The sequence below is a fragment of the Sturnira hondurensis genome, unplaced genomic scaffold, assembly GCF_014824575.4.
Source record: "Sturnira hondurensis isolate 20B ecotype Veracruz unplaced genomic scaffold, ASM1482457v3 Scaffold0016273, whole genome shotgun sequence".
Lineage (NCBI taxonomy): Eukaryota > Metazoa > Chordata > Mammalia > Chiroptera > Phyllostomidae > Sturnira > Sturnira hondurensis.
The window spans coordinates 1,063,762-1,135,850 of record NW_028088904.1 but is presented as its reverse complement, the minus strand read 5'-3'; the positions used below and the strand labels follow the sequence as shown (position 1 = coordinate 1,135,850).

The 72,089-nt window shown below is 37.8% G+C and overlaps 1 protein-coding gene across 1 annotated transcript; it reads right to left on the bottom strand.

Moving 5' to 3' along the window:
- Positions 1–23,178: 23,178 nt before the first annotated feature.
- CCDC71L (coiled-coil domain containing 71 like) lies at positions 23,179–27,256 on the bottom strand. Its single transcript, XM_037065876.1, has one exon. It carries the CDS (start codon positions 27,237–27,239, stop codon positions 26,544–26,546), a length of 696 nt encoding a protein of 231 aa, XP_036921771.1. The 5' UTR covers positions 27,240–27,256; the 3' UTR covers positions 23,179–26,543.
- Positions 27,257–72,089: the final 44,833 nt, after the last annotated feature.

The following is a 72,089-nucleotide window of genomic DNA, read 5'->3' as shown; positions in this document are numbered from 1 at the left end:
GGTTCTGGATATTTATTGCCAACTGCTTCTCCAAAAAGGTGGAAACAACTTACACTCCTATCATTGTGAGAGTGGGTCTATAATAGAAATCTTAAATCTATCTCTTTTTTAACATGAAGCAATCACACAAGAAAAGGCTTATTCAAAGTGTTACAAAGGCAGCACCTGAACTCTCAGATTCAGAACAACAAACCAAACATTGGAAAAAGGTCTGCACAGTAGTGAGAAAATAAAAAGGACAGATAAAATGAAAAAAAAAAAAGCCAATATACAGGAAGCTGGCTTTTCTTGCCTTTATAATCAAAGTTCTCTTGAATAATATTTTTATCAAGAAGAAAGAGTAGTTTCATAATATATTATTTTGAATAATGAAGAAAAATTAGGAAAATAATTTGTCAGAATCCTACTACACTTCTATTTTCAAGAGCAATCACTTCAACTAAGATATCCTTCTCTGCTTAAGCCTCAGTGCCAATGACTAAGCATGTTGGAATTCTCATAATAGTCTTGCAACAACAAACCTTGTATTGCACGACAGAATCCTAGGCTCACTATATTCTTTCCTGTGCTGCTCACTATATTTAAGACATAGTTTATGATTCCTTTACAATAGATACAGAAATTTCTTATTAACTTTCTAATGATATCCTTATTCAGACATTAGTTATTTTATAACTAAGATGAACACGTTGCTGCTCTAACCTTTTAACTAAAAGGAGATCCAAAATAGAGGAACTAAACCTGAACAATGTTAAATTTAGTTTGGGTTTTTTTTAAAGATTTTATTTACCCATTTCTAGACAGAGGGGGTGTGAGGGAGAAAGAAAGGGAGAGAAACATCAATGTGCAGTTGCTTCTTGCTCATCCCCTACTGGGAACCTGGCCCACAAGCCAGGCATGTACCCTGACTGAGAATCAAACCAGTAACCCCTTGGTTCACAGGCCCTTGATCAATCCACTGAAACACACCAGCCAGGGCTCTAAATTTAGTTTCAAAATGTCTTTACTGGTGATTGAATAAAATTTCTGAACCTCAGCCATATGATCCTGGAGTTCCGATCATCATTTTCCATCACAAACTTGAAAGATGAACAATGTCTATCAGAATAGCTCTAACTGAAGCCCTCTTTTCTGAATTATTAAAACAGGTACAAATTCTGATTGTATGGAGTTCATGTAGAACTTTAACCTGCATCATGAAACTTTGGGATAGAAAGATCCCTGATTTGCCCAAATTGTCACAGCAGGCTTGCAGTTGTGCTGGCTGTGAACCCATCTTCCAAACTTCACGCTCCCCATGCCCTCCCCATTTCACATTGCCCTCTGGTCTACATTGGCTGAGATCATTCATTTCTATGTACATTTCAGGATGTTCCTGCCAGAATGTTCAATCTGTGATACGAATTAAAAATCTCAACAATGAAGATTCTATTCCAAACCATTTTTAATATTCCATTATATCTTCTGGGATTTAGAGGAAACCAAAGCCAACTTCTAAAATCAAAGGAAAAAATGTTTAACAATGCAAGTCAACCTCTAGATCTAATTTTTATTTATTATTATTGCTATTATTCTTTAGAGTTTACTTTTTAAGGGAAATGTCCTGTGATTTGAGTCATCTGCACATAATGCGAATAAGCAATTAAAATAAATATCGCATTCCTCCACTGTCACTCTCTCTCTCTCTCTTTCTCTCTCTCTTTCTTTCTCTTTCTCTCTGTCTCTGTTTCTCTCTCTCTCACACACACACACACACACACATGCACACACATACACCTGTCTCCCAGACTGCCTGGAACTTACTGAGGCCTTCACATGAAGCCCAACCAACACTCAGAACCAGACTACCCAGACCTCCTCACAAATGCCAGAGCTGAGCAAAATGGAAGGAGGCAGAACACCCCTCAGGCCTCCTCTCCTGGCATTTCAGCGTCTTCTTTCCTTCTAGATCTCCCTGCTTCTCGACCATCCTACTGTCACAGCCTCTTTCTCCAGCTCAACTACCTGAGAAACCTCCCTTTGTTTGATTTCTACTGTAAAACACAATGAAAGTCCAAGAAGGGCTAAGCCATCCTAAAGAAATGAATGGGCAGAAAAAACGCTGGACAGAATCAGATGGTAAAGATTCTCGTACCACCTGGGTTGAAACAGTAAATTGAGGGAGCTGGGCTGGGTTGTTTCCAGAAGTGCCTCTAAGCCACCCCTTCAAGGTCCAGGAAGGTTGCACTTTAATCAAAAGAAAGAGCCCTCAAGCATCAAAGACTCCATGAGTGATGAAGTCACTTCAGGTGTGGTGGTTGCTGCATTGCAGCAGGTACACCCGGTGGCAACTCCTCCTTCCATTGCTCCTGAGGCATAGAGGAAGGACATGCAATGGGGACTCACAAGGGTCCAGCTCCATACTCAGTCATCCTACTGAGTCTGCAGTCTGCATCTGCCCCAGGTTTGGGGAGTTAACCAACAATTTTGTCCTTTGACCAAATGCTTCTCTGGAAAAAAGACACTGATTGTTGGTCAAACCCTTAAGACACAGGTGGCAAACACAAGGCCCATGGGCTGAGTTCAGCCCTGCACCTTGTTTTATCCAGTCTGGCACCTTGCTTCTACCTAGTGGCAGGGCTGACTTCCTTGCCTCTAGTTAAGGAGTAGTTACATTTATACAGTCCTAAGGCAACATTCGGCCCTTTGAAGGCAACCTCAAGGACGATGTGGCCCCTAGTGAAAATGAATTTGACACCCCTCCCTTAGGACATAAAATTTTGGTGAGCCCCTTCTGGTTTGCTTTGCTTTGTTTAAAATATGTGGCTCAAATGCCACATGATTTCACTCACATGTGGAATCTAACAAACAAACTGAACTAAAAACCAAACTAGAGACAGACCCACAGATGGAAAGCAGGATGACAACTAAGGGAGGGGAGGTTAGGCAGCGTGGGGGTTGAGCAAAAAGGAACAAGGACTCAGGACATGGACAACAGTGTGGTGATTGTGGAGAGAAGGGAGTATAAGGAGACTAAACAGTAACAGAAAAAATACAGTAAAAATGTTTTAAAGTTGCTTTGGAGCAAAAAGTGTAGATAATTCCCATTATTAGCATTTTTGTAAATCACTAAAAATGATACCTATTTTTTGTTAGAAAAAATAGATGTTTTTTCAAAAAAGTAAATACATAAAATATATGGCTCAAGAGTAGTTTTTGAAAAAGATATGTAGAATTCACCAAGATATTAGACACATTCAAGAATTCCTTCACTAGAATCATCCAATATTCCCAAAACATTGGATTTCACTCTGTGCATTAGAGAAAAGAAGCAAGCAACCACCAGCCAAATGGCAATAGAAGAACAACAGAAGGTTGTGGAGTGACCACCTGGTGTAGTAGCCGCAAGCAAAGAATCCCACACCAGCCTGTAAGCACCAGTATGCAGGGATTTACATCTAGAGCAGACCCTGACATACAGAGGCCCTCAACAAACTTTGGTTAAATGATTGAATAATGTCATGGGTGGGTTAAAGAGCTGAAAAGAAAGCAAGTCTGAGACAAGTAAATCTAGTCATTCTATGGTGTTATGAGAAAAATAGGTGTTTTAAGCAATACCAGCTGGGGCTAATCACTATAGGGCAAACTATAGGGCAAGAGAATGACCAAATTGTATTGGTGGTGTTTCCTCCCATGGTGCCAGGACAGCTGACCCCCACCACAGCTGTAAAGGGCAGAGCAAGTGGACACCATGAGCTGAGGACAAGCAGTTCTAGCAAAGGAATGCAAGGGACAACTCTCCACTTCTGCTAGAATGTGAACTTCCATTTAAAGACTCCCCAAGTGCCCCTTTTCCTTTTTCACATCCCCATTTACCATCATGTGCCCTGTCCTTGTATCAGTCTATCTCTGGTTCTGCATCTCCTATTCCATTTTGTGTTTTCAGCTGTGTAGTAAAAGCCCTGACCTAAAACTTTATGAAGGTGTTTAGAAAGTAAAAGAGAACTATAATACACCCAGAACTTCATCCACATTGCTACCTTGTAGGACTCTAATACAGAGGGTCTGGCAATTGCAGGTAAAGGAGGAAGGGTTGAAAACGGCATATGGCTCTCCACGGTGAGATTTGTAAAATCTGCATTTTTATTGGCGTACAAGTAATTTGAGACAAATGTTGCATTAAACAAACTTCTCTTGCACCTGCTTGTGGCATTTGGAAGAGAAGACACATTTGATGGCTTATGATGGCTATAAACGTAAGCCAGATCACCCTGAGGTCCTCAGCCAAACTGCGGAATCCAATCAGAGCAGCAAAGGAATTCATGCTTATATTCATTTATTCATAAACATATTCTCTTATAAGGTTATTCACCCACAAACATTAAACACTGATGCTGTACACCAGGAGGAGCATACAAGTGAATAATACAGGGTTCTTAAATTGGTTTATTTTTTCACTTGGAGACTTCAATTCCTATAAAGTGTTCTTCCAGGGATAAGGGATTTATTTCACTTCCTCCAAAATATTTACAAAGATTAGTGGAGGAAGGGGCTTACAACAGATGTGAATTCAAATTCTAGTTCTACTGCATAGATGTATGGTATTTGGCAATTTATTAAATTCTCTAAGCTTCAGTTTATTCCTCTATTAATTGGGAATGATAATACCTACCTCATAGAATTGCTACTTTCGCTTGAAGGAAAAACAAGCAATAAGTGTACAGAATAGTACCTGATAGGAATTACATCAAAGTTAGTTTTGCAACAACATGGCTGAAATTAGAGGGTATTATGCTAAGTGAAATAAGTCAGACAGAAAAAGACAAATACTGTATCCTTTCACTTATATAGGGAATCTAGAAAAAAATAAAAACAGACTCACAGAGAACAAACTGAGTGAGGTGGGAGGTGGGTTTGGAGACTAGGTGGAAAGATAAAGGAATTAAGAAGTACAAGTTGGTAGTTACAATGTAATCATGGAGATGTAAAGTACAGCACAGGAAATACAGTCAATAATATTGTAATAATTATGTATGACCTCAGAGAGGTATCGTACTTACAGGGGAGGGACCACTTCATAAGTTCTACAAATGTCTAGCCACTATGTTGTACACCTGAACAGCAATAATATTGAACAGCAACTGTAATCGAAAATTTTTAATTTTAAAAAACAAAACCAAGAAATAATAATTAAATCAAAGTTACTTTGTCCATTCTATTATACAATGCATTTTTGACCAGAGTATATTGACCTGTAGTACCAGTGTGTATTTTGACCAGTTTGTACTGAGGCTGAATTTCATGCACCTCTGAGCTCCTCCCAATACTTGGGCACCCTTTTGCATGCACGACTTTTAGTGAATTTGACCTCAATCTCCCAAATAAGTTGGACTCTCGTAAGTTGGACTTTGTGTACTACAGCTGTTCTTTGCTTTCAACACATGCCAGTATGAAAATTATAAGCAAACTGAGACTCTATAAAGTTTTTTACATTATTACTAATAAAAGCTAACATTTATTGAATTGAAGCTAACCAAGTTGCAAGCACTACTCTTAAATGTTTTGCCTGTGTTTACCTCACTTAATTCTTATAAGAGTTCTGTGAGGTAGATGCTGTATTGCACCAATTTTTTAAATAAAATGTTTTATTTATTTTTAGAGAGGCGGGGAGGAGAAAGAGAGGGAGAGAAACATCAATGTGTGGTTGTTTCTCACATGACACCCAATGGGGACCTGGCCCGCAACCCAGGCAAATGCCCTGACTGGGAATCGAACCACAACCCTTTGGTTCACAGCCTGAGCTCAATCCACTGAGATACACCAACCAGGACTTGTATTGCACCTGAGGAAACTGAGGCACAGAGAAATTAAGTAGCTTGTGCCAAGGTTCATTACCAGTAAGAGATGGAGGCAGCCTGGGTCCAGGGTCCAACATCCTAACCCATGCTTTATGCTGCCTCTTGCTAAGTCTCTCTAAGGTAGTGATTATTAGGTGGGATTGGGTTGCAAGTAAAATCATAAGAGATATCAAAGTTTTCAGCCAGTTCACTTAATCACAAAGTACTAGAAGTTCATCAAAATTTTATTATGTAATTTTCTGTAATATATATACATATATATTTTCTCCATTACAGATTGCTTCTATTACACATAATACTGAAATGAAAGAGCTAGTTCTTCTGTTAAATTTGTGAGTCTATGTTCTGAGTTTGCCTGAACTCCATAAACACACTGCATTTATTCAATACCTACTGAGCACTTTGCACACAGCCAGCACTGTTGGAATGAAACAAAGATGAGAGAGATGAGCCCTGCCAATGAGGAATTCATGGTCTAAAAGAAGGAAAAGAGTGCTACATAAGGTGTTAATTATAATAATTTTGTGAAGAAGCACTGTGGACACACAAGACTGAAGCAGATATGACCCAATACACTTTGTGTAAAAAAAAAGTCCCTTTTGAAGTTCTAGAAGCATCTTTCCCTAATGTTCTCCTAAGTGTACTTCTCACTAGTTCCATAACAATTGAGCGGAGCCCTGCTGAGCCCAGCCCTTTTCACCTCTCCTCTGCTCACCTGGCTTCAAGTAAACCTGGGTATTCTGCACTTCTACCTGGTCTCCCTCTCCCACTACCCAACCTCCAACCCCTTCAAAGCCTAGGTAAAATCAAACTTTTTCTTCCAGAAACAGGGTTTCCACTATATTATTGATTAATTCAATAAAATCCTGCTGATGGCTGAAAAAAGAACTCCAAAAGATGAACTCAAAGTCTCCTCAAATGCTTGGTTTTATGACAATTTAAGCTCACTGAGGTTAGGTTAACAATAGGCAACATTATTCCCAATCTCAGAGGTAGTTTTCTACAAAAGATAAAAAGAAAAAGAATACATAAAAGACTTTTTTAGAAGCTGAGCTTTATGATGGCAAGAAGAAAATGTGGAGGAAAAAGTTTTTATTTCATGTTAAAAGCAGAAAGAAAAATCTTCAACTTTAAAAAACAAAGAAATAATAGCACCACATACAGTGAACTATTAAAAGATATGTTTTATAATCATTAACAAAAAGGTTTTAGTAAAATTTATAGATTATGGTATTTCTCATAACTCCTAGGGAAAAAATTTCATTGCTTAACTTTTATTTGATTGAATGACTTTTCTTTTTTTTTCTTTTTAAAATATATTTTATTGATTATACCATTACAGTTATTGTTCTATTTCTCCCCTTCATTCTCCTCTACCCTGCACACCCCCCCACCATTCACCCCCTTTAGTTTATGACCACGTGTCTTGAGTTCTTTAGATTCTATATTTCCCCTACTATTTTTGCCCTCCCCCTATCTATTTTTACCTACTGTCTATGCTACTTATTTTCTGTACCTTCTTCCCCCTTCTCCTCCTCCCACTCCCCTGTTGCTAACCCTCCATGTGTTCTTCATTTCTATGGTTCCACTCCTGATCTAGCTGTCCCCTTGGTTTGCTTTTGTTTTAGGTGTGGTTGTTGATAACTGTGAGTTTGCTGTCCTTTCACTGTTCATATTTTTCATCTTCTTTTTCTTATATAAGTCCCTTTAACATTTCATATAATAAGGGCTTGGTGATGATGAACTCCTTGAACTTGACCTTATCTGAGAAGCACTTTATCTGTCCTTCCATTCTAAATGAAAACTTTGCTGGATAAAGCAATCTTGGATGTTAAGTCTTTGGATTTCATGACTTTTTTTAAAGCAAAGCTTAGCCCTGGCCTGTCTAACTTGGTTGTCTGGAGTGTTGACTGTAAACCAAAAGATGAGAGGTCCGATTCCCAGTCAGGGCATGTACCTAGGTTGCAGGTTCCATCCTGGTCAGGGCACATACACAAATCAATGTTTCTCTTTCACATCAATGCTTCTCTTCCTCTCTTCTCTCCCACCGTTCCCCCCTCTCTAGAACATTAAAATAAAATAGCATACAGCTATCCTAATAAATAAAATAAAAATAATTCATCTATTTTTTGATGACAGAAAGGAAATCTAATTTATACTTCTAATCTTCTTGTGCTGCCTTGTAACACCTAGCATATTTTCTTGCACACACATATTTGCTGATCAACAGCAAAGACATTTTTATTTGAGATGAAAAATAAAAGACATTGGTTTATTTATCTTCCACGGAGAGAATCAACTCCTACCAGAATAAATAAAACATTTGAGTATTGAACATGTCAATGCTCTTCCAAATGCTCATATTCAATTTGAGGAAAAGTTTGATGAGTATGGTCAAAGTGCTTAAATTGTGTCCTGCCCATTTCTGAGGAGGAACACAGACTCTGCACTACAGTCCCCCACACCAAGTCCTTCTATCAGAACTAGTTGGCTCTCCTGGCCACAGCTAAGTTATCCAGGGGGATGGTCTATATCTCTATCTACTAGAGACTCACTGACTAAATCAGACTTTCACTCCTCGTGTGGCTGGGAAGTAAAATATTTGGAGAGAAACAGACAAACCCAAATGGCCAAGAACAAGATGGAGTTCACTCGAGCTCCTACCACTGCCACATCTGAAGTTTCCAGAGTTGATACTACACCTGGGGACACCACTACTCTGTGATGATATCAGCATAGTTATATGATGACAAGAATTCAATAAAATGAAACTTGTTAACTTAGCATATGTTAGAAAATGTCAACAAGAGTACATAGTAAAATTCTTTGTTTTCATTTTAATTGACAATTATAATGGATATAAAAGTTGCAGTGCCTTATGTGAGGTAAGGTTTTTGTCAACAGAAGCACAAATCCAATACACTCACAGGAGCACCTTCTGAGGGTTAATCCTGAAAGAATATTAAATATCACAGATATTTAACATGATTTGAAAAGGTTGGACTGGTTTCTCCATAACACAAAAGCATTATAGTTAAAGTTCTTATGCTTGCTTGGTGCATTTATTACCAAAAGAAACCTTGGAGGAAGCCCTAGCTGGATTGCTCAGTTAGTTAGAGCATCATCCCAATACAGCAAAATTCCAGGTTCACATACAAGAAACAACCAATGAATGCATAAGTAAGTGGAACAACAAATTGATGCTTATCTCTTTCTCTTATCTTCTCTCTCTTTCTGTCAAATCAATTAAAAAGAGAGAAAAAGAGACACCTTGGAGGGATTTAGGTGAAGCCATGTGCCCTGGAAATATTACAGCTAGGTTGTGACTTGGAGAAGATGAAGAGGAATAACTTTCAAAAGGCATCACCATTCCACTTCACAAGTTTGTCGTGAGCCTGAAATGCTGATACATGTAATGTACTTTGAAGAGGGAAAGTGGCATATAATGAGTAAATATTGGTAGTATTAGCACTAATTATTGCAAACATTTCTTCCAATATTTTGAAGTAGGATATAAAAGAACTGGCAGTTCTTCTCTTCCATGCAACTTCTTTCAGGAGACACTACTGCCTTATAGTAGTACAGCCTGCATCCTGTTTTGTGAGCAAATCTCTCTGTTTAAACCACTAGTGGCAAGTTTTCTGTTACTTGCAGCTGAATGCATTCCTAACTGATACTACTTGCATTTAGTCATACCACTGAAATATAGTTTTACATTTTATTGACCCAGATGACATTAATGATGCAGCCTTTATCAAAGGTGAAATTACTAATTTAAAAACAAAGATGAACATACGACATTTAAGAAACAACATCAGAAAAGTTTTTTAAATGAAGTAGAGTATTGGGAATCCCAGTATTCTCTGATACAAGCATACCTTCAGAAAATAAAGTAAATTGTAGGACCTATAGTTACTACAGTTTAGTCTCTGTGTTACTACATAACTGGAAGTTTGAGAATGTTGTTCTTCATCAGTATCAGCACAAGTCCAAGCTAGAGAAGGGTTTAATTAAAAGAACAGAAATAGTGCAGTGAAAGATTTCTTGGAAACCATAAACTTCTAGAATGAGTAAGTAGACTAAGACAAATATGCAGCTGCAAACACAGGCTACTTTTTATGAAAAAGGAAAATTATTCATAGGATGAAATAAAAAACCCAGAGCGTAGGATTTCAAGATGACTGCAAAGTGGGTGGAAGCTACACTCACCTGCTCCCAGTCCCAAATTGGATTTACAGCTGAATTATATAACAATCAACCTGAATAACAGCTAAAGGCCAGCTGAACTGGAACATTATAACCAAAGATTTACAGAAGAAGCTGCATAGAAAGTGGTAAGAAGGGCAGAGATACAGAAAGGACTCTCCCCTGCACACAGGTGCAGCAGTGGCTGGAGGGTTATCATGGATACAAAACTCCCTCCCCACAAGAGCATAAGGGCTCAATCCCATGCAGGGAGCCCAAACTCAGAGCAGCAGAAATTGGGAGAGGAGCCCACATGGCAACTGGTGGTGAAAATCAGTGGAGATTCGTCTACCTGGGAAACCCAGGCCCCACCTTTCAGGCACTGGCACTCTTATTGTTAAGCGCCAGCCTAGGGGGTGCACCTCCTGGTCTCTGAGTGCTGGTGAGCCCACTCTGCCATATTCGGGTAATGCAGAGGGGTCTACTGGCTGCAGTCAACAGTGACTGGGGGAGGCCTTCTTTTTCTGAGGAGGCTCTTGGTGAAGACCCAGATATTAACAAAACTGTGACTTTGGAAAGAGGGCCAGTATCCTCCACCTCTGGAAAGAGGGCCATTTTCCCCAACCTCAAGCACATAGCCAGCATACCTCCTGCCACCTATTGAATTACTTGGACAGGGCCCATCCTGCTGAGTTCAACTGAGCAGAAAACAGAGTGCCACACAGAACAGGAACATTTGAACCATGTCTCTTAGGGGCTTTTCTCTGGGAACCAGATGAGTCTAGGCTGGGGTGTAAGGCTACATCACAGAGGAAAGGGACACTCCTATCTCCCTGGTGAGATCAGCTTGAGCTACCCTGAAAATGGGAAGAAGTGCTTGCCCTCACCCTAAGGATTGCAGGCACTACCCCCAAGAGGAGACTGTCTGGATCTACCCTTCCAAGTTCTGGATATCCCACCCCTCTGGGCTTAGTTCTACAGGGATAAGGGAGAATGGCCCAGAGCTGAAATGTTCAAAGGGTGAGTCTCCCAGATGCTATTGTCTGGGACAAAGACAAAGTGCTTATCCCCCTTCTGTGGGCTAAGCCAGCATCACCCCAATGGAAGACTTTTGATCTATCCTTCTGAATCTGGGGCCCCTGAGCTTCCTCCTACAGAGGGGATAGCTGGCTGCACCCAACCTGAACCTGCAGTGGGCCTCCTCCAAGGAGAAATAGAGTTGGAGACTCTGGCAAAGACCGAGTGCTTTGGTTCTAGAGTAGGGGCAACTTTCCCCTCATTGACTGCCTTACTACATGATGCCCAAGTAGGGGACCCACCAGCCCTATCCTCCCAACCCTGGCTGCTATGCCCTACTGAGCTTGCAACCTCTGGAAGGGGCTGTGGTTTGCCCCTTCCCACTCTAAAGCCTTTTTTCGGAGGACTCTGGAAAAAGACTNCAAGGAGAAATAGAGTTGGAGACTCTGGCAAAGACCGAGTGCTTTGGTTCTAGAGTAGGGGCAACTTTCCCCTCATTGACTGCCTTACTACATGATGCCCAAGTAGGGGACCCACCAGCCCTATCCTCCCAACCCTGGCTGCTATGCCCTACTGAGCTTGCAACCTCTGGAAGGGGCTGTGGTTTGCCCCTTCCCACTCTAAAGTCTTTTTTCAGAGGACTCTGGAAAAAGACTGGGCAACAACAGGAGCAAGCAGAGTAGCTGACAGGTGGAAGTGGAACTCAGGGAGTCTTGGTCCTTTTACAGAACTTCCCTAAGCTGTAAGCTGGGAGAAGCAGACCCTTAAACACAGATTGACCTCTACCATGCAGGGCAGGTCCTAAAAACACAGCCACAAAGAATAAACAGCATAGTATCTTCAGGCAGTTAGCCCAAGGCCAGTTACACACAAGGTCTGTTAGTGACTTGTACTTGAACCCCACCCAGGTGGACCCAGAACCCAACAATTAATGGTGGGCTTCAGACATTAGAGCTTAACCCAACCAGCCACACAAGTGGCACACCCAAAGGAGAATTCTGGCAGGCATCAGACCTGACTGGGAACAACTCCACCTTGGGGGACAGCCTCTGCACTCTGCACAGTATCTCACACACACTGATCAATGTTTGCCCTTATTGTCAATGGTTAACTCCACTCCTGAAAGGGCAAACAGCATTCAAGACTGAACTATAACAGAAGAGTACACATAAACCACGAGAAACATTCCTGGAGTGCAGAACCCGGGGGTTCTGGAAGATGGTGCCACAATGCCCAACAAGACACCTTCATCATAAAGCCATCATAATGTAACCAAATGCAGATCCACTGCCTGCCACTATGAAACCCAATACTCGAGAGGCAGGTGCTGATTTAAAGGCAAGTGGTTTATTTGCAGATGCTGTCCATCTGGAAGACAGGGGACTCACACCTCAAAGCCCATCTCCTGGAAGATGGGGAGTAGCTAATGTCACAAATCCCATTTCCTAAAAGATGGGGGACTCATGTCACAAAGCCCATCTCCACCTCTCAGTCAGAGATTTTTTCATAAGAAGGGAGTGGGGAACGGAACAAAGAGATCAAAGGAGGGGGTTGAAAAGTTCTATGTGTGCAGATGAGCACAGTCCATTCTGATAATGAAAGTGATGATCCTGTGTGCGTCATCCTGGTTTAGTCATACTGGCTCCATGTCGCCTCAGTTTCAGTCTATTCATCTATGGATCCATAGATAAAGGTTAGCAAATCTCCCGTTAGCACATGCTTAAAAGGTTGGAGTCTATATCTTTTGAAGTTAGTCCCTAGGATTCTTATACAAACATGCTGTTCATCTATAAGCTACATATTAATCAGAGTCAGCACTTACAGAAACAATGTCAAACAAATGGTGGGATGGGTTACAATTTCCATGGTTACAATAGCAATTTTGAGATTCATAGCACACCTACATAATACCCAAAAACAAAATGGGGAGACAAAGGAATATGCCCCAAATGAAAGAACAAGAGAAATTTCCAGAAGAAGAACTAAATGAGATAGAAGTAATCAAAATAATAAATGCAGGCTTAAAACAATGGTTATAAGGATGCTAAAGTACCATAGGGGAAGAATGGATGATCTCAGGGAGAACTTAAATAAAGAGTAAGTATTTCAAAAGTTATGAAAACCATAAAAAACAGTCAAAAATGAATGTGATATCTGAAATGAGTAATACACTAGAAGAAATCAACAGTAGGTTAGATGTAGCAGAGGATCAAGTCAGCAAATCAGAGGACAAGACAACATATCCACCCAAGGAGAACATGAAAAAAAGAAACAGAGATAATTTTAGAAAATGAGAAAAGTCTAAGGGACCTCTGAACATCAAGTGTAACAACATTCACATCACAGATGTATCAGAAGGAGAAGAGAGTACGTGAAAAATATTCCCTGGCCAGGTGACTCAGTTAGTTGGGGCATTATCTCAACGTGCCAGGGTTGTGGGTTCAGTCCCCAGTCAGAATACATATGGGAACCAACAAGTGAATGCATGAATAAATGGAACAGATCAATTTCTCTCTGTCTCTCTCCCTCTTTCCATTTCTCCTTTCTTTTTTCTAAAAAAAAAATCATTTTTTTTGAAAAAGGGAAAAAACTACAGAACCTGTTTGAACAAATAATGGAGAAAACTTCTCTAACCTGATAAAGAAAAAAAGTCACTCATTGAGGAAGCACAGAAAGTCCTAATCAAGATGAACCCAAAAAGCCCTGGCTGGTGTAGCTCAATGGATTGAGCGCAGGCCTGTGAACCAGAAGATCAGGATTCAATTCCCAGTCGGGGCACATGCCTGGTTGCAGGCCAGTTCCCGGCAGGGAACACACCAGAGACAACTATACATTGATATTTCTCTCCCTCTCTCCATCGTTTCTCCTCTAAAGATAAATAAATGACATCTTTTAAAAATTGCTTTAAAAAAAGATGAACCCAAAAAGACCCATACCAAGATAACTCATAATTAAAATGGCAAAGGTTAGAAACAAAGAAAGAATCTTAAACACAGCAAGAGAGAGACAGCTGGTTACTTACAAGAGAGTTCCCATAGGGCTGTCAGCTGATTTGTCAAAAGAAACACTACAGGCCAGAAGGGATCAGCATGAAGTATTCAAAGAGATAGAAAATAAGTACATGCAACCAAGACTACTTTATCCTGCAAGACTATCATCTAAAAATGAAGGCCCCCCCAAAAAAAAAGAAAGATAAAGAAAAAACTGAAAGAGTTCACTACCAAAAAACTGCATTGCAAGAAATGTTAAAGGGCCTGCTTTAAACAGAAGGGAGAGGAGAGGAGAAGGAGGGAGAGAGAGAGAGAGAGAAAGAGAAAGAGAGAGAGGAACACAGGTATAAATAATAGAATGGCAATAAGTAAGTACCTATAATAATAACCTTAAATGTAAATGGATTAAATACTCTAATCAAAAGATACAGGGTAGCTGAATGAATTAGAAAACATGATCCATATAAATGCTGTCTGCAAGAAACCCACCTCAGAATAAAAGATACACACACACTGAAAGGGAAAGGATGGGAAAAATATTCTATGCAAATGGAAACAACAACAGCAAAACTGGGATAGTGATACATACATCAGACAAAATAGACTTCAAAGCAAAGGCCATAACAAGACACAAAGAAGGACACTACATAATACTAAAAAGATTGATCCAACAAGAGGATACCCAACATAGGAGCCCCTAAATATATAAAGAAAATCTTGGTGGACATTAAGGTAGAGATGGACAGCAATACAAACATAGTTGGGGATTTTAACACCCCATGGTCATTAATGGATAGATCTTCCTGAAAAAAAAATGACAAGGCAACAGCAACCTCAAACAACAGACTATATTTGATAGATTTAATTGATATTTACAGATCATGTCATCCCAAACCAGCAGAATATACATTCTTCCTGGATGCACATGTACGATTCTCAAGATAGAACACATGTTAGGACAAAAAATAAGTCTTAACAATTCTTCAAAGATTGGAATCTTATCAAGCATCTATACTTACCACAATGGTATATGACAAGAAATCAACTACAACAAAAACTGAAAAAGATTTAAACACATGGAAGCCAAGTAGCATGTTATTAAATAATGAATGGGTTAATAATAATACCAAGGAAGGAATTAAAAGTTATCAGGAGAAGATGAATATAAACATCCAGCAACTCATAATGTATGGGACACAGTGAAGGCAGTTCTAAGAGGTAAGTTCATAATATGAAAGGCTTACCTCAAGAAGCAAGGAAATTTTAAAATAAATAATCCAACACTATACCTATAAGAACTAGGGAAAAAAAGCAGACCAGAGTAAATAGAAAGAAGTCAAAATAATAAAGATCAGAAAGGAAATAAATGACTTAGAGACTGAAAAAAATACAAAAGAGCAATGAAACCAAAAGGTGGTTCTTTGAAAAGATAAACAAGATTGACTAACATTTAACCAGGCTCATCAACAAAAAAAGAGACGACTCAAATAAATAAAATCAGAAATGAAAGAAGAAAAGTAACAACTGATATCACAAAAATATGCCAACTAATCAGACAACACTGGTGAAATGGATAAATTTCTAGAAACATACAATCTTCTAAAGCTGAATCAGGAAGAATCAGGAAACCTAAATGGAACACTTACAACTAATGAAATTGAAGCAGTAATAAAAACAAACAAAAAAACCTCTCAGCAAACAAAAGTCCCGGACCAGATGGCTTCACTGGTGAATTTTACCAAACATTCCAATAAAAACTAACATGTATCCTTTGTAAACTATTACAAAAAATTTAAAGGGAGAGGAGACTTCCAAGCTCTTTTTACAAGGCTAGCAGTATTCTAATTCCACCATCAAACAGAGACACTACAAAGAAAGCCAATTATAGGTCAATATGTCTGATGAATATAGATGCTAAAATCCTCAGCAAAATATTGGAAAATAGGACCCAAAAGTACATTAAAAAGATAATACACTATGATCAACTGGGATTTATTCCAAGGATGCAACTTTGATACAATATTTGCAAATCAATAAACATGATACATCACATAAAGAAAAGGAAAGGTAGTCCAGGCTGGCATGGCTCAGTTGGCTAAAGTGTTGTCCCATAACCGATTCCCAGCCAGGACATACCTAGGTTGTGGGTTTGAGCCCCAGTCAGCGGGCATACAATCCCAAACCTGGATGCATACATGAAGCAACAAATCAATGCTTTTCTCTCACATTGATGTTTCTCTCTCCCCCCTTCTCTTTATCTAAAAGCAATGAAAAAATGGCTTTAGGTGAGGAAAAAATAATTATAATAAAAAAGGATAGATAAAACTCATATGATCATATCAATAGATGCAGAAAAAAACCACTTGATATAATCCAGCATGCCTTTATGATAAAAACTCTCCTCAAAGTGAGAATAGAGGGGTTATGATATAATAAAGGCCATATATAAAAAGCCTACAGCCAACATCATACTCAGTGGGCAAAAACTAAAAGTATTTCTTTTAAGATCGGTAACAAGACCGGGATATCCACTTCCACCACTCTTATTCAACACAGTACTGGAAGTCCTAGCCATAGTGATCAAACAAGAAGAAATAAAAAGCATCCAAATTGGAAAGAAGTAAAGCTGTCATTATGTACAGATGACATAATATTGTGCATAGAATACCCTAAAGACTACATGAAAACACTATTAGGTCTAATAAATGAATTTGGCAATGTAGCCAGATGCAAAATTAATATTCAGAAATTGTGGCATTTTTATACACTGGTAATGAACTATCAGAAAGAGACATTAAGTAAACAATTCCTATTGCTATTGCAACCAAAAAAATAAATGTATAAGGCACCTAAGAATAAATTTAACCAAGGAGGTTAAAGACCTACACTCAAGAAATTATAATATATTAAAGAAAAAATACAATACAAATAAGTGGAAGCATAGACCATGTTCATGGATTGGAATAATTAATATCATTAAAATATCCATACTATAAAAAGCAATCTATAGATTCAATGTAATTCCTATTAAAATACCAGTGGCATATTTCACAGATCTAGAATAAATAATCCAAAAATGTATATAGAACAAAAAAGGACTACAAATGCCTTAGCAATCTTGAGAAATAAGAACAAACTTAGAGGTATCACACTACTTGATATCAAACTATACTACAAGGCCATTATCATTATAACAGCCTGGTACTGGCATAACAACAGGCATATGCATCAAATAGAAAGCCCAGAAATAAACTGAGGCCTTTATGGTGTTGGGAAAACTGGACAAGTATTTACCAAAAAAAAAAAACAAAAGACAAATTAGACCACCAAAATTCATCATAAACAAGAATAAAGTCAAAAGGATAGAAGACATAAATGAAAGTCATGAAGTCATAAAAATACTAGAAGAAAACACAAGCAGTAAAATATCAGACATACTGCTTAGCAATATTTTTGCCAATATATCTGCTAGGTCAAGGGAAACCAAAAAAATAAATAAATTGGACTAAATCAAATTAAAAAGCCTCTGCACAGCTAAAGAAATCTTCAACAAAATGAGAAGAGAACCCACTTATGAGAAAACATGTTTGCCAATGATATATCTAAAATGGGTTTAATTTGTAAGATATATAAGGAACTTATACAACTCAACATCAGAAAGACAAACAAGACAGTTAAATAATGGGCAAAGGCCCTCAGTAGTATTACTCAGTTGGTTAGGTATTGCCCCAAAAGGAAAATGTCACTGGTTTGAATCCTGGTCAGGGCACATGCCTGGGTTGCAGATTTGGTCCCTGGTCAGGGTGTGTATGATAGGTAACCGATCAATGTTCCTCTCTCACATTGACGTTTCTCTCCCTCTTTCTCTCTCCTTTCCCCTCTCTCTAAAAATAAAAATATAGCATATTTTCTAAAACTGGCCAAAGACCTGAATAAACACTTTTCCAAAGAGGACATACAGATAGCCAATAGACATATGAAAAATGCTTGACATCACCAATCCTGAGAGAAATGCAAATTAAAACCACAATGAGATATCACCTTATACCTGCCAGAATGGCTGTCATCAATAAGTCAACAAACAGCAAGTCTTGGCAAGAATGTGAAGAAAAGGGAACCCTCAAGGCACTGCTGCTGGGAATTCAGATTGGTGCAGCCACTGTGGAAAACAGTATGAACTTTCCTAAAAAAATTAAAAATTGAACTGCCTTTTGACTCAGCCATCCCACATCTTGGAATATATCCTAAGTACCTGGAAACACTAATTCAAAAGAATATAGGCACCCTACATTCATAACAGCATTATTTACAATAGCCAATATCTGGTAACAGTCCAAGGGTCCATCAGTAGATGAGTGGGTAAAAAACTGTGGTACATTTACACAATGGAATACTACCCAGCCATAAAAAAGAAGGAAATCTTACCTTTGTGATGACATGGACGGAGCTGGAGAGAAATAAAGTGGAATAAACTAAGTGAAATAAACCAGTCAGAGAAAGACAAATACCATATGATCTCACTTATGTGTGGAATCAAATTTAAAAAACTAACAAAATAAAAATAGGCATGGATACATGGGACAGACTGGTGGATGTCAAAGAGGGGGGGGGACTGGATGAAAGAAGGTGAAGGGATTAGCCAAAAAAACTTGTATACATGGCACATAGACACAGACAATAGTGCGCCAGATTGAAAAGGGGGTGGGGCTAGGTGGAGGTGGGCAAAAGAAGGAAACAGAGACAGAAAAAGACTTTGCTTGGGGTGAGAGGTGCACAATGCAGTGTGCAGATGATGCTGTACTGAGTTGCACACTTGAAACCTGTGTGGTTTTATGAACCAATGTCACATCAATAAGTTCAATTTGAAAAAAAAACCTCAGAGGGTGAAGCTGGAGCCATAGAAAATTATCCCAGGTTTTGAGTCCTAATGAAGTAATTGTCAATTGTGCCCAGCTGAATGTTCGAATCACTACTGTTTTGAGTCTCCCTTTTCTCCTCCTTTTGAACATCAGTGTCTATTCTGGTTATTGTGTGCCTGTCTCACCATGGTCTGTTGGCTGTATCTTTAGTTTATTGATCTTCAAATTGAGAAAACAGGTACTCAAGGACCTGTGTTAAGAAAAGCACCCAAGAAGTCCCATCCACACCTGGACCTATTTTAGATGACAACATCCTGGTCTTTGGGATGATTATAAAGTATAAAGGACTAGGACTTTGAGAGGGAGAATCTTAGGACAGGTGAAAGATATTTTGAATATGAGATGAATGTAAATAATTAAGCCCAGAGGGTAGACTGTGGTAGTTAAAATGCTCATAAATTCTTTTGGGGGGCCCTTCAAAAGGTTGAATCTCATTTCCCTTGCCTTGAATGTGGGTTGGACTTTGTGAATCATTTCAAAGAATAGAATAAGATAAAAATGACAGAATGAGTCAGAAACACTATAAAAGGTAGATATGATCATTCGAACAGTGTCATAGTCTAGGACCATCTAGGGAAGGGGCAATGAGTCACCACAACTTAGAATTCTAAACCTATCAAAACTGTCAATTAAATGTGAGAATAAAAAAATAAATTTTTAGATATGAAAAGCCTCAGAACATTTGATTCTATGCACTCTATTAGGAAGTTATCTGAGGATGTACTTCAGCAAAATAAGAAGAGAGGAAAATAAAAAACTCTCCATACTTTCTGGTTAAGCTTCCTGTAAACCCTAAAACTGTCTTAAAAAATAAACTCTATTAACAAAAGAAAGGAAGGGAGGGAAGGTAAAAGACATTGAGTAAAAAAAAACAGTCTGAAAAAGCTATATACTTTATGATTCCAACTATATGACATTCTGAACAAGGCAGAACTACAGAGACAGTAAAAAAAAAAAAACACTGGTTGCCATGGGTGCGGGGGAAGAGAGTAAGCAATGAACAGGTGGATACAGGGCACTGTTAGGGTAGTGAAACTATTCTGTGTGATACTGTAATAGTAGACACATGACATAATGCAATTACCAAAAAATGAAACTATACAACATAAAGTGAACCCTAATGTGTCAATAATATCTCATCCATCAGTTATAATAAATGTATCCACATAATGTAAGATATTAATAACTCTAGGGAATAGGGTGTGAGTGAAGGCTCTATATTTTCTGTACAATTTGTTTCTAAACCTAAAACTGCCCTTAAAAAATAGCGTGTTAAAAAAATCAGACTTTTTTTTTAAAAAGTGTTGCCTCTAGAAAAGAGGTGGTTCGGGTGAGGTAGTGAATTATTATTGTTATTATTATTATTTATTATTTATTATAAGCCCTTATGTGCTATTCAATATGGTTTTTTAAAACCATATGTGTACATTGCCTGGTTTTAAATGTTTTTAATTTTTTAAAAGTCTGTGTATCCACCAGGATGGCTAAAATAAGAACAACCAAAGATACCAAGTGTTAGCAAGGATATGAAAATCCTGAACTCTCATACACTACTCTAAAGGTTCATGTAAATTGGTATAACCACTTGGGAAAAGTGAAAGAATTTACCAAACCTGAGCATTTGAATAACATATAATCAGGCAAATTCACTCCTAGGTAAATACTACCCCACCCCACGCCCCCAAAAAAGTTCACCAAAGGACATCACGTTTTCTAATGTTCACTGAAGCTTTGGTTATAATTGCCCTAAACTGGAATCTATCTTAATGCTCATCAAAAATTGCAGAGACACTGTAGAATATTTACACAATAGAATTCAATACACCAATGAAAATAAATGACTTACGACCAAATGCAATTATGTGAATGAATCTCACAAACATAATTTTGAGTGAAATAAAGTAGGTGTATGATACATAATTCTATGTACGGGGGTTGACAAAAGTAGATTTACAGTTAGTTGTTCATATGAAAAATAATACAATAACTAATAAGTAATACAAGAATGAACTGTTTTACAAACTTACAACTGTAAACCGACTTTTGCCAACCTCTGTATAAAAAGTTCAAAAACAGGCAAAAGTTATCTATGCTGCAAAATGTCAGTATAATCGTGATCTGGAGGGGAGATTGATAATGACTGAAAGGGGCATTAGTGGTCTTCTAGGGTACTAGCAATGTTCTGTTTTTCTTCTTAAATTGAGTGTTTATTGCATGAGAATATTGAACTTCTTAAATTTCATGATGCTGTGCTTATAATATTTTTAAATGTTATTCATTGATTTGAGAGAAAGGGGAAACAGGAGAGAGAGGGAAAGAGACATCGACCAGCTGCTCCACCCATCCATTCATTCACTGGTTGATTCTTGCTTGTGCCCTGACTGGGGAATGGAACTTGCAACCTTGGGGTGTGTGACTATGCTCTAACCAACGGAGCTAGCTGATCAGGGCTATAATACTTTTAACATGTGTACTTTTAATATGCTTCAACAATTTTTAACCTAGATTTTAGAACCCTAAGGTACACCCTTTTTTTCCATGCTCTACTAAATAGTTAAAGAACATGTACTTGAGAAATCCTACAAGATGTGTGACACACACAGACACCTTACAAAGTTAATTTTAGGCTTTGAACAATCTCAGTGTAACATTTTTATGAATACTTTCAGAAGCAAAAGAAGTCTAATTTTGAGTTCAGTAGAGTATTTTTTTCAAACTGGCTGGGCTAGCTATAGTGTATGATGTTGTTGTGATCATTACCTTCCAGTTGGGCTCTGGATATGTTTACAGGATTATACGTTATGTTTTGAGGTAACATTTACCAACACCAGCGCTGACAGTGAGAAGTCATTACTATTGTGAAATCTGCAAGCAGGCTGTTTGCAGCTTTTTCCTACAGGGTAACTTCCATCGAAGAAAATTCTTTGGTGTCAACTTCGGATACTACAACTTTGGCCTGCTCATCAAGTTAGAATATACTGTTATTGTTTGTGTTAACAGGAATTAGAACTAAATCATAGGCTTCAGATCCAAAATCTAAAAATAAGTGTATCAATGCTTCAAATAGGATCTTTTTTACTTTTAGTAATAATTTTCTGCTGTTTCAAACCTAATTATTGTACCCATTTGTTTTCTTTAACAAAGAAAGTACAAACTTCACACAAATTAAGTCCAATTTAGTTCTGTACATGTGGATTAACATGGTTCTAAAGCAACCCTCTGAATTCGTGCCAAGCAAAAACTGAGCGTGGAAATTTGGCAAGTTCTTGGGTCAGTAACTTTTACTGATTACTTTTATAAATTCTAACTGATTACTTTTATAAATTCTCAGTTTAAAACACATAACAGCAGATTTTAAATATCTTGAAAACACCAGGATGATAAGACCCAAAAATTTTAAGAATGCCTAAAAAACCTCCAACAGTGAAAAGTACTAGTAAATCAACTTAAACCTACCTCGTGCTGTATGGTTTGTCTTTAATTTGCCCACAAATTACTTTCTCTTGTCTTTTAGCTATCCCAGACCACACTCTGTTCTTGGAATGCTAAATTCCCAAAGGACCACTCTCAGCATATACTTATGCTCAGCATTCATGATTCCAATTAATAGCAATTATTAAATATTTCCTATGGACACATAAATATGTATAAATATGCACTTTTAATCTAACAGTTTCCTTTACTAACCACATTTGATACCTGAGGAAGCTAAGGCTCACAGTTTATGTAACCTACCTGAAGTTCTAATGCCAGTAGTAAAGCCTTAATTCTATCCCTGGCATTGTAATTCACAGCTGTTACATCATGATGACTCCATTTTTGATAGTAACTCAGGTACAAATTCAGATCGCAGAGGTCTATGAATCCTGTGCTTGCTAATATTCCAATTTTTGTTAGACTGTTCATGAAAATTCTAGTTCTATTCTGTTAAAACAGCCCTTATTGATGCTACTGATATGGAACACTCTTTCATAATGTGAAAGAATGTGAGCTTTAGACCTTCTATCACTACCACAAGGGAGCTTGGGGTCAGTGATCAAAACTAAATTCTGATGGATTTTTAGTCTTTCTTGCTGACAAAGTGGGTAATGACTTGGTCTTGGGCATGAAGCCCAGTCCTGGAGACTCACTAGATCATCAGAGTTGATGTAACACAGACTCCCAATACTGATCTCAAAACTTATAAAATCCCATTTCAAAAACTTTCAACATCATTAGAGAAATCAGACACTGTGTATTCTCTAAAATTTATTTACAGTTAATAAATTAAAAAGCAAAGTACAATCAGATTGTAAATCTTAGTCATATGCACATCAAACTGTCCCAAAAAATCAGTTCCATTACAAATAATTGCCTTCTAATGCACTTTTAAGACATAAGTCCATTAAGAAATATTTTAAACAGGTAAATATTATGTATGTCCATTAAAAACCACCAATTTAAAGGGTGCTGTGGCAACCCTTAAAAGAACAAAAAGCTTTTGAGTTAAAAATTGCTCAAATTTTTTATATTCAAATATTTTAATGTTTTTTATTGAAAAGTTTTCAGATTTGCACATTGCAAATCGATAGTCAGCCACCAGCTTAAGTTACACTTGTCCAATAGGGTCCTCAAACTTGGACAAAATAAATACACATCCCAACAATGACACTTTACACTATCAACAATGAAGCTTGCCCTCAACAATCATGACATTACTGGTTTCAGTAAGGGTTTCATTGCTGGTTGACAGGAAGGGTAAAAAAATGACATTAGAAATTTCAAAAGGTTAACTGAGGTGCCAGTCACCACATTTAGGCACTCAAGAGTTAAAAATTAAATAAAAGCTGAGCAAGGTGATATACTTCCTAGCTTCCCCCTTCTCCTTGTGCCATATGAGATATAAGAGAAGGTAAAATAATGAAGATCATAGGACTTCTTACAAAAACTATATACAAGCTAGACTACAGACTCACTTTAGAGGACAGTAAATGGATGCCTCACAATAAAGGCTTCCATGCCAAGTTCCTTTTCACATTCTGCCCAAAAGTATCCATAAAATACTTTCACTTCCCTATTAATACACTAGTCAACTATATTAGTTGTTTCTTCACATTATGGAAGTTGTAGCATAGGTGTTGCTAAAGAAAACTTGGCAAAAATAAAGATTTTTTCTACATCATACAAAGTAGAAAATGGCATGAATTTTTAACAAACCAAAAAAATAACATATTGAATTCAGGATGAACAATTAGATCCAAACTGAAATCAGACAGACCAGATAATCCAAGGAAGCATTTATGTGAATTCAAGTGCTCTAAAGTAACAAAGCATAAGAGAGAAAAAATTAAAACCCTAAGTTACAAAGATGCATGGTGTGAAAGATTGTGTTTCAGTTTTGTGCTGAGCAAAATTATCCTGCCAGCTAAGTCTAATTTCGAAATCCTCTGGGAAACTATCTAGATAAGCAGTATGTTGAAATTACATTCTAATATGGCCATTGGAATTTATTTTTTAATTATTATAAAACTATATACAATAGAAGTGGTACAAATACAAATTTTCCTCTCAGATGCTAGTTAGCTTAAAAAGTTAACTTTTTTTGGCAGGGGAGGAGAAAACCCTATATAACTAAAATACAATTGGCAATGGAAGCTAATAATCAAAAGAATATAGATGAGCTTCCTATCATACAAATATAATTTAACACTCTCCATCTTCTAATTATTCACTTTTATTTATTCATGTGACAGTGTATGTAACAATGCATTATCACTGAGTAGTGAATAAGACTGTGATGCTTACTAGGAAACTGTATAAAGTCATTATATATATAAAAATGTTTTTAACAAAACAAAAACACTGAAAGTAAACTCACAAAGCTCCTACAACAGACTATTCAACTTGGAAAAAAAATCATTTCAGAAAGCTATGCTGTTTAAATTCTAAGAACACAAGAGTCAAAACTGCAGCTTTTTGATTCTCCAAAGAAGCTGCCAAGCAGAGATAAACCTTAATATTGAGTATTCCATATGTCAACTTCCAGCCCAGTACAGATTGCTCCATGGCAGAATACTTAAATTTGAAATAATAGTGGTACAAAAACTTGACCCTTTAGATATTGCAATAAAATCTGGCTGTGGCACCACTGACTAAAAACCATTAAGTCTTGCTGCCAACAATGACCAAAGGCACTTGGATAATCAAGAGTTACACACTGGGCCGTATGATATAAACACTATTATAAATGTGTAAAAAGAAGGGTCAGAACTCTGTGTGGCTTGCCTGTTTGATTCCTGTGGTCTTCAGCTGTCAAAGACCCATAACTGCAAACATAAACTGAAATGGAAATAAGATTTAAAAAAAGGCAACTGGTGGAGCAAAAAAGTCAACTGTCATGATGTTTATAGAAGTGGTGATATTAGTCTGGACATTTCTTGTTATCCAACAACAAAGCCAAATAAGAAAGAAAAATAAATCTATTTCACCCAAAGAAACTTCCAAGTTATTTATACCAAGAAATGCCCCCACCCCTGTAGATCATTTACAGTTCTGAGGATTCTAGTGGGTATTCTGTTTATCATTTTAACTATAAAATTTATACACATTCGTTTCTCCTAATGGACTCCCATTTTAAAATAAATTATCCTTGAAATATTTCTGGATTTGTATGTTAAATCAGTACAAAGAGGCCATATCATTTCCAATCAGATTCCATCCATCTCTTTAACCAACGCCAGTTTTTTATAATGTATTCATTTCTTTTAATCACAAGCCATGTGGTTTCAATGTACTTTAATTTTCAATCAATTTTTAAAAGTTTAACAACTCTTCCTAAACAAAACGTCATGAGTTTTGTTTACCATTTTCTTTAGGAGCTCAGTAAATATAAACTTTAAATTTCAATATAAAATATTTAGAAACACTTTAAAATATTTAAAACTGTTGTATTTTGCATCTCTTTGTTTGCAATCACTGAGCCTATGAAGTTCAAAGTCATACAAATCCTTGACAGTCCATAAGCTTGAATCGCTTAGAAAACATCCCTGGTCAAAAGCACTGGAATCCAGTCCACGTTAGGAAACGAGTGAGATTCAGAATACCCTGAGCACAAACTACTGCACCACCACAAAGCATGTTTGATCTTTCTTTCAGAAAAAGGGGTGACAGTTCAAAAAAAGGGGGGAGGGGAGGCGGGTACCGGGAAGGAGAGGTATAAAAAAGCAAGTGAATTCTGGCTTATGACACAGCTCGAAACCAAATTCCTTTGGAAAAATAGTGACTTCTTCGGAGGGCTTCCAGACCAGTGAGGTAGAGTCCAAAAGGGAGAGAATGGATCTGCCCCTAATGTCCTGGAGACGTCTCAATCTGGGATTAGGAAGAAAAGGGGCCTGTCTTGCGGGTCCAGCGCTGGAAGGCAGGAGAGGGCACGCCTGCCCTGGGGTCCCAGACAGCGGCGCAGGTCCAGGGCGCAGAACCGGGAACATCATCCGGTGACTTCTTCGCTCGTAAAGTGCACTAGGGGACGGAGTCCTGGCGGGATCTGTAAACACTCGACTGACACTTGTTCATCCCTCCAGGCGGAAGCTCCGTCCGAGGGTTCACCGGGCTGCGTTTCACGCCCGAGGCACCGGGAAGCGGCGGAGCCTCACCACGGGTTCCAGGTTCACTCGCAGGACTTGGTGTGCTCGGCGCCGTGCCGCCGCCAGGCTGCGCTCGCCCCACACATCACAGCCGACGCGGATGGTGGGGAAGGTGGTCAGCGTCGGGGTGGCAGCCCTCCAGATCTCCTCTAGGGTGCGGCCCCCGAAGCAGGGGCCGAGAGCCCCGGGCTCTCCGGCGCAGCTCTCCTCTGGGGCAGGCGGCGGGGGCAGCGACGGTTTCTTTCTGTGGGCGGCGGCCCCCCGGGCTCTGCGGCGCCTCCTCCTGGCCGCCCAGCCCCGGCCGGGCCTGCGGGTCGGGCCGTGGACGGCTGGGGGTCCTGGGGGGTCAGGGACCAGGGCCCGGCAAGAGGAGTAACCGTAAACGTCCTTGCTGCGTAGGATGTGCGGGGAGAACTGGTGCTTGAGGCTGCAGAGGAAGCTCCAGAGCTCCGCGTCCGAGCTCATGAACTCCGTGCTGCGGGGCATGAACAGCTTGAAGGCGTCGCCCAGCGCCTTGGTGGAGTCTGCCAGCGACAGCTGCGAGCGCGAATACACCACCTTGTCCTCCAGCGCCTCCAGCCCGACCCCATCTCCTGCCCTAAAGCCGCCGCCCCGAAAGACCGAGGCCGGGGCCGCCTGGGGCCGCCGCCTCTTCACGTTGCGCCGCATCGGGGGCCGCTCCGGGCCGCCTGCGCTCTCTGGGTTCCGCCGCTGCTGCCGCCGCCGCCGCCGCCCCCTCCTGCGTTCGGCTCCGCGGCGGCGGCCGCTGCAGGCGCCTTTCGCCCGGTGCCTCTCTCGCTACTTTTCTCGCCTCCGCTGCCGCCGCCCCACCCCCTCCGAGGGCGGAGGACGCGGGTGAAGATCCTGCCACCCGGTACAAGATGGCTGCCGGCGCCCACCCCTGGGCTTTGTCATTGGACGACGCCTCGCCCCCCGGTTTCTCTTTCTTCTCCTCTCTCGCTTCCTTTCGCCCTCTGCCTTTCTTTAAATGTGCCCGCCTCAGGCCCCTCCCACCGCAGCCCCGTTTCCACCCATTGGGTGCTCTCAGAAGAGGGGCGGGGACTGATGGGGTAGAGGCCAGTTCCTGGAAAATGGTGCTGGGGTTGATGATGGTAGTGGCCCTTGAACCTGAGTCAACTGTTGGATGGGTATTGGGAAGGGTGCCGTGTAGAGGAAGGGGTGGACATCAGCTCCACCTTGGCGACAGTCTATCTCAGAATGAATGGGTATGCATTTGTAGATTCATCTGGGAGATCTACCAGTCTGAATAACAAAGGAAGACATGCTGAAAGGCTGTTGCTTGTATCACAACAAAGAAATTTAGGTTTAAATCAAGAAAGAATAGGCCTTTCACAATTCCCCTCTAAACCCTCAGAGGCCTCTTTTGGCAACTTCATCCCGCTTCCCTCTGTTGGCCCCAATCCATTTCAAGTAAGCACCGGTAATCCAGAATTGTTCAGGTAACAGGGGTGACATCAGTGAGATTATCTCCTAGACAGTGACACCATCTTCATATTTAAGAGATACTCTGCTTATTGGGAAAACAAAGTATTTTATACCTATAAGACTAAATACTATTTGCTCAAGCTGATCAAAGATCAATTACAACAAAGCCATTCTACTTAAAATATCCTTATTCTTAAATATATAGTTCTTTTTAAATGACTGCACTTCGTTGTTTATTTAGTTTTAATATGTCCCTTTGCAACGTCTGTCATTTAGAAATGATGCATTATCATAGACAGTCAAAAGAGCTCTTGTTGAAAGAACACATTACCTGTTGTATTTGAAAGGAGGGGATTATGAATAATTATAGAGTAGTGGCCGTTCTAAAGTTGTCCTTTTCATCCTCAGTACTTAGCTCAGTGGCTGTCAGAGAGTGGACATTCTGTTTGCTGAGTGAATGGATGAAATATTTCAGATGAGGTGAGAAAGAAAGATACTGAAATTGCTCAGAACAGGACAATTTTATAATTTGCATTTATATTGCAATTTTCTCCTTAACTCCTTTAAATTTTTAAGGTTAAAAAAATCTAATACTTAGAATTCTGAGGTAGACATGCAAATTGTATCCTTCAGTGACCATCTTATTTTGCTGTAGAGAATTGATAAAGCACAGTTTTGTGATTTGCATATAGTTTCTAATGGTTCCCTCAAATATTTTAGATTAAAGATACCTAGTTCAATTTCCTATTGTTCAGTAACACAGCTTGGACTGGGACTACAGTTTAGGTTTGGATTCCTACTCTGGTGACCCTTATATTTCACTGAGGATTTTTCCAGTTGTGCTGTTGAGACTTCAAAATGTTCAACAGAAAATTAAGCATACATGGAGTAATCAGGAGACAGAGCTATACCCCTATTTCTACTGGAATGACACCCATAATTGAACTATTTTTATGTCTTATATTGTACTTACAGATATTTTGTTTGAACCAGGTAATATTTTGTTGTGTAGTTTCAATAATTAAAAAAAACTGCAAAGAAAATAGTTCTCTACCTGCCAAAATCATGGAATATCATGATAAATTTCTGGTGAAAAGATCATTTTCCTAGAAAAGCACACCCTGATCTCAGAACAAGATCGGGGAGTCAATTATCAGCTTCCTAAATCCTTATATAAAAATGAGAGTATGCACTGGTTGGTGTGGCTCAGTTGGTTGGAGCATCATCCCATAACCAAAAGTTTGCAGGTTGCAATTTCCACTCAGGGCAGGTGGAAATTTCCACTCAACCCTAGGTTGCAGGTTTGGGCCCAGGTCCAGGAGCCTGCAAACCCCAGTACCCTTATGTAGCCAGGAGGCAAGCAATCCATGCTTCTCTCTCACATTGATGTTTCTCTCTCCCTCTCTTCCATCTTCTCTCTCTAAAAAGCAATGACAAATGTCCTCAGGTAAGGATTAAAAAAATGAGATCATAAGAATTTATGTACTCCTCGTGTCTCATATTGTTATCCACTCCTATGTTAATCTATTATAAGTTCTTACAGGTCTTTTGCCAAGTAAACATATACCAGGGATCTACACAAACTTACAGAATTGATTTCAATTAAGAGGTTAAATCTTCTTTCAACACAATTTTGATTTTCAGAAAACATAAAATATCAACAAATTGCTTAGTGTTCAATAGTTCATTTTTATAATTCATATTCATTTAACTTGCTTAAAAGCAAAAAACATTTTTATGAAATATTTTTAGGAATTAGTATCATATTAAAGTGCTTGAATTATTATATACTTTTAAATTTGGTATTGTTTGATTTCTAGTTTTCTGTATTTCTTATCTTTATATTTTTTCTTGACCTCTACCTTTGCTTAGCTCACATAGTTTTACAAATAATTCCTTATCTATTCTCTGAAGGAAGTAAAATTTACACAGAAAGATGATATATTTCTTCTAGTTTCTGAGACTTTCCTGAGATACTATAAAGTTTATGAAAGTTGACAAATTAAATTGTTGTTTTTGAAAATAATAGTTTAAGTCCTCAATTTATTCCTTTACTTCTCAACTCGATGCCTCTTGTATGTCTCTAATAAATGATGGGTAATAAGAATAAGAGGGTAGGAATGGGTGTGGGGGGGGGAGGCAGAAAACTGTGCTTGAAAACAACAAAAAATGTTTAAAAATAAAAATAAATTTAGAAATATAAATGGGAAAAATCAAGCTGTGTACATTTCTGAATTTATCTTAAAAATGAACACAAGCAAAATAAAATGATTGGGGCAAATTATAACCAAAATATATTTATCAGCTATCCAGAACCTTTAAGATAGTACTTCTATAAAATAATTTGCTTCTTGAAAAATGACCAAAAATAAAAAGTATGAGTGGTTGTGAGCATCAACTATGAAATCAAATATATTTGGAATCAAATAGGTCTTTATAACAAGTATCTTAGAGGATATTTTTTTTTACCTAACTGAGCCTCAGTTTTCTCATCTATAAAATGGATATAACTTCTACTTCAAAAATTGTTTTCAAGGTTGCATGAGAACATTGGTAAAACATATACTGTTGTACCATGATCATAGTAAGCATCCAATAAATACTAACTATTCTTATTTTTCTTATCTAATTATGAGGATTTTACTGATTCACCCAACATATTTCAAACCTGTGATACAGTGTAAGATTTTTTTCAAATAATAGATTGAAGAAGAGAAAATTAAGATGCTGTTGCTACAAGAAAACTTAGAGATCATCTAACAAGTCCAACTCTCAATTCAGATGAAAATACTGAGATGCCAAGAGATCTGCCTAAGGTCACCATAGCTGAATGGTGAAATCCCCTACCCTAAACTAGAATTCTGTTAGTTCAGATTTGTTTCTAACATTTTTATATTAGTACAAGGAGATAGCATTATTAGTTCAAATTAAATTAAATAGAGCATGATTCATCAAGAAAAGTTTCAGCCTTTTCGTTAGAACCATTCTAAAGTAATGTAGATTTTTCTACAAGAGTTATCTCAAAGTTCTGATACACTATAAAACTGTGTGATGTGAAGCACACAAAAACCATATAAACTGAGAGGCTAGGACTTCTAGAAAGATTATTGTTTTTTCTATACTTCCCCCAACTTATAACTAAAACCCCTAAACATGTCATGTTAAATAAATATAAGAAGATTGATAAATGAAGAGCGAAAAGTAGACAGGCTAGAAATCTGAGAACCTAAACAACAATATAGCAGAGAATTCCCTGGGTTTTCTTTTTACTTTTTTCTCTTTTCTGCACACTTCTCAGACTTAGTAGAGAAGCCAGCAACCCAGAAATGCCAACAGATGTAGGCAAAAGAAGCCAAAACAAATTCTTGTTCTCTCTTGCTATAAAAGCAGGGAAGGAGCAGACTAGCAAGACAGAAAACTTCTAAGAAAAGAGTCTACTTCAGCAAAACACCACAGAAAACTATGGCATCTACCCTTCTCATCCGGCTAGAACAAGGCACCATGCCAACCATTGTGAGGTGGCATCAGAGAAGGCTAAATAAGGAATCTAAATTCTCAGCCATTCTAGGATGTTAAGAGGCCATCCCCTCTCAAAGTGTCAGTGGAGACCATGTGAGAGCAGTAGTAAGACACTCCTACCCCTCCCACCTAGGAAGCTATCATTGGGATCTAGTAGAAAGCTAGAATTCCCAACTCTACCCAGTGGTAATGACTTGGGTGTCAAAAGAGGCAGACCCAGGATACCTGGAAATCTACCTGGCAACACCGAGGAAGCACCTCTCCCTTTCCATGTTGGAACAGTGCCAGAGAAAAACAGTTAAAACAAGTTTAAATAATATCCAGATTCTAACAACACAATAGTGCCCAGGTTTGAATTGAAAATCACTTATTATGCCAAAAACCAGGAATATCCAAAGCTAAATGAAAACAGACAATCAGTAGATGCCAATATTGAGATGAAAGAAATGTTGGAATTATGTAATAAAGATGTTAAAGCAGCCATTATAAAAATGCTTTAATAAGCAATTGTGAACACTCTTGAAACAAGTGAAAACATAGAAAACTGCAGTAAAAAAATAAAAATTTCAGCAAAGAAACAGGAAATATAAACAGGGACCAAATAAAAATTTTTATAGATGAAAAATACAGTAATCAAAATAAAAACCTCAACTAATAGACTAAACAGCAAGATTGGAGGAGGAAGAGGAAAGAATCTATGAGCTTGAAGATAGATCAACAAATATTACCAATCTGAACAGAGAGAAAATTAAAAATAAAAATGAGGGCCCTGGCTGGTGTAGCTCAGTGGATTGAGCGCTGACCTGTGAACCAGAGGATCACAGTTCAATTCCCAGTCAGGGCACATGCCTGGGTTGCAGGCTGGTTCCCTGCAGGCAACTCCCAGCAGGGGACGCACGAAAGGCAACCATACATTGATGTTTCTCTCCCTCTCCTTCCCCTCTAAAGATAAATAAATAAATAAAATCTAAAAAAAAAAAAAGAAATGGCTCTTCCCTTTAAAAAAAGTAAAATAAAATAAAAAATAAAAATGAAACAGAGCCTCAGACACCTACGAGACTATAAGAGCTAATATTTGTTGACATATTAAGACATAAATCTATAGATTCAAGAAGCTGAACTGACCTAAACAAAATAAATCACAGAAATCCATATCAAGACACATCAAGCTTGTCAAACTTTGAAAACTAAAGAAAAAGAAAATTTTACTGAAAGCAGTGAGATAGAAATGATACATCACCTAGAAGGGAAAAAGCAATTTGAATGACAGCAGATTCCTCATGAGAAAACATGGAGGCCAAAAGTAAGTGGCTCAACATTTTTCAAGTGCTGAAAGAAACAAACTCTCAACCCAAATTTCTGTATTCAGTTAAAACATCCTTAATCAATAAAGAGGAAATTAAGACATTCTCACATGAAAGAAAATGAAGAAAATTTGTAGCCAATAGACTACCCTAAATTAACAGCTAAAGGAAGTTCCCTAAATAAAAATAAAACAATAAAGAAGGAATCTTGGAACATTAGGATAGAAGGACATACTAAGCAAAAATATAGATATGATAGACTTTCCTTTTTCTATTGAGTTTTGTAAATTATGTTTGATGGTTGTTATGGACTGAATGTTTATGTCCCCCCAAATTTATATGTTGAAACCTTAATTTCTAACATGACTGTTTGGAGATAGTGCCTGTGAGCAGGTGATAAAAATTAAATAAAGGTTATAAGGCTGGGATCCTAATCTCATAGGGCTATTAAAAGAGAAATAGACATCAGAGCTCATTCTCCCTGTCATGTGAGGACATAGAGAGAAGGCAACCGTCTGCAAGCCAGAGAGTTCTCACCGAGACCTAAATCAGCTTGCACCTTGATCTTATACTTCTCAGCCTTTTGAACTATGAGAAAATTAATTTCTGTTGTTGAAACCATGCTGTATATGGCATATTTGGTCATGGCAACCTAGCAGAGTAATACGATAATTGAAGTAAAAAAATAGCAGTGTCATATGTGGTTCTAAAAGTATGTAAAGAAAATACTTAAAACAAATTTATTAAAACCAGGGAGGATAAAGGGATGAAATGAAGGTAAGGTTTCTGTACCTCACTGAAAATGGTGAAGTGACACCAGCATCCTAGGGATAAGTTATGTATGTGTAATAAAATACCTAGAGCAACCACTAAAAAACCTATTTAAAAAATCATACAAAAGCATTAAATCAAAATAAATCAAAATAGAACTCTAAAAAATTGTTTACCCACCAGAAGTCAGGAAATGAAAATAAATGAAAAATAGAGAAAAGACAGAAAACAAAATAAAGGGAGAGAATAAATATACAACATAATATTGTATATTAATCATTGCTGGTGATTGATTAGATTAGAAATTGCCCAGATAAGAAATGAACCAAAAAATTGACCATATTTGAAGCAAGCCATACCTGGATTAACCAAAATTCTTTGTCCCTCAGATTTATTTAAAATATTTTCCTTATGTTTAATTGAAATGTACCTCCAGATTCCAAGATGGCTGCAGAATAAGTGGAAGTTGTATCTAATAGCTTCCAGCTCCAAACCAAATTTACAGCTAAATTACAGAGAAATCAACCTGAACAACAAACTGAGAGCTAGCTGATATGAAATATTATAACCAAGGAGTACAGAAGAAGCTACCTAGAGACTGGTAAGAAAAGTTGAGATGTGAGGGGAAAGCCCCCACATCCAGCTGAGAAGCTGGAGAGATGGAGAGATACTGTGCTGCAGAACTCCCTCCCTGTCAGAGCACAAAATCTTAAACCCATGCAGGGCTCCCCGACTACATTGTAGGGAGACAAATCCAATATCCCCTGTGAGTTTAACTCATGTTACCCCATGAAAGGAAAGAAGTGCCTCCCCCTCTCCTACAGATTTGCACAAACCACAACTGAAAACTGTTTAGATCAACCCTGCCAAGACCCAGATGACTGCACTGAGTGCAATTCAGTTGGTGAGGGAAGAAAGAGCAACTCAGGGTGAGGACTTTCATATATGTGAGACCCTCAAAGTCTATTGTCTAGATCAGAACAAAGAGCTTAGCCTCCTATTGTGGGCTGTGCCAGCAACTACCCCAATGGGAGACTCTTTTGATCTATCCCCCTGAGCCCAGGAAGGATAAACTTGCTACTGAGAAGGAGAAAGCTGGCTGTACCCAAACTGAATCTTCCCCCCAATCCCCACTGAGAGGACTAGGATTGGAGACTGGCAGAGACTGAAGGGATTGGCTTTGAAAGAGGGACTACATTTCCCTCATTGAGTGCCTGAGTGTGCAACCCTGAAGTGAAGAACCCATTAGCCCTATCTCAACTCTCCTAGGCTCATTCTACAGTCACTCATCAGAAGGCTCCAGAGGAAAACCAAGCAACCTCAGAGGAGACATTGTAGCTGACAGATGGAGGTAGACTTCAGGGAACCTTGGTCCTTTTACAGAACTTCCCCCAGCTCTGAGCTGGAGGAAGCACACCCATGTATACAGACTGGCCCCTAATGCACACATGCAGGACCAGAAGACCCAGGCACAAACAGTGAACAGCATGATAGACTGGTTACACACAACAGCTGACAGTGACATGTACCTGATCCCAACCCACATGGACCCAGACCCAATGCAAACAGTGGTGGGCTTCATACCACACCATAGCTCTATGCACCATAGAGCCACACAAATAGGATACTCAAAGTAGATTCCAGTAGGCACCCAACCCTACTGGGAACAACTCCACCTGCACAGTGTCTCATACATGGTGTTTCCCAGCCTGAAGGATTAACTCTACCCACAGAAAGGACAATAGTATTGAAGACTCAACTACAACAGGAGGTAAACATAACTTACAAGAAACATTTCTGGAGCAAGAAATTCAGATGATCTGGAAGATTGTGCCACTGAACCAAACAAGATACTTTCATCATAAAACCATGAAAACAAGTTTGGGAGACATAGCAGATCTACCTAACATACAAAGATGAAACAAAGAGACAAAAAGAAATGCCTCCCAAAAAGAACAGGAGGAATCCCCAGAAAAAGAATTTAAAAATGGACAAAATGGAAGCAACCAAAATGCCACATGCAGAGTTTAAAATAATACTTATAAGAATGCTCAAGGACCTTAGGGAAAAAATGGATTATCTCAGTAAAAAATTTAACAGAGAGATAGTAAGCATTGAAAAGGACATAGAAACCATTAAAAATCTGTAATAAATGAAGAATACAATATCTGAAGTGAATAATACATCAGAAGGAATCAAAAGCAGATTAGATGAAGCAGAAGATCAAGTCAGCAAGTTAGAGGATAAGATAACAGTATCCACCCAAGGTGAAGATAAAAAAGAAAACAGAATTAAGAGAAACTAAAAAAATCTAAGGATCATCTGGGACAACATCAAGCATAACAACATCCACATCATAGGGATACCAGAAGGAAAAGAGAGTGAGCAAGAAATAGAAAACCTGTTTGAAAAAATAATGGCAAAAAACTTTCCTAACCTAGTGAAGAAAAAAGTCACACAAATTCAGGAATCACAGAGGGTCCCAATCAAGATGAACTCAAAGAGACCCATACCAGACACATCATAATTAAAACTGCAAAGGTTAAAGAATCTTAAAGACAGCAAGAGAGAGACAGTTAGATACCTACAAGGGAGTGCCCATGAGACTATCAGCTGCTTTCTCAACAGAAGAACTTCAGGCCAGGAGGAATTGATATTAAGTATTGAAAGTAACCAAAAAAAAAAAAGACTCACAAAAGACATCCAACCAAGACTAGTCTATCCTGTAAGGCTATCATGTAAAATTGAAGGCAAGATAAAAAACATCCCATGTAAAATGAAAAACAAAAATACAGAACAACAAAAAGACAAAAATAAAAACCCAAAAGCTAAAAGTTCATTACTATCACACCAGTATTGCAAAAAATGTTAAAAAGTTGCTTTAAGAAGAAGAAACAGAGAGAGAGAACATGGTATAAAGAAAAATGGCAATAAATACACATTTATCAAAAATAACCTTAAACAAAAATAAACTAAATATTCTAATTGAAAGATATAGGGTAGTTGGATGGATAAGAAAATATCACCCACAAATAAGCTTCTACAAAAAATTCATACAAGCTGAAAGTGAAAGATTGCGATCAAATATTTCATGCAAATGGAAGTGAACAAAAAGCTGGGGTGGCAATATCTGACAAAATAGACTTCTAAGCATAAATGATGACAAAAGACAAAGAAGGTAACCACATAATACTAAAGGAATCAATCCATCAAGAAGATATAGCTCTTCTAAACTTATATAGACCTTTTTTATGTATTAGGAGCACCTAAATATATATTTAAAAATCTTCATGGACTATAAGAAAGAGATTAAGTAATGCAGTCATGGTAGAGATTTTGAACACCCCACTGTCATCAATAGATAGAAGTTTCAGACCAAAAAAAAAATCAACAAGAAAACAGCAAGGTTTTTAAATTTTTAAAATTTATTTTTAGAGAGAGGAGAAGGGAGGGAAAAAGAAAGGGAGAGAAATGTCAATGTGTGGTTGCCTCTCACATGCCCCCTACTGGGGACCTGGCCCACAATGCAGGCATGTGTCCTGACTGGGAAATGAACTGGCAACCCTTTGGTTCATAGGCCAGCACTCAGTCTACTGAGCCACATCATCCAGGGCAGAAAACTGCAACCTTAAATGGCACACTAGTTTGGATGGATTTGATTGATATTTACAGAGCATTTCATCCCAATGCAGCAGAATAGACATTCTTCTCAAGTGCACATGAAACAATCTCAAAGACAGACCACATGTTAGAACACAGAATAAGTCTTATAAAATTCAAGAATACTTGAATCAAGCATCTTCTCCAATCACAACAGCATAAAACTAGAAATTACTTTAATAAAAAAACTCAAAATTTTTCAAATATACAGTAGATAAATAGCATGTTACTAAGCAATGAATGTATTACCAACGAGATCAAGCAAGGAAACAAAAATTACCTGCAAACAAATGCAAATGGACATATAATCCCCAGATTTATGGAACACAGCAAAAACAGTCCTGAGAGGAAAATTCATAGCATTAGAAGAACACCTCAAGAAACAGGAAAAATTTCATACATACATTTTAACCCTATACCTAAAATAACTAGAAAAAGAACAACAAAAGAAGCCCATAGTAAGTAGAAGGAAGGAAGTAATAAAGATTGGGGAGGAAATAAACGACATAGAGACTAAAATTATAATATAAAAGAATAATGAAACCAAAACCTGGTTCTTTGAAAAGATAAACAAGATTGAAAACATTGCACTAGATTCATCAAAAAAAGGAGAGAACCCAAATAAATAAAATTAGAAATGAAAGAACAGAAGTAACAACTGATATCACCAAAATACAAAGGATTGTAAGAAAATACTTTGAAAACTATATGACAAAAAATTGGACAATATTGGTGAAATGGATGAATTTCTAGAAAGATACAATCTTCCAAAATGCTATCAAAAGGAATCAGGAAACCTGAATAGATTGATTACAATTAATGAAATTGGAGCAGTAATTAAAAGACTCCTAGAAAACAAAATTCCTGGACCCAATGGCTGCACAGATGAATTTTACCAAACATTCAAAGAGCTAACACCTATCATTCTAAGATACAAATAATTCAAGAGGAGGGAGCAATTCCAATCTCTTTGTACAAGGACAGCATTATTCTAATTCCAAAGCTAAACAGAGACACTAAAAAGAAAGAAAATTATAGGTCAATATTCCTGATGAATAGAGATGCTAAAATCCTCAACAATATATCAGCAAGCTGAATCCAGCAATATATTAAAAATATCATATGCCATGATCAAATGGGTTTTATGGGGGATACAAGATTGTTATAATATTCAGAAAACCAATAAACATGATGTATCACATCAACAAAATAAAGAATAAAATCACATGACCATATCAATGCAGAAAAAGCATTTAATATAATCCATCACCCGTTTATGATGAATACTCACAGCAAAGTGGAAATAGAGTAATCAGACCTCCACACAGTAAAGGCAATATATAAAAAACCTGCCCCTATCATCATAGTCAATAGGCAAAAACTAAAAGTGTTTCCCTGAAGAACAGGAACAAGAAAGGAATGTGTGCTTTCACCACTCTTATTCAACATAGTACAGGAATTCCTAGTCATAGCAATTACATAAAAAGAAGAAATAAGACACCCAAATTGGAAAGAAGTTAAACTGTCATTATTTACAGATGATATTGTTTGTAGAAAACTCTAAAGACTTCACCAAGGAGAGCCAAGATGGTGGAGGAGTAAGTGGAAGTTACACTAACCCCCCTCCCAGGACCAATCTGGAATTACAAGTAAATTATGGAGAAATCACTCAGAACTAACAACTGAACTATCACGAGAGAGAAGCTTTATAACCATGGACAGACAGAAGAATCAGTTTCAGCAAGACATGACTAGTGGGGAGTATGGTGGATACGCAAGAAGGCTAGATGGGCTCCCACGGTCATCAATGGAAGCACCAAAAGGATATATAGGCAGCATATTGGATTCCCCTGGGAAGTGTGGCACCTAAAACCTAAGCTGGGATCCCCAGCCTAGATCACCAGAGCTGAAAAAGTACACAGATAACACCCAGCTGCAAAAAGTGGCAGAGTTCCTCTGTCAGAGATGGATAGCTGGATAAAAAAAGAGCTATTTAAAGGATCAACACATAAATTTTCATTTGCAGTCACTTACCCTGGGCTGTGGCAAAAGGTGAGTGGAGGGGCAGAGTAGACGAGAGATGCTTAAGGAGAGACTGGGGACTGGAAGCTTTTGGGAGAGAACTGAGAGAGTAGCGACTGGATCCCAGTGCTGAGTCACCCCCCACACTGTGCCAGCCATCTTGCTCAGGGGGACCACTCCCCTCAAAGTGGCAGCAGCCTTAGGGATAACAATAGCCCCAACCCGAAAAGGGATTCTGTCCCACCACGTGGTGCTTAAGCCTGATTGCTGAGTGCAGAGTGACTAGATGAACAACTGAAGGAATCAGCTACAGACAGGAGAATGCTGGTCATCTTGAACAGACTACCTAAGGTCAGACAGGGACACCATCTGACATCACCAGAAGTGGATCCAGAAAAAAAAAAAAAAAAACAGTGGTAAATACTAGATGCTACTGAGATGAAATCCACCACGGTCTTTTCCATAATTTGTGATATTTTCTTTCCTGAATAGCCTTTTAATATTCATTTCTTATCCTTCAAATTTGTGCATATTAAGTCACTAGATTTTATACTATAGTTTATTTCAATTCATATATTTTCCCCTCCTTACTTTTATCCCATTTTACTTTCCTCTTATTATTTTCATATTAAATTTTGTTTTCCCTCTGCTACAGTTTGTTTCTATTCTCCACTCTTATTATTTCTCCCCTGTCCAGCCTCTCTAAACCAATTTTCTTGTCAATATTCATCTCATTCTTTTTCCCACTCTTAAAATATCCACACTCTTTCTCTACCTTTACCAATCTTTGCTCATTGGTTGTGGATAGGGTAGTTGTTGTTGCACTTATCAATTTTAACACTATATCTTCACTAATTTTGTATTTCAGATCTCAAATATTATGGTTCCCTTCTCCTACTCTTTTTTTCCTCTCAAATTTTAATTTTGCCCTGTCTTGCCCTCTTTTTTCTTTCTCTTCCACCTGCCTTATTTTCCTTTTCTCTCAATTTTTTTTCATTTTATCTCAGATTTTAATTTCTTCCTGTCTAAGCCTGGTTTTCTTCCTCACTCTTGGTATTCTCTCTCTGTCATTTCAAATTCACACCCCTTTCCTCTGGACATCTCTTAAATTTTTCTTTCTTTTTTCCTTCTTATTCCCATATCATCAATATTAATTTTAGACCATTTTTGTTCATAGTGATGTGGTAAATCTTTCTCTCCAATTCGGTTGCTATTTTTATTAATTATTTACTATTTTCCCTTTTCTTTCAATCTCACTTTATTTTATTTTAATTTCTGCTTAAATCTAATATTATATGCTTCACTTCTCTTACTCCATTCTGTGTACTTCATTCCTTTTTTTATTTATGATGTAAATTTAAATTTTTTATTGCATTGCTATAATTTCTTATTCTTATTAGTGCTCCTCTGTCTACCCTCTCAAAACCCCTTTCTTTCAGTAGGTCATCTCATATTCAGTTTCCTATCTTTTTAATAGTTAAAGTTATATTAACCATATTTTCTTTTTTTAAGATTCTATTTATTTATTTTTAGAGAGGGGAAGAGAAGGAGAAAGAGAGGACAGAGAAATAACAATATGTCATTGCCCCTCACGTGGACCCCACTGAGGACATGGCCCACAACCTAGGCATGTGCCCTGACTGGGGATTGAATTGGCAACCCGTTGGTTTGCAGCCCACGCTCAATCTGCTGAGCTATGCCAGCCAAGGCTCACATTCCTTTCTTATAATAGTCTTAATATCTTTACTTGCTCATTAATACAGATTCATTAACTGTTCATATGGGATTGCTAGTGGAACTTATTTTGCAGGTGTGGATTTGTTCTCTGGGCTTTGTGGGTTTTTTCTGGCAGTACCTGCACAACAACATATATGGTGGGCAGAGTGACCCTCAGTCAACTAGTTGGAGAGATGGACCCACCAAAGAAATACCAACAATAATCAAAACCCAATTACAACCAGAGACCTAACATAAATGGCATAAAGGATATCCAAAGACCATCAAGTTCAGGAGATCAAGGCAATTCCACCATTGAATCTTATAGGTATCCTAGATGAAAGTTCATACCACAAACAAAGGAGTCAAAACAGATTAATTTAAGAACCAGAATTAAACAAGAAGAGTCTCCCCTGAAAGTGAGAAGGCAAAGAAACAACTCCAAACCAAAAGAAGGCAGGAATCCCCAGAAAGAGTGCTAAATGAAGTAGAGGCAAGTAAACTATCAGATATAGTGTTCAAAACAATGGTTATAAGGAAGCTCAATGAACTCAGTGAGAATTACCAAAAACTACAGAGAAGCTGCAATGAAATTATTGCAACTTACATCAGCATGGAAAAGGAAACAGAAACTATCAACAACAGCCAATAGGAAATGAAGAATACAATATCTGAATTGAAGAAGACAGTAGAAGGAATCAAAAGCAGGCTAGATGAAGCACAGAATCAAACCAGAGAGCTGGAGGACAAGTTAGGAAAAAAAGCATCTAGAAAGAGCAAGAAAAGGAAAAAAGACTCAGAAAAAATGAAAAGGTGTTAAAGGAACCACAGGGAAAAATGGAATGAAATAATAGCCCTACAATAGGGACACCAGATGGAGAAGACCAAAAGCCAGAAATAGAAAACCTGTTTGAAAAAGTAATGATGGAAAACTTCCCCAATTTAATGAGACAAAAAGTCACACAGACCCAGGAAGCACAGAGAGTCCCAATCAAGAGGAACCCAAAGAGGCCCACTTCAAGATACATCATAATTAAAATGGCAAAACTGCAAGGCAAAGACGGAATCTTAAAGACAGCAAGGGAGAAAAAGGAAGTAACATACAAGGGAGCCCCGATAAGGCTAACAGCTGACTTCTCCATGGAAACACTCCAAGCCAGAAGGGAATGGCAAGAAATATTCCAAGTAATGAAAACCAAGGGCCTGTAACCAAGATTACTCTATCCACTAAGGGGTCTCAATTAAAATGGAAGGCCAAATAGTTTCCCAGACAAAAGAAGGCTCAAAGAATACATCTCCACCAAACCAACATTGCAAGATATGCTAAAGAGACTGCTTTAAGAAAACAAAGAAAAAGAGGAAAAGAGAGAGGAACACAGGTACAAAGGGGTAGAATGGTAATGAATAAGTACCTATCAATAATAACCTTAAACATAGATGGAATAAGTGCTCCAATCAAAAGACATAGGGTAGCTGAATGGATAAGAAATCACGACTCACACATATGCTGACTACAAAAGATCCACCTCAGAACAAAAGACCTACAGACTGAAAGTGAAGGGCTGGAAACAAATTTTCCAAGCAAACAAACAGGAAAAAAAAGTTGGAGTAGCAATACTCATATCAGACAAAATAGCCTTCAAAACAAAGCCCATGAAAAGAGACCCAGAAGGTCACTTCATAATACTGAAGGGAAGAATTCATCAAGAAGACATCAACATTGTAAATATATATTTACCCAACATAGCAGTGCCCAAACACATAAAGAAAGCCTTGGAGGACTTCAAGTAAGATATTGACAGCAACACAATTATAGTAGGGTATTTTAACACCCCAATGTCAAAAATGGATAGTCTTTGAAACAAAATATCAACAAAGCTATTGTGGTACTGCACAATGCCCTAGATCAAAGGGACTTAACTATTATACATAGAGCCCTTCATCCAAAAGAAGCAAAATACACATTCTTTTCAAATGCACATAGAATATTTTCAAAGATAGACCACATGATAGGAAACAAACCAAACATCAACAAACTGAAGAATATTGAAATCATATTGACCATTTTCTTCTATCACAAAGGCTTGAAACTAGTAGCCAACCACAAGGAAAAAAGTATAAAACACTCAAATTAATGGAGATTGAATAGCATGCTATTAAACAATAAATAGGTTAAGAGTGAAATCAAGGAAGAAATCAAAAAATTTCTGGAAACAAATGAAAATGAACAGTGGTGTCCAAACCCCATGGGACACAGTGAATGCAGTCCTGGAAAGTTCAAGTAATATTGAGAAAGAAGTTCATAGCAATATGGGCCTATCTAAAAATTGGAAACATATCAATTAAACAATCTAACTCTACATCTACAAGAACAGGAGAAACAACAAGCAAAGCCCAGAATGAGTAGAAGGAAGGAAATAATCAACATCATAGCAAAATTAAATGACATAAAGAATAAAAGAACAATTCAAAGGATAAAAAAATCCAGGAACCGGTTATTTGAAAAGATAAACAAAATTGACAAGCCTTTAACCAGAATCATCAAGAAAAAAAGAGAGAGGACCTAAATAAATAAAATCAGAAATGAAATAGAAGAGATAGCAATGGAGTAAGAGGGAGCAGATTCCACTTCCCTCTACCCAAAGGAGAAAAACCTGGCTGATCTACAGAGGAACAAAGCAGACAGCCAACGGTACTCCTGCATATATAAAAATAAGAGACCAGAAATTGTAGCAAAAACTGAAAAACCAAAAGGTAATGCTCCAGGACAATAAGGTTCCAGGGGTCAGCACAGAGACACCGCTGTAGCCCTAGGCCCGGCACTTGGAGCTGGGTCTACCACAGACTCTTTGGGAGGCGCAGGCCTGCCACAGTCCTTGAGAGAGAGCCTCGTCAACTGCTCCCTCCCTCCCTGGCCAAGCAGGGTTTGACCAGCACCAGGAGAGACCTTGTTGCTTGAAGTGGCAAAGAGGGGAATAAGGACAAAAAGGCAAACACACAGGGGCCATGATCACCTGTGGAGTCTGTGATCACCGGCTTGGGAGAGTTGAGAGCCCCGAAGTGATGAGTACTGACTCAGATAGTCACTAGTCTGGCTGGAGAGTTGGGCTATAGTGAGCAGCAGACTTGAGTAGGAGGAATTTCTCAAATTGGGGGATTCTCCTGCAACAGCCACTTGGCTTGCTCCCCACCGAGTAGGACAGCAATCCCGAGGTGGCGCAGAAGTCCCGGTGTTTCCCCATAGCACTGGTAAGGGTTCATGCCCAAGCCCACAGGACCCAGGCAGCCTGGCCAGAACACATGCCCACCCACAGCCCAGCCCATGGCGATGTCCTTTCACAGTTCCAAGTTTTTTGTCTCACTTGTGGGTAGTAAAAAAAAGAGAAAAAAGGCAGAAGAAGTGAGAAAGAAGAGATAAAATTGGAAAGAAAGGAAGGAGGAATAAAACAAGAAAGAAGGAAAGAGAGGAAAAAGGCACTGAAAGATAAACAATAATAAAAATTAAAAAAATAAAGATTAAAAAAAAAACCTTCCTGTTGGTTTCAAACTGGCCAACCCGGTTTTTCTGGTCTTGCTGGCTGCAGCAGGCTGAGGGGCGATTGGTGTGGCCTTTCTTGTGTACTCAGCCAGTCTTGTAAGCACTCTCCCAAAAGCTAATCTGGCATGTCTCCCCAGCACCCCACGCACAGGATCCAGGTCTTCTTTAGAGCACCCTTTCCCCAGGGGGTTGGACCCAAAGAGGGGGCATCCCAACAGTTGAGACAATGAGACAAATTTCACATTGCTATTGCAGAGAAACTACAAGCTACTGCATATTTGTATAATTATTTTTCATTATTCCTACATCTTTTATTTTAATAGTATTTTTGTACTGCTCTTTTTTCTGTATAGTCTTCTAAGCTTGGCTCACTATATTGTATCATTTGATAGGTTTCCCCTGTTCTCTCTTCCACAGGGTACTGATAATTTACTGTCCTTCATATCTCTTGTGTTCCTTTAGCACATTACTCAAAGTTCTATACCCTGTATTCCTATTATTCAGATCACATACATTCTGTTGTATGATTGTTACTCTAATATTATTGTAAATAATAGCTGTTCCATACAATTGTAAAAACTTCACATCACCCCTCCTGAATCTTAGCCCACTTCACAGTTTCCTGAACTCTATTACTGTAGTGGTTAACTCTATTTGCACACACACGACACCTATTTACTATCTTTTACTCTCACTTTACCTCAGAATTTGGCCTCCCACAACCTCACTGCTTTCTAAATCCAACTCACAATCCTTCCCTCCCCAACAAGAGATTTATCTTCTTCCCATCCTTTCTTAAAAGTGGCTAGTAGGGTTGAAGATTATGGTTAACACTATATATAGCCAAAGGATCTCCTGTCTCCTCTCTATTGGCTGCTAAATATCATAAAATACTCTCCTTCTGTCATAAACCATTTTGCCCTCCCCTCCAACTGATCACAAAAAAGTAGATGGAAGCAGTGAACACCAGGATACCCACTGAAAGAGGAAACCCAACAAAAAAGGAACCACCAACAGATAACAACAGAAGAAGCTGAAGGAGAAAGTGGAAACCATACAAACCTCAATCCAGGACCTATCTGGAAATACAACTAAATAGTGGATAAAATACCCAGTACAAACCACTGAACAAGAGTGAAAGAGAGTCCTAAAAACCTTGTACACATGGAAGAACTAGTTTCAACACAACCTGCCATCATCAACACAACAAACTACAAGAGGTGGCAGACAGAGTGACCATCAGTTAACCAACTGGTGGGAAGGACCAACAAAAGAAGGGCCCCCAGATGATCAAAACCCAAAGACAAACACAGAGCCAACTTAGAGGACAGCCCAAGGTCAGTGAGCTTGGGAGATGAAGGAGACCACACCACTAAATTTCACATGTATTCTCCCACAGAAGTTCACACCATAAACCCAGGAAGCCAGAACAATTTAAGAAGGTGAAGCTAACTAGAAGAGTCTCGAAAACAATGGGAAGACAAAGAACCAATCCCCAAATGAAAGGAAAGGAGGAAGCCTTAGAAAGATGCTAGATGAAATAGAGGCAAGTCAGCTATCAGATATTGAATTCAGAGCACTGGTTATCAGGAAGTTCAAAGAGCTCACAATGAGCTACCAGAAACTACAGGGGAACTACAATGAACTCACTGCAAACTGTATCAACATGAAAAAGGAAATAGAAACTATCAAAAAGGGCTAAGAGAAAATGAAGAATACAATCTCTGAACTGAAGAACACGATGGAAGGAATCAAAATCAGGATTGATGAAGCAGAAGATTGAATCAGTGAGTTGGAGGACAAAGTAAAAAAAAAACACCCAGAAAGAACAAGAAAAGAAAAAGAGGCTAAAAAAAAAAAAATGAGGAGGGATTAAAAGAAATGCAAGACAATGTGAAACATAATAATATCCAAATAATAGGGATACAGAAGGAGAAGAGCAAAGGATAGAAAATCTATTTGAAAAAGCAATGATGGAAAACTTCCCTAATTTGGTGAGAGAAAAAGTNTGGAGGACAAAGTAAAAAAAAAACACCCAGAAAGAACAAGAAAAGAAAAAGAGGCTAAAAAAAAAAAAACGAGGAGGGATTAAAAGAAATGCAAGACAATGTGAAACATAATAATATCCAAATAATAGGGATACAAGAAGGAGAAGAGCAAAGGATAAAAAATCTATTTGAAAAAGCAATGATGGAAAACTTCCCTAATTTGGTGAGAGAAAAAGTCACACAAATGCAGAAAACACAGAGAGTCCCAATCAAGAGAAACTCAGAGGCCCACTTCAAGACAGAATATCATTAAAATGGCAAAATTCCAAGACAAAGAGAGAATCTTATAGGCAGCAAGGGAGAAAAAGGAAGTAACATACAAGGGAGCACCAATAAGGTTAGCTGCTGACTTCTCAATGGGAACATTCCAAGCAAGAAGAGAATGGCAATAAATAATCCAAGTAATGAGAACCAGGGCCTGCAACCAAGGCTACTTTACCCAGCAAGGCTCTCAATCAAGATAAAACACCAAGTAAAGAGCTTCCAAGACAAAAGAAGTCTAAAAGAATACCCCTCCACCAAACCAGCTCTGCAACAGATGCTAAAAGGATTGCTTTAAGGAAAGGAAGGAAAAGAGAGACAGAGAGAAACACATGTACAAAAATGGCAATGAATAAGTACCTATGAATAATACCATGTGATCTCACCTTTAACAGGAACCTAAACAACAAAACAAACAAACAAACAAACAAAATATCATCAAAGACACTGAAATTCAGAACAGGCTGACAAGGACCAGAAGGGAGAGGGGAGAGAATTTCAGGGAAAAAGGGGAAGGATTCATAGAAACTAGTATGAAGGACACATGGAGAACAACTAAGGGGGGTGGAAATGGGAGGGAGGTGGGGAGCATGGGGGGATGGGCTGGGATGGGATTGGGGGACAGAAAACTGACTTGAACAATAATTAAATAAAAATAATAATAATAACCTTAAACATAAATGGATGAAATGCTCCAATCAAAAGACATAGAATAGCTGAATGCATAACAAAGCATGAACCACACACATGCTGCCTACAAGAGACCCACCTTATGACAAAGGACCTACACAGACTAAAAGTGAAGGGCTGGAAATAAATTTTCCAAGCAAACAGGGAAAAGAAGCCAAGGGAGCAATACTCATATCAGAAAAAATAGTCTTCAAAAAAAGGGCCATAAAGAGAGACCCAGAAGGTCACTTCATAATACTCAAGGGAAGAATCCACTAAGAATGTAATCATTGTAAATATATATGCACCCAGCATAGGAGCACCCAAGTATATAAAGAAACTCTTAGAGGACTTCAAGAAAGATATTGACAGCAACACAATTATAGTAGGGGATTTTAACACCACACTGTCAAAAATGGACAGATCTTGCAAACAAAATATCAACAAAGATATTGTGGCATTGAACAACACCCTAAATGAAATACACTTAAGTAATATATATATAGAGCCCTTCATCCCAAAGAAGCTAAATATGCATTCTTTTCAAATGCACATGGAACATTTTCAAAGATAGACCACATGATAGGACATGAAACAAGTCTCAACAAATTTAAGAAAATTGAAATCATACTGAGCATTTCCTCTGACCACAAGGGACTGAAACTAGAAACCATGCCCAAGAAAAAAACCCAAAACACTCAAAATCATGAAGATTGAAAAGCATGTTATTAAACAACGAATGGGTCAAGAATGAAATTAGGGAAGAAATCAAAAAGTTTCTGGAAACAAATGAAAATGAACTCACAACTACCCAAAACTTATGGGACACAGTGAATACAGTCCTGAGAGGGAAGTTCACAGCAACTACCTAAAAAAGATAGAAACATTTCAAACAAACAACCTAACCCTATGCCTACAAGAACTCGAGGAACAACAACAAAGACAGCCCAGAGCAAGTAGAAGGAAGGAAATAACCAAGATCAGAGCAGAATTAAATGACATAGAGACTAAAAGCACAATTCTAAGAATTAATGAATCCAGGAGCTGGCTTTGTGAGAAGATAAACAAAATAGACAAGCCTTTAAGCAGGCTCATCAAGAAAAAGAGAGAGAAGGTTCAAATAAACACAATCAGAAATGGAAAAGGAGAGTTTCCAACTGACACCACAGAAATACAAAGGATTGTAAGAAAGTACTATGTAGAACTGTCTGCCAAGAAATTTGAAAACCTAGGTGAAATGGACACATTTCCAGAAGAATATAATCTTCCAAAACTCAATGAAGAAGAAGCAGAAAGCCTGAACAGTCCATATGAAATTGAAGCAGTAATCAAAAAACTCCTGTCACACAAAATCCCTGGACCAGATAGTTTGAGAGGAGAATTGAACAAAGCATTTAAGGAAGAGCTAGCCTCTATCCTTCACAGACTATTCCAAAGAAATACAAAATGATGGAAGACTCCCAAACTCTTTTTATGAAGCCAGCATCAGCCTAATCCCAAAACCAGATAAAGATACAACAATGAAAGAAAACTTCAGGCCAATATCGCTGATGAACATAGATGCTAAAATTTTCAACAAAATATTGGCAAACCTAATCCAACAATACATTCAAAAGATCATACACCAGGACCAAGCGGGATTAATCCCACAGATGCAAGGATGGTTAAATATTTGCAAATCAGTAAATGTAATACATCACATAAACAAAAGCAAAGACAAAAATCACATGATCATATCAATAGATGTGGAAAAAGCATTTGATAAGGTACAGCACTCATTTATGATAAAAACACTCAGCAAAGTGGGAATACAGGGAGCATTCCTCAATATAATAAAGGCCATATATGAGAGACCTACAGCCAACATCATACTCAATGGGCAAAAACTAAAATCTTTTCCACTAAGATCAGGAACAAGATGAGGTTGTCCACTTTAACCACGTCTATTCAATATAGTAGTGGGAGTTTTAGCCACCGTAATCAGACAAGAAAAGGAAATAAAAGGCATCCAAATTGGAAAGGAGGAAACAAAACTGGCATTGTTTGCAGATGACATGATAGTATACAAGGAAAATCCTATAGACCCCATCCAAAAACTGCTCAACCTAATAAATAAATTTGGTAAAACAGCAGGATACAAAGTCAATATCCAGAAATCAGAGGTGTTTTTGTATACCAACAATGAAATAGCAGAAGCAGAAATCAAGAAAAAATCCCATTTGATATAGCAAAAAGAAAAATAACATACCTAGGAATAAACCTAATCAAGGAGGTAAAAGACCTGTATGCAGAAAACTACACAACATTGAAGAAAGAAATCAAGGAAGACACAAACAAATGAAAACATATACCGTGTTCACAGATTGGAAGAATTAATATCATCAAAATGTCCATACTACCCAAAGCAACTTACAGATTCAATGCAATACCCATTAAAGAACCAATGGCATATTTCACAGACATAGAACAAACACTTCAAAAATTTACATGGAACCATAAATGACCCAAAATAGCTGCTGCAATTTTGAGAAAGAAGAGCAAAGTAGGGGGGATCACAATACCTGATACCAAACTGTATTACAAGGCCACTGTAATCAAAATAGCTTGGTACTGGCATAAAAACAGGCACATAGACCAATGGAAGAGAACAGGGAGCCCAGAAATAAACCAAAGTCCCTATGGTCAATTAATATTTGACAAAGAGGGCAGCAACATAAAATGAAGTAAAAATTGCCTCTTCAGCAAATGGTGTTGGGAGAACTGGACAGCTATGTGTAAAAAAATGAAACTCGAGCACCAATTTACAACATACACCAAAGTAAATTCAAGGTGGATAGAAGACTTAAATATATGTCATGACACCATTAAAGTCCTAGAGGAGAACATAGGCATGAATACCTCAGATATTTCACACAGCAACATTTTCACTGGTATGTCTCCTAGAGCAAGGGACATAAAAGAAAGAATAAACAAATGGAATCTCATCAAAATAAAAAGCTTCTGCACAGCTACAGAAAACAGTATTAAAATAAGAGAACCAACTGTATGGGAAAACATATTTGCCAATGATAACTCAGGCAAGGGTTTAATCTCAAAAATATTCAAAGAACTTCATGACTCCACTCTAAGAAGACATGCAACCCAATCGATAAGTGGGTGAAGGACTTGAACAGACACTTCTACAAAGAGGATATACAGAAGATCCAGAGACACATGGAAAGATGCTCAATATTGCTAGCTATAAGAGAAATGCAAATTAGAACCACAATGAGATACTACTTTATACAGGTCAGGATGGCCATCACAAACAAAGCAACAAATAACAAGTGTTGGATAGGTTGTGGAGAAAAGGGGACCCTAGTTCACTGTTGGTGGGATTGCAGACTGGTACAACCACTATGGAAAACAGTATGGAATTTTCTCAGAAAACTGAAAATGGATCTCCCTTTTGACCCAGTAAATCCACTGCTAATATTATATCCTAAGAACCCTGGAACACCAATCCAAAAGAACTTATACACCCCAATGTTCATAGCAGCACAATCTACAATATCCAAGTGCTGGAAGCAACCTGGGTGCCCATCAGTAAATGAATGGATCAAAAAACTACGGTACACTTACACAATGGAATTCTATGCAGCAGAAAGAAAGGAGGAACTCCTAGCCTTTGTAACAGCTTGGATGGAACTGGAGAGCATTATGCTGAGTGAAATAAGCCAGGCGGTGAAAGACAAATACCATATGATCTCACCTTTAACAGGAATCTAAACAACAAAACAAAGAAGGAAGCAAAATATAACCAAAGACACTGAAATAGAGAACAAGCTGACAGTGACCAGAAGGGAGAGGGAGGGAATTTCAGGGGAAAAGGGGAAGAAGGGTTTACATGAACAAGTAAAAAGGACACATGGACAAAAACTAAGGGGGATGGAAATGGCAGGGAGGTGGGGAGCACTGTGGGGGTGAGCTGGGATGAGAGTAAAAGACAGAAAACTGTACTTGAACAACAATTAAAACAAATAAATTGACAAATAAAATTATGCTTCTAAAACAAACAAACAAACAAAAAAGAAATGAAAGAGAAGATTACAACAGATACCGCAGAAATACAAAGGACTATATAAAATTACTATAAACAACTATATGCCAAGATTTGAAAACCTGGATGAAATGGACATATTTCTAGAAATATATAATCTCCCAAAGCTCAATCAAGAAAAAGCAGAAAATCTGAACAGACTGATAACAGCTACTGAAATTGAGGCAATAATAAAAAAACTTCTTGTACACAAAAGCCCTGGAACAGATGGTTTCACAGGACAATTTTACAAAATCTTCAGGGAAGAAAAAATTCCTATCCTTCTCAAACAATGCCAAAATATGCAAGAAGACACAGACTCCCAAACTCTTTTTAAGATGCCAGCATCATCCTAATCCCAAAACCAGATAAAGACACAAACGATGAAAGAAAACTATAGGCCAATATCACTGATGAACATACACACTAAAATCCTCAAGGAAATATTGGCAAACCACATCCAACAATACATTAAAAGCATCATCAAGTGGAATTATCACCACTTGATGATAATTATCACACCATTATCAAGTGGAATTCATCACGGGGGTGCAAGAATAGTATAATATTTGCAAATCTATAAACATAATACATCATATAAGAAAGAATAAAGATAAAAATCACATGATAAATATAAATAGATGTTGAAAAAACATTTAAGATACATCACCCATTTATGATAAAAATACTCAACAAAGTGAAAGTATATGGAGCATACCTCAACATAATAAATGCCATATACAAGAGACCTACAGCCAACATCATACTCAACGAACAAAAACTAAAAGGTTTCCCATTAAGATCAGAAATAAGACAAGGGTGTCTCCTTTTACCTCTTCTATTTGACTTCTATTTGGAAGTTCTAGCCACAATGATCAGACAAGAAAAAGAAATAAAAAGCACCCAAATTGAAAAGGAGGAAGTAAAACTGTCACTGTTTGCAGATGACATGACACTATACATAGAAAACACTATAGAATCCATCAAAAAACTACTTGACCTAATAAGTGAAATTGGCCAAGCAGTAGGATACAAAGTCAATATTCAGAAATTGAAGGCATTTTTGTACACCAATACAAAATACCAGAAACAGAAATTAGGAATAAATTCCACTTGCTATAGCAATAAGAAAAATAAAGTACCTAGCAATAATTCTAACCAAAGATGTAAAAGACCTACACTCAGAAAACTACAGAACACTGAAGAAAGAAATTAAGGAAGACATAAACAAATGGAAGCATGTACCATGTTCATGGATTGGAAGAATTAACATCATCTAAATGTCCATACTACCAAAAGTAATTTATAGATTCAACATAATCCCTATTAAATTACCAATGGCATATTTCACAGATATAGAGAAACCATTTAAAACATGTACATGGAATTCATGGCTTTAAGTATTTGACCAATGCTGATTTCCACACAGCTTTGCAGGAGGACAGCTCCTTTCCTAAGGGATGAGGCTTGGTCTTGGAAAGTTAATCTTTACTTCTCAATCCTGTTCATCTAAATTCTTTCCCACACTTGGTATTAGCTAACATTATTAATATAATTTGTATTATTTTGCCAGTCTAAAATAGTATCTTGTATTTTTTTAATTTTATTTAATTATTTTTCAAGTACAGTTTTCTGTCTATTACTCCCTTCCCATTCCACCCCCATGCTCCCCCCCTTCCTCCCATTTCCACCCTTCTCAGTTGTTGTCCATGTATCCTTTATATATGTTCCTCTAAATCCCTCCCCTATTTCCCCTGAAATTCCCTCTCCTCTTCCTTCTGGTCACTGTCAGCCTGTTCTCTATTTCAGTGTCTTTGGTTATATTTTGCTTCCTTCTTTGTTTTGTTGTTTAGCTTCCTGTTAAAGGTGAGATCATATGGTATTTGTCCTTCAACACCTTGCTTATTTCACTCAGCATAATGCTTTCCAGTTCCATCCATGTTGTTGCAAAAGGTAGGAGCTCCTTCTTTCTTTCTGCTGCATAGAATTCCATTGTGTATATGTACCATAGTTTTTTGATCCATTCATTTACTGACGGGCACCTAGGTTGCTTCCAACTCTTGGCTATTGTAAATTGTGCTGCTATGAACATTGGGGTGCATATGTTCTTTGGGATTGGTGTTTTAGGGTTCTTAGGCCATGAATTCTAGTTAACTAAGAGTCTTAGACCCCAGCCTCCTGATTATGCCCCAAGGTGGAATGGTGCCCCCACAAACACGTGAAGCATATCATGTAGCAAATTCTGACACTCACTTGTATCATCATACATCTGTGAGGCTTGGAACCTCACCTCATTACTGTAAGAAGTTGGTACTACTCTCCAAGAGGACTCACCTAGCAGAATAAGGCTGGACTAAGCTCTGCTATTCCATGTTGCTATTTTACTCTGGACTCTAATCGCAATGACAGAGGAACTAGAGCATCCTTAAGTATACAGATGAAAGGCCCTGTAACCCAAGAACAAGGGTCTTCTATACTTTGACATCTAGCCATGGTAGATGATTGTGACCTACCTCATGATGGAGTAGGCAAAGGGGAATTTCAAGTGATATTCTAGTTCTTATATTGAATGGTGATTCCTCAAATGTTTGTTGTATTACTGAAAATAAAAAATAATTATAAAAAGCAAATAATTATAAGAAATAAAACAGATATAACCAATCATGGAAAAAAAACATGTACATGGAACAATAACCCAGAGTAGCCATGTTGATTTCGAGAAAGAACAAAGTAGGGTTCACAATGCCTGATATCAAACTATATTATATGACCACCGTAATCAAAACAGCCTGGTATTGGCATAGGGACACATAGATCAATGGAACAGAAGAGTGCCCAGAAATAAACCCATGTCTCTATGATGAATTAATATCTGACAAAGAGGGCAGGAACATAAAATAGAGTAAAAATAGCCTCTTCAACAATAGCATTGGAAGATCTGAACAGCTACATGCAAAAAAAAGAAACTCAACCAACTTACACCATATACGAAAACAACTCAAGATGGATAAAAGACTTAAATATAAGTAATGACACTATAAAAGTCCTGGAAGAGAACATAGGCAGGAAAATCTCAGCTATTCCATGCAGCAATATTTTCACCGATATGTCCCCTACAGCAAGGGACACAAAGGAAAGAATAAACAAATGGAACCACATTAAATTAAAAAGCTCCTGCATAGCTAAAGAAAACATCACCAAATGAAAAGGGAAACATCCATATGGGAAAATATATTTACTAATGATACCTCAGACAAGGGTTTGACCTCCAAAATATATAAACAACTCACATGACTCCACACCAGGAAGACAAAACAATTCAATTAAAAAATAGGCAAAGGTTCTGAACAGACACTTCTCCAGGAAGGACATACAGAGGTCCCAGAGACATATGAAAGGAAGCTCAGTATCACCAGCCATCAAAAGATGCAAATTAAAACCACAGTGAGATACCACTTCACACTAATCAGCATGGTCATCAAAAACAAATCAACAAACAGCAAGTGCTGGCCACGTTGTGGAAAAAAAGGGAACCCTAGTACACTGTAGGAACAAAGACTGGGTTAGCCACTGTGGAAAATAGTATGAAATTTCCTCATATAAAAATAGAACTAACTTTTGACCTGGCAATTCCACTGCTTGAGTTATCCTCTAAGAAACCTGAAACACCAATTCAAAAAAATCTATGCACCCCAATGTTCTTACCAGTATTATTTTACAATAGGCAAATGCTGGAAACAGCCTAAGTGTCCATCAGTAAATGAGTGAATCAAAAAACTGTGGTATATTTACACAATAGAATACTAGGCAGCAGACAGAAAAAGGAACTCTTACCCTTTGTGACAGAATGGATGAAACTGGAGAGTGGTATACTAAGTAAAATAAGCAGGCAGTGTAAGACAAATAAAATATGATCTCACCTATAAGTGGAACCTAATCAACAAAATAAATAAGCAAGCAAAATACAACCAGAGATGTGGAATTAAAGAACAAACTGACAGTGGCCAGAAAGGAGAGGAGAGGAGAATAGCGGGAGAAAGAAGGGGGAGGTGAAGTCAAGGAACATGTGTAAATGACCCATGGACAGAGACAACACCAAGGAGGATTGAAAGAAGGAGGTGGGTAGGGCAGGGAAGCGTAATGGGGAAAATATAGGAACATCTGTAATTGAACAACAATAAAATTTTTTAAGACTTCAGCAATACACTACTAGATTTAGTGAATGAATTTGTTAAAGAAGCAGGATAAAAAAATAATATTCAGAAATTGGTGGCATTTTTATAAGCCAATAATGAACTCTCAGAAACAGAAACTAAGAACACAATCCCATTTATTATTACAACAACAAAAAATATATATGGCACCTAGGAATAAATGTAACCAAGGACATAAAACCTTTATTCAGAAAATTATAGGCCATTGAAGAAAGAAATTAAGGAAGATAGCAGTGGAAGCATATACTGTATTCATGGATTGGAAGAATTAACATCATTGAAATGTCCATACTACACAAAGAAAGCTATAGATTTAGAAATTTCTATTAAAATACTAATGGCATATTTCACAGATCTAGAACAAATATTCCAAAAGTTTATATGGATCCAAAATGGACCCCAAATTGCCTCAGCAATCCTAAGAAAGAAGAACAAAGTTGGAGGTATCACAATACTGATATCAAACTATGCTGACATGTCCATTGTGATCCAAACTACTTGGTACTGGCATAAGAATAGCATATAGATCAATAAAACAGAACAGAGAGCCCAGAAATCAATACATACCTTTATGGTCAATTAATATTTGACAAACAAGGCAAGAATACACAATGTAGTAAAGACAGTCTTTCAATAAATGGTGTTGGGAAAATTGGACAGGTTCATGCAAAATAATGAAATTAGATCACCAATTTACACCACACACAAGAACACAAAATCAATAAAACACCAAAGTACAAGTCAAAAAAACAAAAATTTTAGAGAAAGAAGGCAAGAAAATATCAGACATTCCACATAGCAGTATTTTCGCCAATATATCTCCTGGGTTAAGGGAAACAAAGAAAAAATAAACAAATGGGATTACATCAGATTTAAAAGTTTCTGCACAGCTAAAGAAACCATCAACAAAATGAAAAGAAAATCCACTGTATGGAAACACATATGAGATTTGTCCTGAATGTATCCAGCCATGTAATATGAAAAATAGAGATATTTACTGAAGAAGATACAAAATACAAGAAAGATTGTACATAGGACAATGATGCTTCAATCTCCTTCAAAGTAGGCAATTTGGGACCTCCCAATCAGAAATCAGCTGCCTCTTCATATTTTCCCAATGTACCAACAGTCTGAAAACTCTTCCCTTTCAAAGGTGATTTTAGTTTTGAGAAAAGCCAGAAGTTGCAAGTTGCCCAGTCTGGGCTGTAGAGGGGCTGAGTTATCATGGTTGATTTGATGTTTTGCCAAAAATCTCTGCACAAGATATGATGCAAAAGCAAGTACATTGTCGTGATGAAGCTGACAATCACCAGTTGCCCACAGCTGCAGCCTTCTGAATTATCTGAATAGTTTCTACAGAGGAATGTTCAAGCTCAATGCAAAATTTGATGCAGATTTTTTGCTCTACTCAGTCATTTTGAATGCAATGGCCACACAGTACACATGCTCTCAATGGCATCTACTGACCCCACCCCCATCTACAGTGAAGCCGTCATTATTCATACCTGAGCATTCCAATCCACTCTCCTTGGCTCCCAGGTTACATTGATGTACACAAACAATTCTTTTTTAGTATATTTTATTAATTATGCTATTAGAGTTGTACCATTTTTTCTCCCCTTTATTCCCCCCAACTCTGTTATCCCCTTCCATCCAACATTCTCCCCGCTTAGTTCATGTCCATGGGTAGTACATGTAAGTTCTTTGGCTTCTCCATTTCCTGTACTATTATTAACCTCCCCCTCTCTATTTTGTACCTACCAATTATGCTTCTTATTCCCTGTACCTTTCCCCCTTTCTCCCCCTTCACCCTCCCTGCTGGAGATAAACCATGTGATCTCCATTTCTGTGATTCTGTTCTTGTTATAGTTGTTTTGTTCAGTTTGCTTTTATTTTTTGTTTTGTTTTTTAGGTTCAGTTGTTGATAGCTGTGACTTGTCATTTTACTGTTCATATTTTTTATCGTCATCTTTTTCTTAGACAAGTCCCTTTAACATTTCATATAATAAGGACTTCATGATGATGAACACCTTGAACTTGGCCTTATCTGGGAAGCACTTTATCTGCTCTTCCATTCTAAATGATAGCTTTGCTGTGTAGAGTAATCTTGGATGTAGGTCCTTGCCTTTGATGATTTCAAATATTTCTTTCCAGCCCCTTTGTGCCTGTAAGGTTTCTTTTGAGAAATTACCTGATTGTCTAATGAGGACTTCTTCGTAGGTAGCTGTCTCTTTTTCTCTTGCTGCTTTTAAGATTCTCTCCTTATTTTTAACTTTGGGCAATTTCATTATGATGTGTCTTTGTATGTTCCTCCTTGGGTCTAACTTCTTTGGGACTGTCTAAGCTTCTTGAACTTGCATGTTTATTTCCTTTGCCAGATTGGGGAAATTCTCCTTCATTATTTTTTCAAATAAGTTTTCAATTTTTTCTTTTCCTCTTCTTCTGGCATCCTTATGATTCAGATGTTGGAACATTTAAAGTTGTCCCAGAGGTTCCTAAGCCTCTCCTTATTTTTCTGAATTCTTGTTTCTTCATTCTGTTCTAGTTCCATGTTTATTTCATCCTTTTGTTCCAAATTGTTGATTTGAGTCCTGGTTTCCTTCTTTTCACTGTTGGTTTTCTGTTTACTTTTCCTTATTTCATTTTGTACAGCTTTCACTTCTTCCTTTACTTTTGCAACCATACACAACTATTTCTGTGAACATCCCGATTACCAGTGTTTTGAACCGTGCATCTGATAGGTTGTCCATCTCCTTGTCACTTAACTCTTTTTCAGGAGTTTTGATCTGTTCTTTCATTAAGGCCCTATTTCTTTGTCTTGGCATGTCTGTTATGTTGTAAGGGACAGAGCCTTAAGTATTTGACAGAGCAAAGTGACCCACTTCTCTGCACTGTGGTGCTGTATCTGGGGAAGGGGTCAGAGAGGGAACAGTGGTGATTGCTCGGCTCTCGCTCTGCTTTTATGAGACCGGCAGTTTCTCCCACCACCACAACCCCCACAGGTTGGAGCAGCTACAGGTTCCAAAGCTTTATTTGGCCTGTGCTGGAACCCTGGGTTGCATGGTCTATGTTGTTCCCCTGTAGTTCCTCCCTACTTATCTGTACACAAATGTGGGGCCAACCAGTCGTCCTGCCACTGCTTTGCCCACCTGGTCCAACAGCTGCCACCTTGCCACACATCTTCTTCACTATAGCTGTCGGTCTCCAGCCCTCCTATTAATCTGAATTAATGTTTTTTCTTTAACTCTTTGCTTGTCAGACTTACATATAGTTTTTTGGCAGTTCTGGTTGGTTTTTGTTTTTAAATTGATTGTTTTCTCCTTTTGGTTATTCAAGAAGCAAAGTGTATCTACCAATGCCTACATCTCGGCTTTTCAGTCCTCACACACACACACTTTCTACTCCAATATCTAGTCCTATTAGTCTCATAATTATATTTAAGACAATTGTCACTATTTACATTATATGTATGACAATATGATTGTTATTTCTAGCTGCACATGTAGGGTAATATGATTATGTATCGTTGTTTGCTGACTTTTTGTTGTCCTGGGGTTGTTAATATCTTCTTTTCATTTCTTTTGTTTTTATGTACACCTACCTCTTATTCATTTATAGATATTCAACAGACCTAAATACTTTCTCAAAAGCGTTAAACACATTTTGCAAAATATCAGTTTTATTACTTTTTAGAGACTTTACTTTTAGCTTCCTCAACCCTCTTGTGCCAAACCAAATTGGTATTTCTCTTGACCAGCTTCTCTGGTCAGCTTCTCTGATGTCCTCCTGGATTCTCTCTTTTCCACCAGCCTGGGACTTCCCTTTATTCTCTCTCCTGTGTTGGATATCTTTGAACATTTGGATCCTGTGTTATCATTTTTCTTGTTTTATTCCTTTAGTGGAACACCTCCTCCAGTCATCTCTTAAAAAATGTACACATGAGTTACATATTTTTTAAAATTTGTACCTAAATGCCACAGTGGATTGAAGGTTTGACTGAGAAGAGAATTCTGTATTGGTCATTTGTTCCCCTAAGCAACTTAAAGAGATTGTTCCATTTACTCCTAGTTTTCAGTTTTACTGTTGAGAAACCTAATGACATTCTGATCCATTAACCTTTGCATGTGACCTGTTTTTTTCTTCTGTAAGCATTAGTGTCTTGTCAAATGTCTGAAAAATTAATGATTGTCGTTTTTGATGTGGGTGTCGTTTGTATGTTTAGTTGGTTAGGTTTTTTATTGTTGTTCAGTTGCAGTTGTCCCAATTTTTCCCCCATTGCTCTCTCTTGCCCCATACCCCTGGCCTGGCTCCCACAGCCAATCTCCATGCCATTGTCTGTGTCCCTGGGTCCTTTATACATGCTTTGGGCCCTTAGTATGGAAACTCAAAACTTTCCATTCTGAGAATTTTTTGTACTGTTTCTAAGTTGATTTTCTCCCTTCTGTTCTCCTATCTCCTTATTTTTGGAATACCTTTCTTTTGGTTAATTCTTATCCATTTTTTCCTTCTGTCTATATTCTTTTTCTGTGTACTGAAAAAGATCCTCATCTGTATCTTCTAACTCTTCTACTACATTTTTAACTTCTGCTCTCATATACCTAATTTCTAAAAATTTTATTGTTGGTATTCTCTGAGTATTTCTTTTCATGTATACATTTCACTCTTTTACCTCTCAAATGTTAATGATAGTTTTCTAGTGTTTTCTGCTCCCTGCCTGTTCATGTATACTCCAAGCTCCTCTTTAAATTTTTTTCTCCCATTTTGTACATTTTATTCTACATTAAAGTATTTCTTCAATTGTCTCATGACTGTTAGATCTTTAATCATATTTAAAGATGAGCACTGAATAGGGCTTTTACACATCACTAATTGAACAAAGACAAATTCATTTATTGCGAATCCCATACCACTATATTTGTTAGTTTTTCTCATAGGTTGATCAGTCTTCTCGGGGTGTATAAGTCTGTCAACATTTTCTTGCAGCTGTGTAGGGGAACACAGACACATTATTTTCCAAGCATAACTTGGGCTTCAGAGCCTGAAGGAGAATGCAGGTAACAGAAAAGCAGAAAATAAGTTGTCTAATACAGTTATCTGGTAGTGCCAGTTTTGTACTCTGTCTGCCTGTACTTTTTGTATCAGAAGAGAACTTGTGGTTGCTTCAGTGGTTTCCTTTCCTCACTTTTCTTGTATTTAAAGGGTAACAAAAACCCCTTTCACTGCAGGGTGCAGGGTGCTATGCAGCAAGAATGAGGAAGCAGGTAGTAAAAAGCTATGAAAAATAGTGATAGATAAATTGAAAAAAATAGAAGATAGAAGAGGCTAAGGAGTAACTTAAAGTTGTCAACTATACCAATTGTTTTTAAAAATTCATGAAACATAAGGGCAGGAAATAGTCTGCTATCTATGTCAACTAGACATCAGAATTGGCTTTTTTGAGAGAAGGCTTCATTGAGTGGTGAAGGCTGAAGCAAGAGTGGAAGTGCAAGGAGCTGAAATCTGCAGGGAACGTGGGGAACTGAAATATAAAGTTTAAGAGTATATTCTCAAGATATTTGGGGTGTCAATAAAAGAAAATAGATAAATTCACTAAATCTGTCTACCATCTTTGCTAAGCCTATGGTCTCCTTTAGTAACCAGTGTACCAGTGACATTACATTGCTTACCTAGACTGAAGTGGGCATATGTCAAGGGAAATGAACCTTTTGAGCACAGATAATAATCAAGGCAAGGCATTTAAAGTAAAACAAATTGGCTTTCTCTTCATAAAGCCTCTTTCAGGAGGAAATTAAAAGTCTCCTCATGGTATAATGAAAGATGCAAAATGACACTATTGGAAGAGATTCTTACATTTTTGGAGTGAGGAACATTCCACTTTTACTTGGAGATTAATTGATCTCCCTGGTAATTAGTCATCAAAATAATATTCAAAGGCAGAGTATCTGCTAGACTGCTTTTCAGAGATCACATCTTTCAAGTTTTCCATATTTCCCATTGTATTGCGCCATGAATAGGAAAGCAAAGGACCATTAAAGAACCTATAGACCAGGGGTGTCAAACTCATTTTCACCAGTGGACCACATCAGCCTCATGGTTGCTTTTGAAGGGCCAAATGTAATTTTAGGACTGTATAAATGTAACTACTCCTTAACAGTTAAATGAGAGCTTGGCATTGCTGCCAGGTGGAAACAAGGTGCTGGACCAGATAAAACAAGGTGGAGGGCCGGATTGGGCCTGCAGGACTTGTGCTTGCCACCTGTGCTACAGACTAAACACTTTTTGTTTACCCTATCATGATCTCAAAATAAGTAATTGGTCAATACAAAAAAAGCCAAATGAGTTGACAATCATTGAACTCTGACTTGTTTTTGTACCAACTTACTAGTTTTGTTAGCTTGGGTACTTATAATTATATCCTTAAAGCTAACCAGAATTTTTCAAAGTCAAGTGTAAGCATGAGCTGTGGCTTTCATTAGTCACAGCCTCCGGAAGTGTTGATTCAGCTGAACAGGAAGCAATAGTAATCTTCACTATGACTTACTTAGTAGTCATGTGTGGGGGAAGGGTGTGGGGCTGAATAGAAAAGGGAAAAAAAGAGATAAGCAAATGATTTTTTAAAATACACTTAAAAATACACCATTTACCATGATTAAGAAAGTAGCATTTATTTTTTTATGCTGTCATCTGTTCAACTTCACAATAGGTTGTGAAATTTGCTACATTCCTTTAACAATATCCAAGCAGAGCAAGAACAGGTAGAAAATTACCAGGCATAACAGTAGGAGATTAGTGATAAAAAATTTACACCATTTTAAAATATGTAACACCCTCTGCCTTTGTTTTGCAAAGGTATACTACCATTTTATTATCATTTTCTAAATGCTACAGCTCAAGTAGTCAAGCTGTCATGTCTAGTCTACTGGAAATAAGGAAAATAAAACCATCATTATTAAAAAATCTCAAACAAGGTAATTGTCTTGCATTTACCTCTGTCAAGGCTAGGCAGGTTCACTTGGGATTTGGGCAGATGGAAGAAAATGCATGGAGCCATTGGGATGCCTGACATTATTTTATTCAAGGGTGGGCGATGTATGCTCTTTGCAAGGCACATGTCACCAGCAGGAAGTCCCAACCCCTTTATATACTAATGCACACCAAGCATGACTCTGCTCATGCAGGCCAATTCTCAAGATTATGGAAATACTGCTTATTGGATCCATTCCCAAGGTTATGGGAAACTGCTTCCCTTAGTTGCCTAGACATTTGGGTGAGGGAGCCTGACTGACTCCATTTACCCTATAAGTAATGTTCATCAATTTGAAGATGGCCTGCTTTTCTGAATACCTGAGAACGATCTTTAAAATTTTTACTACATACAAGCAAAACCAAAGTTAACTTGAGATAAAAACTTAGGTTTTAAGAATCCTTTGGGTATGGGTAACATAATCATCCTGAGAGAAAAGATCTTTTTGGCCAGCTTTTTAAATTCCACCTCCACCCCATTTCACTCATTCCACAACCTACTACAATACCTGATACCAATTTACTGAAGAAATATTTATTGAGCACATTTGTATGCCAGGCATTTTCTAGGGGATAGAGACACAGGAATAAAGAAGAAGAGTACCTACTTTCTTTTAGAGAAGTATAGTTACTAATACAAAAAAACATTAACAATTTAATGATGTCTTCTATGCACTAACATTTAGGTTTTTAGATATTGAATCAGAAATTTATAAAGAATATACAGTGTACCACCTATACAGAAAAAGTCCAATAGAATCAGGAAAAACTTTATACAAGAGATGTCATAAGCTGTATTGGTTTAGAAGATTTATGTCTGTGGAAAGTGATCAGACCAAGAGAAAAGACAGCTAGATACTGAGAGAGTTGTGAGTCCTACAGTAAAACTGTGCAGGTCCTGACTAATGACTGTATAGCAAAGCCCTCCACCAAAAAGCACAGCCTCAAATCAGAACCTCAAATCAGCTTTTAGTACCTGCTCATAAATATGGGCAGATAATCAAGAATCACCAAATATTTGAGGAAGCCCTTCAATGTAAATAATAGAATTAAAAAAGAAAAACCTACCCAAAAGCAAACTGGGAAGAAGCACAATTTAAGAAGAAATAATTTCTAAATATCATAATTGATATCTTTAAGAAAAATTAGGAAATCTGACCCATTCATAAACAGAAATAGAAGGCTATAAAAAGGATACTCAGAGAATAAAATAAATTTTAAAGTGATATCAGAAATACTAAACTCAAGACAAAACTGAAGAAATATCCTAGAAAGCAAAACCAAAAGACAATGACTCTACATGATTCAACATTTAAATCACAAGAGGTTCAGAGAAAGAGAACAGAAGAAAAAAAGGAAAAAAACTGTGAATGAAATAATCCCCAAGGTTTAAAGGTAAAAGCTTCCAGATAACGAGAGTCCACTGAAGGTCCAGCATACCATCACAAAACTTCAAAATTCAGTTAACAAAGAAAAGGTCTAAAGTCCCTGGAATGGGGTTAGGGATGATAACATTTAAGTGATCTAGAATCAAGAGGGCATGAAACTTTTATTGCGAAATTGGTAGCAACAAAAGGCAGTAAGTGGACAATGCTAACAAAATTTGGAGGAAAATTTATGTCAACCTAGAATTCCATACTTAGAAAAAAATCAGTAAAGGAGTGGAGGAGACTAGAGAATTTTAAGATATACAAGGTCTCAAAACATTTGCTTCTCCGGGATCCTTTCTGACATTGCTACTGGAACATGTGCTTCACCAAAACAAAAGAGTAAGCAAAGAAAAAGAAATGCATGTTACACAGAAATTATAAGATCTAACAGAAGAGAGATGACAGGGAAACCACAGGATGATGGCAAATGGAAATCTCAAGATGATAGTTGATACAGGCTCCAAGAGCACCCAGTTCAGTTAGGAAGATGGGAACAAAACAAATCATACTCAAAGAAACATCCCCCTCAAAATAAAATTAATAGAATATCTGACCATTTGAATATATTGAGAAAAGATACAGATTTTCCAGATGGTTTGAAAATGAAATAGTGAGAGAAACAGAAAACTAAACAAACATGTGAGGGAGAGTAATTACAGGGGAAATCAAAAATTACACAAGAAAAATTTGAATTACTAGTATATTACATGGTTCAGGTGGGAGTACTAGTAACAGTCATACTATTGTAAATGGTGAATACATATCTAACTAAAAATTATAATGTAAACTTTGGGGGGAAAAGGAAAGTGAGGAGGATTTGTATGTCTTCAGGGGTGAGAGGTAGTAAGAGATAATGAAAGTTATTTTCTCTAATAAATCAATAGATGGGCCTAACTGGAAAAAAATCTGAAGGAAGCAGTACAAGGATGGTGCTTAGAAAAAAGAAACAAGGACTAGAAGTATTTTAAAAACTTGAAAGTAGCCCCGACCAGTGTAGCTCATTTCGCTGGAACATTGTTCCATAAACTTAAAGGTTGTCGGTTCGATTTTTGGTCAGTGCACATGCCTAGGTTGTGGGTTCGGTCCCCAGTTAGTTTGGTCCCCGGTCTCCCAACAATGTGTCTCTCCCTCTCTCTCTCCCTCCCTTTCTCTCTCTCTCTAAAGTTAATAATCATGTCCTCAGGTGAGAATTTAAAAAAAGATTTGAAAGTATTTGCCTACAAGAAGTAGAAATAAGGGTATGAGCCTAAAAAAATCCCGATTGTTATTTTTAAAAAAGCCAAAAAACTTAAAAGACTATCACACTTCACTGAATTTCAATGTACTAAGATGCACTATTTTTTATTTTTTATTTTATTTTATTTTTTAAGATTTTATTTATTTATCCTTAGAGGGGAAGGGAAGGAGAGAAAGAGAGAAATATCAGTGTACGGTTGCCTCTTGTGACTCCCCTGCTGGGAACTGGCCTGCAACCCAGGCATGTGCCCTGACTGGGAATCAAACCTCAATTGTGTGGTTCGCAGGCCTGCACTCAATCCACTGAGCTACACCAGCCAGGGCTGCACTGTGTTTTTTATGTACCAATAAAGAAAATAGTACTGAAAGTTAGGACAAACTGCTCTCTAAAGCTAAGAATTTTTTATATTGCTTCATTGAAAGAGCTACTTTGGGCTTATGTAGATATTTTGATTGTTCCTCATTCTTGCACATATATAAAAAGGTAAAAATTAAATAAATTAGCCATAGTATTTCTAAAACTTCTTCAGAGAGTCCAACTCTTCTGAGTTCTCTTGGACTCAAAGTAGTTGATCCCCATATTTTTCCTGACACTAACTGTGCTGTCTAGAGTACTAACAATATATAGCATCTATTAAAAGAGTGCTTACTTATCCTTCCTAATTAAGCCACTTAACATTTTAGTATTGTCTGTTGGTCTTCTTCCAAGCTGCTGACACCCATTCTGTAGCTTCTAATACTATTATTCTTTAATTTTACCAGAAGGCATCAACAAAAGTTCATTATATAACAACCAGGACTCATATGCCTTCCTTTCTTACATGGTCCTTCAATAACTGTTGAATAAAACATCAGGGAGTTGCAGTTTTTCAGTCATATTGGTGTAAATAATAATCAAGTTTGCGCAAGCAGATAATGATCACTATGTTAGAACCACTTCCTGGCTGACAGTAAATGGAAGACATCATCAATTATAAGATGTATCCCAATTTCAGACATGTTAAAACATCAAAACAAACCAAAAAACCCCGCAATTATCTCCAATACAGACTTTAAAACCTAGAAAAAAAGAAAGAGGAAGATGAAGATAAAGGGAAGAGAAAGATTATTTTAGCAATCCAGACAAGAACTGAAGCAGGAGCAGTGGGCATAAAAAGAAGAGGTTGAATATAAGGCATATTTAGAAACCAGCATCAATAGGTCTTGGTATGATGGGAAGTTGAAGACGAGGACAACATGGGAGTAAAGGATGACTTGAGTTTCTAGGTTGCATATCTGGATAAAGAGAAGAGAAAGTATTAGGAGGAAATTAGTTCAACTTTGGACACACTGTATTTGAGGTTTCATGTGATATCTAGATAGAGGTGTACAGTAGGCAGTGGAGTTACAAATCTGGAGCTAAATAGAGTTACCTAGTCTGCAGATATAAAACTGGCAGAAATAAGTCAATCATAACTGGATGATACTACTCCTGTTGAATTAAAAAAAAACAGTAGAGTACTGGTCAGTATTTACAAGGTATATGAAGAAGACAATCTACTGGGACTGTCTAAGAGGAAAGGGATTTATGACACAATATTAGTGGCTGCCTTAGGAACACTAATTAAAAAAAGACTCTCTCCTAAGTTATTACAGACAATTCCCAAAGCCACACTGCAGAAAGGGGCAGCTGAGGAAGCTGCTGCCTTTAAAATGATCAGAGATCTGTAAAATCAGGAAACTGTTGGCAACATCAGAAACTCATTTTATAGCTATATGCTCCAAATCCACATCACACTCATTAGAATCTATAGCCGCGCCCCCCACCTCAAAAGTCCCTATGCCTTTACTCCCTGCTTTCAGATTAGCTCCAAGTCTAAATCTCACACAAATGTTATCTACCTGTTTGGAAGAACTTAAATTACACCCAGAACTCTAAGGCATCTGAAAAAATATTTTCCTTTGTTGTTCTGTTTTGTTTTGTTGTAGTGGAGAGGGGTTTGGTGTGCAGGGCAGGGCATGAGGCCGGGTTGTTTAGCTTTCTGGCTTCCAAGTGATAGAAGCAATCTGGGTTGAAATGTATGACTAGTGAAGCACATTACCTACCATGAATATCAAAAACAGAATATTGGGGAAAATGAAAATTGAAAATGTGAGAAGTCAGTGAGGAGACAGAGAAGGCATGGTTGAAATAGTGACCACCCTGTAATGAAAGCAAGTAGAAAAAAGATTTTTTTAAAGAAATGAGTGGTAAACAGTGTCAGAAGCTGCTGAGAAGTAAAAAGTTTAAACAAATAAGATCTAAAGAGGATCTGATACAGTTCCCCAAAACAATATCCTTTGGTGAGCTAGGCTAGAGCAATTTCAGTGGAGTGGTTAAGGAGAATGTTTGAAATGGGTTTAAAAGTGAATGAGAAGCATAGGCTGTGATTTCAAGGACTTTAGCCTCATCTTAGACATGAAGTAATCTCTAAAAGCCTGTTTTCTCACCTGACAAAGTGGATTTATATAAACCTTTTAGATTTGTTGTAACTTAACTTAGTGTGGCCAGGACTTCACCACTACAAAACAGATTTTAAAAAATTAACCTCACTTTTGCAACAGAGGTCTCCCTAATTTCCTCTTGGCTGTTGGCATTTGGAGGAGCTCAGTCATTCACTCTCTCCACTTCCAGACTATTTCAAATTGAGAATAGACTCGTTTCAGAAAAATCCATCTCATCACTAGGAGGCTGTGCCAGCCCTAGTCCCACCATATTTGCTATCATATGCAAAGCCTCAGGGCTTCAGCCAGAGGCTCTCCTCTGACACTCACCACCGGCCTCTAAAATAACAGAAAGGGCTTGTCAAGCTGTGGGCAAGAGTGGATACATGAGTAAGTGCTTTAAATTCAGTTCAGGATTTCCATAAAGAAGAACTGTGATTTATATATTGGCCTTACCCAATGCCTAAATGTGGCCTCATCTCACACAGAGAAAACAATCCCCCTATCATGGTGTTGCTCTTGTCTCTTCCGGAATAATAAACTACATTTCCTGTCCTGTTTGAACCAAACTATACCACAAAAGAAACTGTCAGTTCTCAATGGTTTATCTTTTTGCCATTCAAATGGAATGGAGTCAGGTCTATGCACATTCCAATAAATTCTATCTATTTGGTGGAAAGTGCAGAGGGCTGGGATAGCACCCAAATTACCTGCCACTTTAGAATCAGAGCTGAATGTAAAAAAGGTCATAGCTCAGTGCCTGACATAAGTACATTTTAATTCTCTTTTATTTTTAAAGGTGAATAAATCAAACAATTTCTAATTGCAAATGACATGAACTTACACATAAAGAATTTTGAGTATTCCACTAAAATCTATTAGTGTTATCAATGGAAAATGGTTCTTGTGGTGACCAGAGGAAAAGAATTTGCTGAGACCCACAAGGGAGGATGTGGTGAACTTTACTGATGATGTAAAATTAAGGGGCTCCCCTCTAAACTTCTAAATATCCCATCTCCTTCATCTCACCATGGAAAAAATCTGGTCTTGTCTTCAGAGGGTCGACATAAAAGCCAGTGTCCAGAGTTTCTGTTCCATATTAAAGACCAGACTGGACTCCATACAGTCCAGTTCAGCATCCAGCTAGTTTAGTGTGCGTTTCCAGCTGCAGTCCATTGCTATGCAGTGGTATTAGGCTCCCTTCTAGAGCCTGCCTGTGTGGAGCCCAGGTGGCCATGAGACACAAAGCTATGGGCCACATACGTATTAGGGCCACATGGTCATGTGCTTCTGCGTGAGAGAGCACGCAAAGAACAGATCTTCTTTTTTTCCGTTGGGATTTTATTAGCTTGGGTTTGGGACAGACCAGGTGCCATTTTAAAAGAACCAATCAACTTCCCAAGCTTTCACGGGCTTTGGATGGGTTTATCTTTCCCCAGCTCGATGACAGGACTCCATGGTCCAGCACCTTCCCTTGTGCCCCCCAACAATCTGGTACTAGATGGCAAAGGGGGGAATGTTAATACCTTTGGCAGAGCCCAGTGCTGTGGTGTCCTGGACTATGAAAAGCTGTAGCTTCTTGGTAAAGCAAACAGGCTTCTGCTTCTCAGTTTTTTAAGCTCAGTGTCTAATCCCCATACTCCCCTTTTGTAGCCAAATACCGATGGTAACATTAGAACTAATAAGAGAGTTTGGCAAAATTATAAGATAAAATCAATACGCAAAAGTCAACTATGTTTCTATACACTTGCAAAAGAACACACTAAAAATAAAATTAAGAAAATAATTCCATTTATAATTGTATCAAAAGGGAATATAATTAAAAAAGAAATATCAAACTTATACTCTGAAAAATATAAAATATTGTCAAAAGAAATTAAAGACAATCTAAATAAATGGAAAGGCATCTCATGTTCATGATTAAAAGACTTAATATTGTCAAGATAGCAATGCCCCCAGATTGATCTACAGATTCCATGTAATCCCATCAAAATCCCAGCCTTTTTTTTGGTGGAAATTGACAGTCTGATTATAGAATTTATACTGAAATTCAAAAAATTTGGAATAGCCAAAACAATCTGGAAAATGAAAAACAAAGTTGGATGATCACACTTCCCAATTTCAAAACTAACTGCAAAAGCTGCCAAGACTGGTGTGTGGCTCAGTTAGCTGGACTTCATCTTGGAAACTGAAAGGTCACCAGTTCAATTCCCAGTCAGGGAACATGGCTGGATTATGATTTAGGTCCCAGGTCAGGGTGTGTATGAGAGGTAACTGATTGATGATTCTCCTTCACATTGATCTTTCTCTCCCTCTCTTTCTCCCTCTCTTCCCTATCTCTAAAAATAAATAAATAAAATCTGTAAAAAATGTAAAGCTATTGCACACTAAACAGAATGGTATGCAGTACACTGTATGCAGAATGGCATACAGTATAGTATGCACATAACTTAAAAAAACTAACAGCAAAAGCTAATATAGTTTGATAGTGGCATAAGGATAGACCCGTAGGTTAGTGAAATAGACTTGAGTCTATAAATAAATCCTCACATTTATAGTCAGTCAATTTTCAATAAGGCACCATGATAATTCAGTAGAAGAAAGAAATCATCACAGTAGATGGTGTTATCATACTTATGGGGAAATAAAAAAGAAATTTGACCCTACATCACACTGCATAAAAAATGAACAGAAATACATACAAAAAACTGAAATATAAAAGCTAAAACTATAAATATTTCTAGAAGAAAACAAAGGATTAAACATTCATGACCTTGGGCCATACAGTAGTTTAACACCAGAATCACAGGCTAAATAAATAAATAAATAAATTGGATATCATAAAATGAAAAAAACCCTTTTTATTATTTTTTTTCTTTTTCCATCTGGCATGAAGGGATAAAAAGAAAGTTGCCTAAAGGTAATGGGACAAGTTCAATCACCAAACCCACTCAGCAGGTTAACTATTTATTTACTTAATTGATTTTAGAGAGGGAGAGAGAAACAATGATTTGTTGTTCCACTTATTTATGCATTTATGCATTCATTGGTTGATTCTTGTATGTTCCCTGACCAGGGATCAAATCCTCAACCATAGCATATGAGGACAATGCTCTAAATAACTGAATGTTACAGATAAGCCTGTTTTATTAAGCATCCTAAGCACCACTGGGGATTTAGTTGTGAACAAAACCCAAAGTCCTTATCTCCAAGGAGATTATGTTTGAGAAAAGAGAGACAGACAATAAACAGATAAATACGTAATACACCACCAAGTATTTACAAGTGCTATGAATTCAAATAAAAATAGAAAAAATTAACTGGGTGGAAAAGGGTGCATATCAAAGATGGTGGAGGAGTGAATGGAAGCCACACTAACCTCTCCCAAGACCTTTCTGGAATTACAACTAAATTGTGGAGAAACCACCCAGAACAAACAACTGAACAAGAATGAGAGAGAAGCCTTATAACTTCGGACAGACAGAAGAATTGCTACAGAACAAACCCAGAGTGGGGGACAAGATAGTATTCCTGAACCCCTGAACTGTGGGGTTCATCTTGCCTGCTGCCAGGGGATTATAACTCTCAATGCCAGAGACTGGTGAAAAGGAAAAAAATTATTATTCAAAAGTTACACAGACTTAGAGTAATGACTTAATGTCTTCATTAAAATCCTGAAGTTCCTTAAAACACCCACAAACATATGTATTCCTTCTTTCCCCCCTTTGCTCAGTCTAGCCAGTCAGGAGTACTGTATCTCAGGAAAAGAATAAAAGTCTATGGCTCTGGTAGCTCCCCATTCTTCCCAGTAATCTGTGCTCAGTTCGCAGGCCTCCCACAGTTCCCAGCACCATCAGCTTTTTCCTTGCTGTGATCTCCAGTTCTTAATCCAAATCCATGTCGCAACTTCTTCCTGGCCCACCAGCAAGAGTCCTTTCATCTCTTTCCTTCCCTTTTGTCCTGCATTCTTCTAAACTGCTAAGAGAGAGCTCTGCATCACTGCTACATCTTGCTTTCTAGCTTCCTAGACTACAGGACAAAGGGAAGACCCAAAGCCAAGTGATCCCCACCCCCACCCTGCAAGGCTGCTGTGTATGGCTTTAAATCCCAGTGTCATTCTC

Excerpts from the sequence above, each read along its gene's own strand:
- CCDC71L (XM_037065876.1), bottom strand. The coding sequence starts at position 27,239 with ATGCGGCGCAACGTGAAGAGGCGGCGGCCCCAGGCGGCCCCGGCCTCG.